The sequence below is a fragment of the Natator depressus genome, chromosome 6, assembly GCF_965152275.1.
Source record: "Natator depressus isolate rNatDep1 chromosome 6, rNatDep2.hap1, whole genome shotgun sequence".
Classification (NCBI taxonomy): domain Eukaryota; kingdom Metazoa; phylum Chordata; order Testudines; family Cheloniidae; genus Natator; species Natator depressus.
In genome coordinates this window covers 16306347-16367294 of record NC_134239.1, presented here as the reverse complement: position 1 = coordinate 16367294, position 60948 = coordinate 16306347, and the positions used below count along the sequence as shown (strand labels likewise).

The following is a 60948-nucleotide window of genomic DNA, read 5'->3' as shown; positions in this document are numbered from 1 at the left end:
TCAGGTGAAGCGGTCCCTCCCCTCGTTTTACTGCAGCAGCCCCCGTTTACACAGGTGTAAGTCAGGCCACATGCTGCCAGACTGGGTGTGTGTGTGAGCACCCTGGCCCGTGCCTGCCTGGGGCCCGATCAGTGCCCGCTCCGTCCGCAGCCCACACCTAGCTGGCTCAGCCCCGACGGGCGCCTGGCCTGGAGCCGAGTATCTCGTGCAGGCAGGGCTGGGCAAGCGGCCCAGGGGGAGGGGAGGGGAAGCCGGAGCCAGCCTTGCCAGATGTGGGAAAGGGGACGAGGGGGTGCTGCGCCTCCCCCCGCCACGCCTGCCAGCGACAGGGCGGCTGTGCTTGGACCCTCCCACTCCTGCTGCTCCCCCGGTGCGGTGCCTCTGCCCGCCGTGGGGAGGGGGAAGCTCGCTCCGGCGCTCGCTCTCACACGCCCGCTGCTGGGGGGACCGGAGAGCTGCGCCCTGCGGGTGGCGCATCGGTGCGCGGGGGTCCCCCTCTTCCCCAGCTCGTGGAGCGTCCCCAGCCCGCCGGGGAGGAGGAGAGGGCCCGGGGCGGCCAGCATGCGGTAGCCCCGGGCGGGAGGAAGGAAGGGGCTCCGGACGGGAGACGCCTGTCATGTTGGCCGGGCTGCTCCTGGGGGCTGCCTGTGTGTCCCTGGTCCTCCCGGGCAGCCCGGGCAGAGCCTATCCCGGCAGGAAGAAGGCGCCCAGCTTTGCGGCGGACAGGTACCGACCCCAGCCCCCATGCCCGGGGCAGCCAAGTCCCAGGCACCCGGCAAAGGGGCGGGAGCCGCCCGGTGCCGCGGAGGTCAAGCCAGGCAGGGAGCGTGGCCCCAGCGCCTGGGTCTGGCTGTGCCACCACCCCGCGGGAGGGGGGATCTCGGGGTCCGTCTGTTCCGCACGCCGCTGTGTGAGCCTCGTGTCCGGCTGCCCCCTGGGCGTGTGTCCGTGCGCGGGGCGTGTCAGCGTGGGAGCGCTGCGTCTGGCTCTATCTCGCTGCCCTGTGCCTGTCCTGTGTGTGCAAGGCTCGGGCCCTTTTTCTCTCTGTGTGTGTCTGGCCAGGGGCGGGCTCTGCCCTTCCCGTCAGTCTGTCTGTCCGGGGCACACTCCTGGCCTTTGCGCCGGGTGTGTGTGTGTAGAAAACTCAATCTTCCTGCGTGTCTGTCCACGTGTGATCGCCATGCCTCACTGCGTCCTGTGTGTGTCTGTCTGTCCCTCTCAGTGTCTTGTCTCCCTGTGGGTCTGTCTAGGTCACACACCAGGCCTTCGCTCTGTGTGTGTGTTACCCACCATCTGTCTGCCTGCGTGTGTTTGGGTCTGGGTCACACTCCAGGTTTTTGCTCTGTGATGTGTGTCGCTGCACTGTTGCTCCCTGCCAGGGCAGGGAGAAGGAGGAGGGAATCCTGGGCTGCCCTTCCCCCAGCAGTTCCTGTTGGGAGCAGAGGGGATGTCAGTCCCAGGACCCTGTTCCCCAGCACAGAGCTCACACTCTTGGTCTCCTAGAGGCAGCTCCCAGTGGGGCCCTGGTGGAGTCACAGCCTCAGGAAAGCAAGGGCTCCAGGGAACATGGAAAGCCAAGCAGCCCCAGGCCTGCATCCTGCTGATTGGTGCTAACCCCCATGGGGCCTTAGTTGGGTCTCTGCCCAGAGGGGCCATCCCTGCATCTGCAGCAGGAGGAGAGGTGGGGGCAGCTGGTCCTTCCCACGCTGCCGTATATACTCCCTGAACCTTTGTTCTGGGGCCACTCTCACCATCCTGAAGCCCTGACCCAGAGAATCTCATGTTTCTCTCCTTCCCAGGCACCGTGTGGGGCCGCATGTTTGCCTCTCGGGCTTCGGGAGTGGATGCTGCCCCGGGTGGATGCCATCCCCAGCCAGCGGGCAGTGCACTCTGCGTGAGTATCCTGTGCCCTCCATGACCCACCACCCCCACCTGGTACCTGCAGCACAGACTGCGCTTCCCCTATCAGCCCCCAGGTGCCCAGTACTCTGCCTCTCCATGGCAGAATGGCACCCTGGAGAAGGGCGGGGGGTGGTAATAGCAACCACTGACCAGGCCACCCATGGGAGAAATGCCCATCATGGCTCCTATCCCTCCTCCCATCACCAAGAGGGGGCCGTATTCACCCGCTTCCACAAGAGATCCATTCCCCGTCCCCCGACTGCTTCCTTCATGTGTCCCCACCATCCCCTGTCGCCAGCGGCCAATGCTCTCTTATGGGATCTGCAGTCTGTCTGTCCAGCAGGGGATTGAGGGGCTGTTTCCAGGCAGTGCCTGCTCTCCCCATTGGCCCATGCCAGGCTGGGTGTGTAAGCTGCTGCCCAGGGTGGAGATGTCACAGTGGGGTCCCTCTGTCCTGACCGGCATCTCTCCTGGACCCTCTCCCACAGCACTCTGCTCCTTCGGCTGTGGCAGTGGCTGGTGCATCGCCCCCAACGTCTGCTCCTGCCGGGACGGAGAGCAGGGCATCACCTGCCCAGGTAACCAGATCCCCTCGCTGAATGCTTGTGGCCCTTTATCTGCAGCCAGAGCCATTCATAGGAGAAGGGCACTGTCTAGGGCTAAAACCGGGGGGCTGGGAGGCCTTGTGAGGCTGAGCCATCCATGCAGTTAAGTGGTAACATGGTGCCTGTGTGAGGGGCTGCAGCAATGATGGCATAGACTGGCCTGTCCCAAGGGCAGAGAGCCACAAGCGGCGGCCCTGCTGCCAGGCTGCAGTTCCCAGCTCCCCTTTGGAATCAGAGCCCAGGGCTGCCCATCTCCAGTGAGGGAGTGAGGGCTGGGTCCCAATGGCTGGAGAGAGTCTGACTCCACAAAGCACTATGTGCTGGGAGTAGCGGGGGGCCTCAGAGTGGCGCTGGGAAGCTGTGACCCGGCAAGGGGCTGCAGGCAGCGGTGTGGCTGTCAGTGGGTTTCTGCGCCAGTGTTATCAGTATGTAGTGCAGGCAGTGGGCTCCCAGGGCAGTTGCCAAACCCTGCTCCAATCGCGGTGCCTGTCTCAACAAGCCAAGACAAACAGAGGCGCGGGCAGGTACAGTGAGGGGCCATCTGCCAGGGGAGGACCCAGCTGACTGGGAGTCTAAGGAAGAACGTGGGTGGGGTGGTGGGGAGTGGCTGGGGAGCCGGAGCTGGCTCCTAGCTTGGGGACAGAGGGCTGGGTGTGCAGAGGACACCCGCTCACCCAGAGAAGATCCTAGAAGAGAGTCACCTGTGAAGCCCAGGCCCGGTCTCCGGTGGTGCCACCATGCAGCATGCTCATGGAGAGCCAGTGGGGACCAGAGGACTGTCCAGATCCGGCAGCTTCCACTTTCTATTAACTGCAGCCGAGGCCAGGGTGGGCCTGAGCCCATCTTCTCCATGGGCAGGGTGACACTGGAGCTCCCTGTGCCCAGTGACCCTCATGCTGCAGCGTTGATCTCGCCTCCCTGGGTCTCTGCTGCCCCCCGCGATCCTGACTGGACCCTCAGCCTGCTGCCGTGTGTTTTCAGATCCGCCCAGTGCCTGCGGGGAGTACGGCTGTGACCTTGCCTGTAACCATGGTGGCTGCCAGGAGGTGGCCCGTGTCTGCCCGCTGGGTTTCTCCATGGCGGAGACGGCCAACGGCGTGCGCTGTACAGGTGAGCACTCGCCAGGCCTGCCCACCGTCGGGCTGACCCCTGATCAGAGCCCAGAAGGACTGTGAGTGGAGGGGTCTGAGTGCCAGCTGGCATGGGCAGCAATGCAGCCACGCACGGGATGCCAGGGCGGCAGAGGGCGACCTGCACCCACCTGGGGTGTAGTGACCGGGCCACAGACAGAGATGGATGAGCCTGCTTTAGTCTCGGCTAGCAGAGCTGGGTATTTTCCCTCTGGCATTAGAGGCTTGTCCCATCCATTGGTCCCAGGTTCAATCCCCGCTGACGATGACCCAGCCAGGGCATGAGCTCCTCTCCCAGAGAGCTCCCCCATCCCTGCCTGATTCTCCCCAGGAAAGGCTGGATCTGCTGGCTGGGACAGGAGTGCCACTTTCTCCTTACAGCTGATCTATGGGCTCCCTTAGCATCCCCACTGGAGTGCCATGTTCCCTCAGCCGTACACAGGACTGGCTGTGCATGTGTGTCCATGGGAGTGGCCAGGTGCCCTCTCCTCCCTAGACCCCTCTGCCAGGTGGCCCTGTCTCTCTCCTAGACATCGACGAGTGCCTGAGCGCCTCCTGTGAGGGGCTGTGCGTCAACACCGAGGGAGGCTTTGTGTGTGAGTGTGGCCCAGGCATGCGGCTCTCCGCCGACCGGCACAGCTGCCAGGGTGAGTCCCTGGGCTTCAGGGCGCAGAATGAGGGATCAGAGAGAAAGGTGGGGGTGGGGACTGGGCCGAGTGGCTGGTACTGGTGTGTGTAGGGAGGGTGGTGGGAGTTGTGGGGAGTGGCTGTCTCATCCTTTCCTCTTCCAGATACAGACGAGTGTCTGGCCACCCCGTGCCAGCACCGGTGCAAGAACAGCATCGGCAGCTATCGGTGCTTCTGTCGCCCCGGCTACCACCTGCACAGCAACCAGCACTCCTGCCTGGGTGAGTGCCTCCTCCTCCTCCTGCTGATCTGGCCCTCTCCATCCCTCCTGAGAAGCCCCTCCTCCCTCCCCACCCAGCCCTGCCCCTTCTCAGACCCCCACCTCCAGTAAGGCTTTGGTTCCAGAGTGCTGCCCAGTCAGTGATACTCCCCCAGGTTGGGGAAGAGCTGCATGCTGGTATCCCCACGCTACCACCAATGGGGCAGCAGAGACACTGAGGGGTGAAGGGGTTTCCTCATGGCCATGGCAAAGTACCTAGGAGTGGGAGGGCTCAGTGGCCAGAGCAAAGATCAGGCCCTCGGTGCATTGGAGCCACTAGGTAGCAGCTGAGCAGATGTTCAGCCCAGCCCCATGAGGTGGGAGCGTTCAGGAGGAACGGGGAAAACGGCCCCTTCGGCTGAGATTGTTCTGGCTTCTCCCTGATACAGAAGGGGGAACCCTGGCCGTTAAGGTTCCGCTGTCTCCCTCTTTAGTGAACCGAGCAGGCGTCCTCCGTGGCCTATTGTCGTCCCGTTCCCCGCCATACTGCCCTGTGTCACTGCAGTGACTTGAGCGTTGTCCCACCCAGCTCACCCTGCTGCGGGAGGAGAGGGAATGAGGCCTTGGGGTCATCTATTATTGCCGATTTGTGTTGTGGCAGCAGCCAGCAGTCTAACTCCTAGACCAGGCTTCCGTGGGGCTGGGGGCAGGACAGACCCAGAGCAAGGAGATGGGCTCTGCCCCATGGAGCTCACAGTCTGAATCCCTTCATGGTGTCTTTTCAGAGCCAGGGTAGCTCCGAAATGGATCAGAAAAGGCCTTGCCTTCCCCCGAGGTCCAGTGTGAGGTGCCCTCCACTGTCAGTCTCTGGGGTCACCCCAGGCTGACTCTGCCCCTTGGCCTGGCTGAGGGCCATCTCCAGACGGGTCTGAGATATCAGCGCGTGGCGTTGGGGTGCCCGGCTTTGGGGGCTCCTGGTGAGTGGGCGGACAGGCTGGGCTGGTGGTGAATGCCCAGGCCTGGCCATCTCCCCAGTCCCAGCCTGCGTGGGGAAGGGCTCCACCTGGCTCCTGCCCAGACCCAGTGAGCAAGGACAGCCCCCGGGTCCCCTGCTCTCCCTCACAGCTGGTGCTGCTGCCAGGCACTGATGCCTGGCTCTGCCACCCCCAGATGTCAATGAGTGCCGACGGCCCAGTGAGAGGCGCCCCTGCCAGCACGCCTGCCACAACACGCCAGGCAGCTTCCTGTGCACCTGCCACCCTGGCTACCGGCTCAGCGGGGACAGGGTGTCCTGTGAAGGTAAGGATGGGCCCCGCTCCCACGCCTGTCGGGGGGGAGGGGCGCAAGCTTGCCCACGGTCTCCTGTTGTGGGGAGGGGGCTCTTCCCATTGGCAGAGTGGAGAGGGAGCGGGGGTCGGGCCCTGTGTTCCAGCTGTGGTCACGATTCGTGGCACGGGAGGTTGTCCATGACAGGGGCTGTGGGTCCGGAGAGCTGGGCTCTGTGCCCTGCAGCACAGGCAGAGCTGGCATCCCTGGGCCTAGTAGCGTCTTCTGGGCATGTCCCGCACCAGTCCCTGGGCCCCGCCCAGCTGCCCCGGCTCTCCCCAAAGAGCTCCGTGTTGTGTTTCCTTCCAGGTTTCCTGAAAACCATCCCGGCCCCGTCTCCCATCCTGCAGTCCCTGCAGCACCCCCCAACTCTGCTGCTGCTCCCTCCCGACTCGGGGGGACCCCTGCTGGCCCCCAGGGCCTCCCCTCCTTCCCAAGCCCCTGCCCCCAGCCCCCGGCCCCCTTCCTTGCTGACTGCCCCACCACACATATCCCCCTTGCTCCCGGCTGCCACTGCTGCCCCTGGTGCGTTCTCGCCACTGCCACCATCGCTGTTCCAAGGGGCAGTCCTGGTGCCCTCGCCTCGTCCTTCTGCTTCTCTGCTGCTCGCCCTCACCACCTCGCCTCCCCCTTGCTGGCACCAGGGGGCACTGCGGGAGCACAGCAGCCATTGGATGGAACCCGGGTGCCTGCAGTGTGCCTGCGAGGTACGTATCCTCCCACCGGCTCCCCGGCTCCCCCGGCTGCGCTCTGGACAGTCCCCTGCTAACCGGCCTGTCCCATTGCAGGGGGGCCAAGTGGTGTGTGAGGCGGAGAGCTGCCGGATTGCCTGTTCTCACCCGCTGCCCCCGAAGGACAGGGGTTGCTGCCCCAGCTGCACAGGTGAGACCCGCGCCCCCTAGTCTCTCTGGCTCAGGCCCACGGGGTCTGTTGGGGACACCGGAGCCTGGATGGTTCAGTCCCTGCTGGTTCCTGTCCCAGGTGTGGGTGGTGCCCAGCTGGCTGGGCTGTACGGCCGCTTCTTGGCAGTCTGTGTGGGTGCCCAGCTCAGCTGTGGCCCTGAGGGCATGGTGGGCAGGCTCATGATATCTCCTGCAAGTGGAGCGGCGAGCCCAGGCCCATGCCCCGTAGCCTCACGCTGCCCTTGCTTTCCCGTCTCTCGCAGGCTGTTGGCACGAGGGGGTCGCCCGGGCCGAGGGGGATGTGTTCTCTGTGGCTGACGGGAATTGCACAGTCTGCATGTGCCTGGTGAGCGTGGCACTGGCTAGGGGATCCAGGCACCTCTGGGGTCTCTGGGGAATAATATGAGCTTGTTACCCAGACTCGGCTGGAGGGGATTCCTCAAGGAGCTTGTTCCCCAAGGAGCTTGTGACATTGGTGCCCAGGGCAGCGGGGAGCCAGAGGCTTAGTGAGGTCACTGTCCAGTTGACTGATTAGAGGTAGTGGCCAAGGTGACGTGGCCTCTCAGCTGGGTTTAGGGACAGAGACATGGCCCCTCAGCTGGTGGTCAGGGGTGGAGAAGTGGCCCCTTGGCGGGGGGATCAGACATGATGACATGGCCCCCTCCGTGCGGGGTTGGACATGAGTTTAAATGAACACCCAGAGGAGGGGAGAGCTGCCCAGTACCACGTCGGCACGGGGCCCTGGATCCGTCCCTGGCATTCCCTTTGGTTTCTCTCTCTTCCAGGCCGGCAATGTGTCCTGCATCTCCCCTGAGTGCCCTCCGGGCCCCTGCCCCAGCCCTGCCCAGGCCGACTGCTGCTCCTGCCAGCCAGGTGGGTCCCTCAGCAGCTGCATTGGTCCCTCTGACCCCCCAGTTCTGGAGGCTATGCAGAGTTCCTGGTGTGAGAGGGGTGCCCCATCGGCTGGGCCAATGGGTCTTGTATATCAGGGAGGAGGAGGATTTGGGGAGGTGGAGCCCAGCGACTGCTTCAGTGATGGGGCAGCAATGACTACACAGAGAGTGTGTGGTCAGTGATAAGGCAGCATGGCCTACTGGTCAGAGCATGGGATGATAAGTCTGGCCTCCTGAGGTCTCTACCCAGCTGGGGGAACTTGGGCAAGTTGCTTAAGCTCACCGTGCCTCAGTTTCTCTGCCTAGAAATGGGGAGTGTGACCCCTGGGGTGGGCGGGTTGGGGGTTGGTTTGAGGCACTTGGAGACTTGCACCCAGGGGGCCTGTTTGAGAAGCCAGGGTCCCATTGTGTGACGGCTCCGGCTGGCCGCGTTTCCTGCCATCCCGGTACCAACCATCCCTTTCCCCCTGCAGCCACGTGCGATTTCCACGGGCGCACATACATGCACGGTGCCGAATTCGGCTTGGATGGAGACAACTGTACCACCTGCATCTGCCGGGTAGGCTCAGCCCCCCCCACCCCGCAGGGCTCCCTAGCACAGTGCAGGGGGGTCCTCACCACCTGGGGTCAGTGCCTGTTCACTCATCGCAGGGGGAAAGGGCCCTCCACCCTAGACCTAGGTGCCAGGGAAAGGCACGGCCTGTGGGGATGCCCACGCCAGGGTAGGAGTGTGTGGGGCTGGCAGGAAGAGGGCCTTTTCTCCTAGGAGCCGGTGGGGGGGATGTGGAAAGGGAGTTTGGGCTGAAGCCAGGCTGCTTTGGTTGGAGCCAGTGGTGAGCTGGAGCTGGTTCGCACCGGTTCGCTAGAACTGGTTGTTAAATTTAGAAGCCCTTTAGAGGGGGGGGATGGGGCAGGGGTCCTGGGGGGGACATCAAGGAACGCAGGGGGGTTGGATGGGGCAGGAGTCCCGGGGGGCGGGGGTGGGCAACAACCCCCTCGTGGGGTGAGAAGGGAACCCGTTGTTAAGATTTTGGCAGCTCATCACTGGTTGGAGCCTTCTGCGTGAAAGCTCTGGCAGGGCCTGGGGTGCAGTGACAATGAGGAGGGGGAGGAAGGAGATGTGGGGCACCGCCCTGCCCCCTTTTTCCGCCAGCTCGTGTGCGACACGTCTCTTCCCCAGAGTGGCGAGGTGGAGTGCTCCTTCGCACCCTGTCCCGAGCTGGCATGTCCCCGCCAGGACTGGCTGCTGGCCCCGGGGCAGTGCTGCTTCTCCTGCCAGGAGCCTGCATCAGTATCAGGTGAAAGCTTGCGCAGGGGCGTGCGCACGTGTGAGCGAGGGGCAGGGGCCTGTGTGTGTGACGGGCAGGGTGTTTTTGTCATGGGCAGGGGGATGGGCAAGGTGTGTGTGTGATGGGTGGGTAGGTATAGGGCTCTGTGTGCGTGTGTCACAGGCAGAGTGTGTGTCTATTATCCACTGTGCCAGGCCTTCTCATCTGCTCAGGGCCCGCCACCTCTCGGGCTGTGCCCACTGGGCTCCCTGCCCCTCCTCTCTACTCCCCATCTCTCCCATCAGCCCCTGCCCAGCTCTGAAGCTCTCTCTCTCTCTCCCTGGCCAGGTTGCTTCGTGGATGACAATGGGGTAGAGTTTCCGATCGGACAGATCTGGTCTCCGGGTGATCCCTGTGAGTTATGCATCTGCCAGGTGAATGAGAACCTGCTCTACTTCACTCTCCTTACCTGTCCTCGCAGCGTGTAGCCCAACCCCTCTGCCCTCCGCCCTGCGCTAGACTTTCCTGGCTTGGGCTGGCGGCCGAGCGCTGTGCCTTATGGACATTGAACCCTTCAGAAGGACCCCACAGCTCTCTGCTGGTGTGTGCTCACCTGGCACTGAAGTGCAGCCCCCCATCGGGTGGACTGTGCCAGCACACAGCATCGATGGGCCAGGGCTGGCTGTGCAGGGCACTCAGCCAGGCCGTGTGTGCCGTGAGTTTCTGTCAAGTGCTTCTTTCTTGCAGGCAGACGGCTCGGTGAGCTGCAAGAGGACAGACTGTTTGGAGACGTGTCCTCACCCCATTCAAATCCCTGGCCAGTGCTGCCCGGACTGCTCAGCAGGTAACCGGGCCTGGGGTCCCCTGCCAGGGAGCCACCATCTGCAGTGAGAAGCATAACCCACCAAGAGCACCTCGCAGCAGGGTACCCCCAGGGAACGAGGAGCCACTCATCACTGAAAATCCAGGGACAGGGTAGCTCCCCCCTCCACGGTCCAGCCAGCCCTCATCCTCTCTGCTCAGACAGACATCAGCCAGGCCACTGAGTGCTCCTGGGGACATGGAGACCCAACCACCTCCTACAGGACAGGCAGCCCTCAGATGGGAACAGCTTTTGGTCATCACCAGTGTGGGGCTGACTTTGAACCAGCGACCCAGCTGTGAATGGCTCTCTCTCCATCCCTTGAGCCATTCTGGTGGAGAGTGCTCTGGGTGTGTCCCACACAGGTTCTGTCCCTGCTCTTGGTGTCTCCACTCTGCCAGGTGTGCCCTGGCCCCCCGGGAGGCGGTTGACTTTCTGGTGAGAGGTGTCATGATCATGCCTTTCCTTCTCTCTCCTCCCTGAAGGCTGCACCTACATGGGAAGGATCTTCTACAACAACGAAATCTTCCCTTCTGCCCTAGACCCCTGCCTCAGCTGCATCTGCCTGGTAAGAGCTTCACCTTCTCTCCAAGCATGTCTTTAGGAAAGGTCTCTCAGGTCCATTAGATCAAAGGGTCTAAGCCAAGGGGCTTTGTCCAGCCTAAGGCTGCACATTCAGCTTCAGGCCTGGGGCTGCTCCAGATGTGCAGAGCATGGAGGCAGGCACCAAGGTCCCTGGATCAGGGAAGAAGAGTCCAGTGGGGTGAGGCTGTGAGTGAAAGATGCCATGGGGAACAGAAAAGGGTCCATGGGGGTTGTCTTCTGTGGAGAAAATGAGGTGAACACAGGTTTGAGGTCAGGCACTGTCTTGGAACTCAAACATTCTACTTTTGCTGTTGGTGTCCACGGAGAGTCCTGCTGATCGTCCTCCCTAGATGGCTCAGGATGGGGAGAGGCTGGCTGTCTGGATGCTGTGGGTCTGGAGCAGAGGGAGTCTGGCTTGCCCTCCCTAGGTTGTCAAATGGGGGATTTTCCTCAGCAGAAAATTTCAACAAAAATGGAAAAAAATTGTTTTCTTCTAAGTTTTATGCAGAAAATTTCAATTTTTCAATGGAAACTGGAAAGCAGAAATGTTTCAATTAAAAATGAAGTCGCTGTGCATCATGGGAGTTGTAGTTTGGTTGATTCATACTCCCAGTCTCCTCTGTGGGCTGGGCTCCCTGGTTGGACTACATCTCCCATGCATGAGGGGAGGCAGTTGCATCATGAGAGATGTAGTCTAGGCAGGGAGTCCAGCCCAAAGAGAAGAATGGGGACATGAGGCAATTGAACTAACACTCCTATGGTCAATGCAAGAGCAGTTTCTAATCAGAATATTACGGTTTTTGGATATTCATTTTTTTGGACGAAAAATGGACATTTCCCATGGAAAGCAGACGCTTCTTGCAAAAAGTTTCATTTTGTTGAAAACTCAATTTCCCGTTTAAAAGCTGTTTCAAAGGAGAATTTCCCACCAGCCATAGGCGGAACCTACTGTGTCTCCTGCCAGTCGTAGTCTCCCAGTCATCTGCCTACCTTGTGTTGCTGCTAAGGCAGAGTCCTAGTGTTGCTCTTCTGTGTCCTACAGCTGGGCTCTGTGGCTTGCTCCCCTGTGGACTGTATCATCTTCTGTATGTATCCATTCCACCCGGAGGGAGAATGCTGCCCTGTCTGTTATGGTAAGTGCCACAGCCTTGGCGAGCCCCGGAGTTCTACCCTGGCTGCTTCCATACCACCGTGGGCTTCGACCACCTCTGATCTCACCACCAGGGGAAGGGGGTCTGGTGTGGTCAGTACTGGGATGGGAGACCTCACATGCTGGTGGGTCATCGCCAGCCCTGCATTGGGGGGCTCAGTCCAGAGAGCTCCTCTGTGAGTCATTGCTGACCCCAATGCCCCTGTGCAGTACTAGGGGTGCTGTGCTGCTGAGGGAAGCATGGGGGCTCAGTAGAGGGTGCTTTCTTCTCACAGTCAGGACTGACCCCAGGTCACCAGGAGCTGTGCTGCAGGGAGCAACGTGGGGTGTTGTGCTGCAGGGAGTGGGGTAGGTTACTCAGTAGAAGGCTTTCCCAGTGCATCAGGGAGGCTTGATAGGGGGTGTTCTCCTCTTACAGTCAGCGCTGACCCCATTGTCCCAGTGCAGAGCCAGGGGGATTGTGCAGTCTGATGTGCTTTCTTGTGGGTGAGTTGTAAAATGAAGGCCCTAACCACTTGTGGTCATGAAAACTCCCTTTGCACTTTAGTGAGGTTCAGGGTGTTGGCTTTGGGTAATTCCCCAAGCAGTGTGAATTGGGTACAACATTCAGCTTCACTTCCTGTCCTATACTCTCTTGTGCAGTGTTGCCGTGGGCTGCTAAACACCTGCCGCATCCTCGCCTCAGAGGTGGCTGCAGGTCAGTGTTGGGTGAAGTGATTCTTCTGTTGTTGTTTGGGTTACAGCAGTGCCTGGAGACCCTAGCTGAGATCAGAGCCCCATTGTGCTAGGCACTGTACATACACACAACAACCTCTTCAGGGCAGGGATTGTCCCTAAATAGGCAAGGCAAATAAAGGGCAGGAAGAGAAACTGAGGCACGGAGTGGGGAAGTGACTTGCCCAAGGTCACCCAGAAGAGACAAGAATAGAACTCAGGTGTCCTGACTCCGAGCCCTGTGCGCTATCTACTTGGCCACACCACCTCTCCCCTTCTTCCACTCTGTCTCTGTGTGTGTGTGTTACTCTCACATCCAATCTCTATATAGTTACTGTAATGTTAAAGCTTGTCTCTCCCCCTGGCCGGGTGTCTGTCCCCTGCAGATTGTAACTACGAAGGCAGGAAGGTGGTGAATGGACAGACGTTCATACCAGAGGGTGAGCCCTGCATTCACTGCACTTGCCAGGTGAGCTGTGCCCCTCGCAGGGGAGGGACCTGATGGGGATTGTTCTGTGGGGACTGGATGAAGGATGGGAATGGGCATTACTCAGCATCATCCAAGAGTCCCATGGACTGTGTTTGCCATGAGTGTCTATCCTGTGAAGCCTCCAGGGGCTGGTGTGAGGGGACACTGGGCCCTGCTGGGAACTGCACTCTCGGGGGGCTGGTGTGATATGGGCCGAGGGGACGCTGGGAGCTGCACTCTCGGGGGCTGGTGTGATATGGGCCAAGGGGATGCTGGAAGCTGCCCTTTGGAGGGCTGGTGTGATATGGGCTGAGGGGACGCTGGGAGCTGCACTACAGGGGGAGTGGGAGGGGGGCTGGGGCTGGTGTGATATGGGCTGAGGGCATGCTGGGAGTTCCCCTTTGGCTCCTGTAGTGCGGCAGGCCTTTGCTTTGGACAAGGGTCCAGTGGGCCTGGGCATGACTGAAGGAAAAGCCAGAGGGTTGCTGGGTGTGTGGAGGCGCTGGCAGGCTCCCCGCTGTCCTCACAGATTGGGGTAGTTTGTCCCGGCCCAGCCAGCAATGCGGGTGCTCACGGTCTGTCGTGTCTCACCCCTTCCTTTTCCCCCTCTCTCAGCTGGGGGAGGTGAGCTGCGAGAGGAGGCCCTGTGCCCAGTCCTGCACTGAACCCTCGGCGCTTCCTGCCACCTGCTGCCCTGCCTGCCAAGGTAATAGCCCCGCACGCCTGGCCTCCCCACCCCTGTGCCCTTGAGGTTGGCACAGGCCCTTCCCCCCCGCCCCGCCTACAGAGGGAGCTTTGCCCTTGTGGTGATGACCCTGAACAGGTTGCTGTCATGGACCGAAGCCAGGAGGGCTGGAGCGGAAATGTGATCCTCCGCTGCGTGAGCTATGGAGCAGGCCCCTTCGTGCAGCATCAACAAGAGCTGACTCAGAACCTCTGTGTGTGGCAAGGCCACTAGAGGGGCATGGAGAGCAGGCCTGATGTGTGGGGTCCCTTGGCACCTCCAGCCCGTAGGGGCCCTGGGGTCAGTCACCGCAGCGCCTCCAGGTGAGGCTGTAACTGGGTGCCACTGTCTGGGGTGGGAGAGCCCCCGGGGTTAAGGTAGCCCTGTAGGACAAGCTCCCCAACCCTGCCTGAGGGGCATGTGTAGGGGAGCACAGTGCCAGGCTGTGGAGCGGGCATCCCGGCTTTGTGCCTGGGTTCCTGGGGCTCCCTAACCTCAGGCCCTTGCCGTACAGCACTCTGGCCCGCCCATGGCCCCAAACAGGTGGACCACAGCGCTCGGGGAAGGCGCTAATGATGTCCCTGTCTCCATTAACCTCAGACGCCCCAGTCCCTCGGGAGAGCAGCCTTGGCCCTGTCCACATGGACGACGCAGAGGTTGGGAAATCCGCATCCCGCAATCCCAGAGAGAACTCCATGGCCCAGCGCAGGGCCAGTGACTGCCGCCTCTGCCCCAGTACCCCGGCTCCTGCTTCTTCCAGCCCAGAGCGCCAGCTCCTTGCAGGAAGGAACACGCTCCACTGGGATGCTGGGCCTGTGAACACGGCTGGGCCCCCTCCAGCTGGGCCAAGGTCCTTTGGATACCGTACGGCTCCCTCGGGTTCTTCTCTGCACCCCATCGTTCTGATGGAAACCTCTGGGCTGGGGACTGCAGTTCCAAGCCCCGATCAGCCCCCTTCACTCACCCCTGCAGGGCCCAGAACTGCCCTCCTGACCCTCACCCCCTTGGTCCCTGCTCCTCAGAAGCATTCTACGGTCCCATCAGAGGGAGCGGAGCCACCCCCGCATGAGAAAAGCACTCCTACCCAGCCAGCTGCGTAGTGCCCGTTGCCGAGGGGATGGGGAGTGCCCAGCCCGTCACAGCAGCGTGAGGAGGAGGAGGAAGCCGGCAGGAGTGATGAGCTTGATCGAACAGGGTAGGGGAGGGAAAGGAGGCGTCACGTTGTTCTGAGCAACATGTATGGGAAGAACCACTGCCTCTTCCCCTGCCAGTGCCCTGCCCGCTCCCTCCCTGGATCCCGCTGGACAGCAGACGCCTCAGAAGGAGCAACGTGTGGGTGGCTCCACACCATGCTGGTGGAGAGGAGGCGGCTTGGCCCTGGCCCAGCTGCCTGAGCAATCTCAGGAGATGAGGGGTGCCATGATGCTCTGGGAGGACATGGTGCCTAGCTGAGGTACCATGACTCAAGATTTTCCAGGCATGTGTGAGCTGCCAGCCTCCTTACAGCCAAAGTGCGGGAGGAGATGGGGAAGGGCTGAGAGCATGCTGCAGCTCCCTGCATCGGGTGGAACGTGCCCACCTGGTCCCAAGGGACGATCCCTGTGCAGGGCTCCTGAGACAGGTGAATCTCCCCACCCTCTGGGGTGGTCCCTGCCTCAGCCAAGCCCAGGGCCCCTGGCTCCAGCCCCAAGATCTCCTGCCACTTCTTGCAGACTCGTGTTTAAATCTGCAGGCTGAAATTTCAAAACTTCCTAAGGAATTTGAACACCCAGTTCTCAACTGGGCATCCGGATCCCCTGGGCTGCTTTGCAATTCCCACCCTAGATTCCTTAGGGCTGCTGGGAGGTTTTCCCAAGCTAACCCTGATGGACAGGTATCTGATTAGCCATCAGGGCCAGCCTCCCATTTCTATGGTGAATAGTAATAAAGTTTTCCCTTCTAATCCAAGCGTTCCCTGCTGCCACCTACAGCTGGCTCTGGCCATGGGGACGAGTGCTAACTGGGTGGGCTCAGCAACCCCAGGGCTGATACCCTTAATGGTGGGGTGATGGCCTGGAGGTGGCAGCTTCGTCCTCTCCTACCACCATCTCCTCAGCCAGTCCTGGATTTGGCTCTTCGTGCAGTGGCTGATCTCACTAGGGGAGGGGCTGCAGGTGTCTGATGTGAAGGGGATGTAGAGCGGGGAGCCTACTGCTGGCTTGGTCTCCCCAAGCAACTTCACTCAGCTCCTGGCTAGGAGGGGAGAGAGGATGGATCCTTGCGGGACCCCATGGCTGGGAGCAGGTGTCTTCTATGTGGTCTGGGAGAACGATCCCAGCCCTAGACAGGGTTTTTCCCCAGTGCATGGGAAGCTCACATAGACTGCTCATTCCTCTGCGATGGGTGAAGGATTCCAGATCCCAGGCCTGTCAAGTCAGCGCCCCAGCCTAAAGTCGTTTCACTGAGTGTGTAATGCCAGCTGTCGCCACTGCGTGTCAACACAGTCTGAAATATTTCCTCGGGAACGACCATCAAACAGAATCCAACCTGATCATTGGCCCCTGACTTCCCGTAGCAGCTGCTGATGTTCTGAGTGGAACAGGCAAGTCCCCTCTTCTTCGCCTATGTAGATGGGCAACTGGGGCTGCGGCTGCCACCCTCAGGCACCTGTGTCTTCCCTCTGCCTGCACAAATGTAGGATTTGGGCTCACACATCTGAACTTTGGGCCCAAAGGACTAATCAGCTGCACACGGAGATCCGAACCCTCGCTGGACTTGCCACACCTCAATCTCCCCTTCTAGGCCCTATCTCCAGCCTAGTTCCAACTCCAATCCCAGCAGGGCCCCAGGTCACAGGATGGAGTAATTTATTATTTGTTTATTTGTATTGTGTGGTATCTAGGAGCCCCAGTCACAGGCCAAGCCCCCATTTGGCTAGGAGCTGTACAAACACAGAACAGAAAGGCAGACCCTGTCCCCCATGAGTGGATAAGCTATAAACAAAGAGATTGACAGACTGACCGACTGGGAAACACAAGGAGACAATACAGCTCAGCATGATAGGCTGTGCTGTCAGCATTGCAGCAGCCTGGCCATGGCCAAATTCTTTGTAGGGTTATGAAGCAGAGTTGGGATTGGGGTTAGGATTAGAGTCCATTGGGGCTATTCTATGGTTAACATTGGAATCCGTTGGGGCCAGAGCTAGGGTTAGGGTTCGCTATAAGGTTATAGTTGGGCTAGGATTTAGATTTACTACTGTAACCAACCTTGACTTCTTACCCTGCACTGTACTAGCCTCATTCCAGTGCACAGCATTGCCAGCATCCCTTTCCCAGCCACTCCCCTCAATATTTACCCTTGGTGAATATCAGCCCCCAGCTGGTGGTGTGTGAAAAAATTCCAATAACATCCCAAACGCAAGGCCTTAACGCAAACATTGTGAATGTTTAATTACACCCCAAGTGAGTGAAAAATCTCAGCTAGTGTGAACATTTGCTTTGGTTCAAAAATAAGACTCTTAGAGAGCAAAATTGGGCACATTTTCACTTTTTTTTGACAAAGTATTTTTGAAGCAAAAATGCAACATTTTGAAAATGAAAACCATTTAAGGTCAGAATTTCAGTGTTTCTTTCAGGCAGAAATCAACTTTGGACAAGAAGCGGGAAGTTTTAGAATGAGTGTCCCTGATGTGAAAGTAGCCAGGCGTTGGACCCACACACGGAGATATTTGTGTGTCCGTGAAATGTGGGGGTTTTTTGCGCCATGCACAAGGAGCCTGTGGAACTCAGTGGCACAGTAAATCTTTGAGTCCAAGTGTTTAGCAGGATCCCCAAAAGGGTCCATCAGACATTTACCTGGATACTGAGAGAGATGTTAGTAGGGGTTTAAAAAAGTGTTGAAGGGCTAAACGCTCTCGTGATTTCAAGGTGTAAAGGCAACCTTGAATAGAGGCCAGGAAGAGACTTGTGCCATGGGCAGGCGTGGGATTTCTGCTGGTACTGGCTATTGTATGAGACAGGACACTGGGCAAGATGGACAATGGGCTGTACGCTGATCTCTGAAAGAGATCCTATTTCTTCAGTGACCCGCTTCCAATTGCCTCTGGTGAACAGAACATGGGCTTCTGCAGTGCCCCTCTCCCAAACTTCCTGGTGGGGGAGGAAAACTGAATACAGGTCCCAAGACCACATCTTCCTTCCCCGACCAAAACTTACTAATGGTGCTACCCTCTTTTGACCTGAGTGGCAAGTCAACATCTGGGTTGTTTCCATTAGGAGGAGCCATTGGTGATGGAGTCAGATATCTTTGATGCAAGCCTGCCTATTTACACAGAATGTACAGGAGAAATCAAACAACAGGAGACAGTTTCTGTGCTCCCAGCTCCGAGGCCCTTTCAGCCAGCACTCTGCCCAAAACCTCTCTCTCTAGGCTTTGCAAAGGGTCATGCTCAGTGCTTGTTCAGCCTGTGTCTGAAGCTCTCTTGCTGCCTTCTTCTTGCTTCTCTGGTGTGTTTGTTGCTTCTCTCTCACACAGTGTCCTCCACCAACCAATACCCAGCAAAACTCCTCTGCCCACTTGCAGACTCTCCTGTGCCTTTGTTTTGGCTGGAGACCACTGCTATTTTTATAAAGGAGCTTAACGGTTTCTATTATCTTAAATGAAGGGTGGTGGTTATACCTACCAGTTTCAAGGAAGTTAAACCTGACATATAACAGGTGCCAGAACTGAAACCACCCCTGACTACTGGGCAACCAGGCAGCTCCCATTCAGCTCCAGTGCGCTAGACAGCAGGACAGGCATGTGTGATAGAATCATAAAATATCAGGGTTGGAAGGGACCTCAGGAAGTCATCTCGTCCAACCCCTTGCTCAAAGCAGGACCAACCCCAACTAAATCATCCCAGCCAGGGCTTTGTCAAGCCTGACCTTAAAAACCTCTAAGGAAGGAGATTTCACCACCTCCCTAGGTAACGCATTCCAATGCTTCACCACCCACCTAATGAAATAGTGTTTCCTAATATCCAAGCTAGACCTCCCCCACTGGAAATTGAGACCATTGCTCCTTATTCTGTCATCTGCCATCACTGAGAACAGTCTAGATTCATCCTCTTTGGAACCCCCTTCCAGGTAGTTGAAAGCAGCTATCAAATCCCCCCTCATTCTTCTCTTCTGCAGACTAAATAATCCCAATTCCCTCAGCCTGTCCTCATAAATCAGGTGCTCCAGCCCCCTAATCATTTTTGTTGCCCTCTGCTGGACGTTTTCCAATTTTTCCACATCCTTCTTGTAGTGTGGGGCCCAAAACTGGACACAGTACACCAGATGAGGCCTCACCAATGCCGAATAGAGGAGAATGATCAAGTCCTTCGATCTACTGGCAATGCTCCTACTTATACAGCCCAAAATGCCATTAGCCTTCTTGGCAACAAGGGCACACTGTTGACTCATACCCAGCTTCTCAGCCACTGTAATCCCTAGGTCCTTTTCTGCCGAACTGCTGCCTAGCCACTTGGTCCCTAGTCTGTAGCGGTGCATGGGATTCTTCCGTCCTAAGTGCAGGACTCTGCACTTGTCCTTTTTGAACCTCATCAGATTTCTTTTGGCCCAATCCTCTAATTTGTCTAGGTCCCTCTGTATCCTATCCCTACCCTCCAGGTAGGGTAGGGAGTGTGAATCAGTAAAGCTCATGAGCATCTTCAGGCTGGGGAGCTACAGCACAGGAAGCTCATTAGGAAATAGCAGGGGAGCACAGAGCTAAAGTCATTAGGCTACTGGGCCAGACCTGGCTGCACTCCCGGCTCAGTGTGCTATAGACGGGGCCTGCTGGGCTAAGCAATTAACACCAGGGGAAGGATGAGTTTTTTGACGTGGCTGGGAATGAAGCTGTCTACGCTGAGCAACAGCCCGAACAAAAGGACTTGGTACTGGCCAGATCTGACCGTGCTACATTGGATATGGAAAAGTCTCTTTTCCTTAGAGTTTGGTTGAGCAGAGCTGGCCTGGAATGAAAGAGTGCTCCTAGAAACCACCCTATTCAGGTCTCTCTTGGTGCCACACATCACTGGCACCAGGAATTTGGTGCTAGTCTCGTTAATGGGCAGAATTTATTTTCCATGCCCCCCTCGAAAGCTTTCAACAAAGAAGCAAAATGGATCACAGGTTTCAAGAAGGAAGGTTGGGTAGAGATGTCTGATGCCTATGTAAGCAGGGTCTGAATGAATGCTTCCCTGACAGCTAGCTGGGAGGAGGAGAAACTTTGGGTGTGTTTATGTAAATACAGTTTGCTCCTGATCTGCTTAAATATTTAACAGACACAGCGGTATCAAGGTGATCAACTTTGGTTGGTGTTGGGTACAAATCACCTTAGTACTGAATGCAGGGGTAGTGAAATATGGTTGCCAATGTTGTAATTATTGTAGCAATACAGGAAATCAGGACTGTGTTCAACCTGTCCCAAATGAGGGGGCCACCCTCAACTGAAAGAACCTTGTTAAGCCACGGGCTCAAATATCAATTTAACAAAGAAATTGATATGTATCAGGCTTGTTATCCTAAGGGGAGCCTCTGACACACTGCAGACCAAACACACTGCTTCAGGTAGAATAAACAAACAAATTTATTAATTATAAAGATCCATTTTAAGTGATTGTAAGTCAAAGCATAACAGGTCAGCTTTGGTCAAATGAAATAAAAGCAAAACACATTCTAAGCTGATCTTAACACTTTCAATGTCCTTACAAACTTAGATGCTTCTCATCACAGGCTGTCTGGTTACTTTTCAGTCAGGCTCTCCCCTTTGATCAACATTTCAGTCGCTTGGTGGTGGTGGTGTCTGTAGATGTAGGTGGAAGAAGAGGGATCACGGCAAAATGTCTCTCCCTTTTATAGAATCATAGAATATTAGGGTTGGAAGAGACCTCAGCAGGTCATCTAGTCCAACCCCCTGCTCAAAGCATGTCCCCTGCTTTCATCCTGTTCTTTCTTCCCTCTTGTCTTTGCCCCCACCCCTTCAGAGTCAGGTGAGCATTACCTCATTGCAGTCCCAAACTGCCCAAAGGAAGGGGGGTGACTCCCTGGAGGATCTAACAGATTCTTTTCTTGCTGCCTAAGCCAGTGTCCATTGTTCCTGTGAGGTTGGGCTGGGTTTGTGCCATCCATGCCCTGACGAGGTGTGAACTGCCTCTCTGCTCCTGGAGAGTTTTTGCATGGGCTTGCTTTAAGCCATGAGGATACATTTTCAGCCTCATAACTATATACATGAAATTATGACCTATGACATTACTATAACGTTACTGTAACAATTACCATAACATCACTATAACAACCATGCTCAGTGCATCATGAGCCTTCCGAAGACACCCGACATGACATGACAAACTTTGCATTGGATACCACACAATCATTTTATAAAGATGAACATGGGGGTGTAGGGTGTTCCCCCGAGGTACAGAGTGCCACACCTCTCCTCTTAGTTTACTGCAAGAGGGTTAGTCACTGACTATCTCAAAGGCAGTGCACCTGGGGTCCTCTTTCCTGGACAGGGCGTCTGCTACCAGGTTTTCCCTTCCCTTTATGTGTATAATTTCCATGTCAGATTCCTGCAGGCTCAGGCTCCAGCACAGAAGTTTGGAATTTGTGAACTTTGGTTCTGTTTAGCCATACCAAGGGTGACTGGTCTGTCAGTATCCTAAGCTTTCTATTAAAGAGATAGGGCCTCAACTGTTTAACTGCCCACACCATAGGATAACATTCCTTTTCAACGACAGAGAAATTTTGTTCCATTGGTGACAGCTTTTTATTCAAGAAGGCAATTGGGTGTTTTTTGTTACCTTCCCCTGCCTGCATCAGTACAGCACCCACACCAATGTCAGAGGCATCTGTACATAGCTCAAAGTTTTTTCAAAGTCAGGACTGGGTAGTACAGGTTTTCCAGAGAAGATTGTCTTTATCTTATCAAAAACCTTCTGGCATGCCTCTGACCAAACCACCTTTTTGGGTTGGTGCTTTTTACACAAGTTTGTGATTGGGGATACAATGTCGCTGAACTCACACGCAAACCTTCTGTAGTAGTTTACCAGACCGATGAATGATTGGACCTGCCTTTTAGTTTGGGGCACAGGCCAATTTACAATGGCTTCCACTTTAAGGGGATCAGGGGTTATCTGTCCTCCCCCCTAACCCAATGTCCCAAATAAGGGACTCTGGCTGCTCCTCTTTTGCACTTAGAGGGCTTTACGGTTAGACCAGCCTCCTTGAGTTTGGACAGCACAATTCCCAGGTGTTGTTTATGATTGTCCCATGAGTCACTGAACACCGCTATGTCATCTATGTATGCCCTTGCAAAATTTTGTAAACCATTTAGCACTTTGTTGACCAGCCTCTAGAAGGTTGCACCAGCATTGACCAAACCAAAAGGTAACATTGTGAATTCATAGAGGCCGATGTCAGTGATAAAAGCAGATTTTTTCTGGGCATCCTCACCAGAGAGATTTGTCAGAAACCCCATATTAGATCAAAGGTGCTGAGCTATTTGGCTTTGCTCAGTATATCCAGCATGTCGTCAATCCTAGGCAAAGGGTATGCATCTGGTACTGTAACAGCATTAAGCTTTCTATAGTCAGCACAAAATCTTACAGAGTTGTCCTTTTTAGGGACCAAGACTACAGGGGATGCCCAAGAGCTGTCAGACTCTTTAATCACTCCCAGGTCCAACATATTGTGTATCTCTGTACGAATTTTGTTCTTGTACCTTGCCAGTGGCCCTCTAAGGCCTGGAAGGGGGTGGTTGTGACCCTACTGTAAGGATTTTGTGGATTAGCATGTGTGTTTTTCCTGGCTTGTTGGAAAACACCTCATTGTATCCTTGCAGCACTGATAACACCTCCCCCCTTTCAGCTGGTGTCAACTCATTGCAGATCTCAACCCTTCCCATAGTTGAACCCACTTGGCATTCAGCCATCAAATCAATGAATGGATGTGCCTCAGTTTCCCCTTCCATACAACAGATCACATTTACTATGGCCTCTCTGTTGTGATAGACTTTCAGCCTGTTCACATGCACAAGCTGTGGGACAGCATCATCAAGGGGCTTTTTAACTTGATACGTGTCCTCATTTGCCACTTCTATTACCTCGAAGGGCCCCTCCTAAGAGTTTTGTACTTTATACTTTTTCGCAGGGCTTAATACCATTTCCAAATCCCCTATTACAAAAGTACGCTTACAAGTATTTTTTATCATACCATGCCTTTTGCCTGGATTGACTCTCTTGAAGATTGGTTTGAACTATTTCCATCATGTCTTTTAACTCTTTTCTAAACCTCTGAACATATTCAGTCACTGGTTCTTCTTTTACCTCAGTGTTTCCCTCCCAGGAATCTTTAATGAGATTGAGGGGTCCCCTCATTTTTCTTCCATACAAAAGATAAAATGGGGCAAACCCTGTGGATTCCTGGGGTACCTCCCTGTATGCACACAACAGAAATGGTAATAACTCATCCCAGTTTTGGCCCCTCTTCTTAGTGTACATCCCTAGCATGGATTTTAGAGTCCCATTGAAACTTTCCACTGAACCATTCGCGTGTGGGTGATATGAGGCAGTTTTAAGTTGTTTTGTTCCACACAACTTCCATAGTTCGTTGAAAATTTGTGACATGAAATTTGACCCTCGATCAGATAAAATCTCTTTAGGGAAACCCACTCTGCTGAATATAGTGAGAAGGGTCCTTGCCACAGTCTCAGCTTCAATATTAGTCAGAGCAACTGCCTCAGGATACCTGGTGGCAAAATCCACTACTACTAAGATATACCTGTTCCCTCTCTGGGTGGGCTGTTGCATAGGACCCATGATGTCCATCGCTACCCTTAGAATGCCTCCTGTATCACAGGCAAGGGACGTAGAAGAACTTTCTAGAGTCCTACAGGCCTTTTCTTTGCCTGACACAATACACAAGTTCTGCAATCTTTTATGTCATTTCATATTCCTGGCCAGTAGAAATACTTCTTCAGCCTGTCATAGATTCTTTGTATCCTTAAGTGACCAGCCAAGGGACCATCATGCGCTAGCTGCAGTAAGTCCGCACGGCATTGGCTGGGTACAACCGCCTGTTTAAAGGGCTGCCCAGGGCTTTTGTTTTTCCCCACAGGAGCGTCTCTAGATAACTTCCCGCCCTCTTCAAAAAAGTCTCCCCGTTCTCCCTCTCTGGGATTCCCTCGAGAACATACTTCCTGATGCTTTCTAGAGTGGGGTCAATCTTTTGCTCAGCTGCAAAATCCTGGCAGCTAGCAACTGGGACAGCGTCCTCAGTCACAGAGAACATTTCCCCCACCCTTGGCCCTGAGGGAGGCATGCTGTCCTCCTTGGGCATGGGAGAGCACGTCCCAGCCCTCCCCTATCTGAGAGCTGAATGCTGCTTTCTGCCGCAGGGGAATCAAGGAGACTTTCCCCTCAGCAGTTTCTGGGGCTTCAACCCCTCCGTCCAGGGACTCAATACAATATTCCTTCCTGCTACGGGTCACCACACGAATGGTCATAGCCTTGTGGAAGAAATCATTACCCACTAACATGTCAGCTGGGATGCCTTCCATCACCCCCACAACCAGATAGCTTTCCAAACCTTCCCACGTCACATGGATTTTCGCTACTTGTACGGGGAACCTGGTTTCACGCACCCCCATAATTTCTGCCATTTGGCCAGGTAATATACTAGCCTTTGGGAGCACACTCTGCTTAATCAGAGAGATCTGGGCCCCTGTATCCTTCCACCCCAAGTATTCCCTGCCATTAATTTTGACAGCTTTAATGTGCTCCATATCTGGTTCACTGAGGCCAGTCCCCGCAAAACTTGCTCGGTAAGTTGTGAGAGTTCCTGCCTGGTTTCCCTCTGGGGCCTCTGTACTGAGGACAACTGCACTAACATGGGCTGGTGGGGGCTTGGTTTCTCTCAGCTTGGGGCACCTGTACCTCAGGTGCTCCATGGAATTACAGTTGTAGCATCTTCTGGGATCCTCTGTTTTGCTGGGAGATTTGGGGTAGGAGTTACCAGGAGAGGAATGTTTTTGGGTAAGAGAATGTTTCGGCTCCCAACCCCCTTCTCTCTTCTCGGGGCAAAGTGGGATCCTCCCTTCCCGATAGTTTTAAACCCCTCTTTCTGTGGCCTGCCCTCAATAGACGCCTGATTTTGTTTGAAGGCATCAGCTAAAAAAGCCATCTCATCCGCAGACTTTACATCTGTGTCCCATAGACTCTGCTTCAGCTCAGCCTTACCTATGCCTAGGAAATGCTCTTGAGCAACAAGATCCAACATTCCCTCAAAACTTGCCACCTCCTTACCCCTCACCCATTTTCCCAACAAATCTTTCATTTTGTTTACATATTCCCCATTACTCATACCAATATCCCTCTTAAGATTTCTAAATTTAACTCTAATCCTTTCAGGGGTAATCCGAAAACTTTCCAAAACAGTATTTTTAAATTTACAATAGTCTAAAGCATCTTCAATAGGCATTCCATTGAATACATTTCAAGCTTTACCTGTTAATTTTGCAATCAGGATAGGAACTCTCTTATCAGGGATTTCATGTATTACAAACAGCCTTTCAAAGGCAGCCAGATATTCAGCAACATCATTGTCCTCACTGTATGCTGGACATAAGTGCTCCCATTTGTGAATTTTTGGAGTGATGGAACTCGTTGGGGTCAGGGGGGTTCTGGTTCTGCTTCTCTAGCAGGTCCAGCTGGTGTTTTCGCTCTCTCTCTCTCTCTCTTTCTTTTCTTTTTCTTCCACGGCCCTTCTGTGCGCAGCCTCCTCTCTGGCTGCCTCTGCCTCCATGGCCCTGCCTCTTTTTCTTTTAGCTCCAGATCTTTCAGTCACAGTCATCGCTGGTGCTCTCTCTCCTTTTCTGCAGACTGAAGCCTAAAAAGCTCCAACTTCGCAATCGCTTCACTGCTTTCATTCATTTTCCTACTTCCCTTTCCTGAAATAAGCAAACAGAAAATGAAAAAAATGAGACCTCCTCCTGGCTGTTCTTAGCTACTGCACTTAAGACTCACCTAGAATCACAAATATCAGTGCTTAAAGTGTGATCTTCACTTGGAGTAACAAGCCGTACACACACCCTTGTTTGCTGCGCCACTGTGATGTTCCCCTCTGGTGTTATCCAGACCAGTGATCTTCTAGGCCACTCCAATCCTTGACTCTGGGAGCCAGCCTTACCCTGCTCTGCTGTGAGAACCCCCACTCCTGGGCTGTTCACGCACAGCCTCTGGCATGTCAACTGCTCCCAGCTACTTGCAAGCGAATGACACTAGCCAATATCTCCAGTCCCAGACACAACCCTTGGAACCTCTGTCTTGCAGTGTCCAGTTATACCTGCTCGACACTGCAAGCTCATATAAGTTTGTCAGTTTAACAAACAAATTGATATGTATCAGGCTTGTTATCCCAAGGGGAGCCTTTGACACACTGCAAACCAAACACACTGCTTCAGGTAGAATAAACAAACAAACATGCTCAGTGCATCATGAGTCTTCTGAAGATACCCACCATGACAAACTTTGCATTGGATACCACACAAACATTTTATAAAGATGGACATGGGGTGGAGGGTGTCCCCCTGAGGTACAGAGTGTCACATCTGGACCACGAGAAGCACATCGTCGGCATATGCCAACAGGGCCAGCTGCAATTCCGTCTCCTGAAGCACCAACCCCGTCAACCTCTGGTGGAGGAGTCAGAGGAAGGGCTCGATCTCCAGAGTGTACAGCTGGCCTGACTTTGAGCATCTCTGACGCACCCCCCACCCAAAGCTGACCAGCTTGGTCAGGGTCTAGTTGAGCCTGACCAGACACTCAACGTCAGCGTACAGCACTGGGAGAAACCCCACAAACTGGGGCCTGAAGCCGAATGCCCACAGAGTGCCCAGCAGATACCCAAGTTCCATTCTGTCAAACGCCTTCTCCTGGTCCAGGGACAGGAGGGTGAATGACATCCCTACATCCCAGCTCCAGGAGGTCCCAGACCAAGTACAGATTATCAAAATTGGTATGGTCTGGCTGGGATGGACCACGTCCGCCAACACAGACCCCAGCTGGAGCGAGATGGCCTTCACTATGACTTTGTAGTCTGTGCTGAGGAGCAAGGTTCCAAAGGTCACGGAGGTCCCTCTTCTTGGGTAGCAAGGTGAACATGGTTCCCCTGCACGACAGAGGGAGGACTCTGCTCTCCAAGGACTCAGCCCAGAGGGTGACAAGGTCTGAGCCAAGGATGTGCAGAACACATGGTAGAACTCCACTGTCATTGGAGTGGTAGAACTCCATTGATGGGCATGAGACGGAGGGCTTCTGAGAACTCTACCAGAGTGAAAGGCAGCTCTAGCCAGTCCCGGTCACCCATGCTGACTGTCAGGAGTCCATTCCAGGACACTCTGCAAGCATCGGCGTCAGTCAGATCTCGGGAGGGCATCCCCAACCATAGAGGGCTGTGCCTTTTTATTCCTCTGGCCCTTCTTACCAGCCGAGGGGGCTCCCCTCAAATGGTGGGGGGAGTTGCCATCCAGTGGCAGATCCTGGACTGGTGGTTGAGAGATTAGCCACTGGGAGACACGGGGGAGGTGGCAGGGGGACCAAAGAGTCAATGGGAGGGGCTCCACACACAGTTTTTCCCGCCATGTTAGCAAGGGGCAGGGGGCTTCACTGGTGGAAGGAGAAGAAGGGAAAGAGAAGGTAAAAGCCTATCACTCCTGCCCACTAGGCTGCAGGCAGGGGAGGAGGGTGCCAATGGGATGGGAGCACAGGGGAGCTGATCAAGGAAAGGAAGAGGGTGCGCAAGTACTGAGGCAGGGCAGGGATACCGGCTCCTCCGGCTGGACTAGGAAGCGGAGGACTATGGTATCATGAAGGGGTGCAGTGAACAGGGGCAACAGAAAAGTGGGCAGCGGCAAAAGCGCCAAGGAAGTGGGCATGGGCACACAGGGCAGATGGGCTGAGCTGGGGGGGAGCAAAGGAAGGTAGAGGAAAAAGGGGCGCATTCCTCCGGGTGTCCACCCAGTTTCACTGTTGTTCCATGAGGGAAATGCTCTGTGCATTACACGGACTGGCCACCCGGTGTCATTGTTGCTCCATCAGGGAAATGTTTTGTGCATTAGCCCGACTGGCCACCTGGTGTCATTGTTGCTCCATCAGGGAAATGGTTTGTGCATTACCCCAAGTGGCCATTGGGTGTCACTGCTGCTCCATGGGGGAAAAGCTCTGTGCATTCCCCCAACTGGCCACCTGGTGTCACTGTTGCTCTACGAGAGTAATGCTTTGTGCATTACCCCAAGTGGCCAACTGGTGTCATTGTTGCTCCACAGGAGAAGTGCTCCGTGCATTACCCTGACTGGCCACATGGTGTCACTATTGCTCCATGAGAGAAATGCGTTGTGCATTCCCCTGAGGTTCCACTGCTGCACTGTGTGGTAACTGATTTGTGCATTACGCTGAGTGGCCACCTGGTGTCACTTGAGCATAAGCTTTCGTGAGCTCATGCTCAAATAAATTGGTTAGTCTCTAAGGTGCCACAAGTCCTCCTTTTCTTTTTGCGAACACAGACTAACACGGCTGCTACTCTGAAACCTGGTGTCACTGTTGCTCAAGGAGGAAAATGCTTTGTGCACTACCCAGAGTGGCCATTCAGTGGCACTGTTGCTCCATGAGGGAAAGCTCTGTGCACTACCCAGAGTGGCCACCTGGTAGCACTGTTGCTCCATGGGAGAAATGCATTGTGCATTCCCCTGACATTCCACTGGGTGTCACTGCTGCACTGTGGGGGAAATGATTTGTGACTTACCTCAACTGGCCACCTGGTGTCACTGTTGATCCATCAGGGAAACGCTTTGTGCTTTAGCCTGAGTGGCCAGGCTGCAGCCTTTGCGGATGATGGGGCAAAAGCACTGGAAAAGGGTGTGCTGTCCCATGGTACAGAAAGCTCCTATTGTAAGTTAAGGTTATTTGCTGGGGGTCCCATCCCAATACCTGGGGAAGAGGCGTTTGAACCCTGGTTGGAACCTGCCACTGAAAAGCTGCAGGAGTGGGCTGTACCAGATGCAGAAAAGCGAAGAGGTCTAGTAGAGAGCCTCAGGGGCCCAGCATTAGACGTGATTTGCACCCTGAAGCTCACTGACCCTGGGGTCGGTGTGAGGGACTGCCTAGAGGCCCTCGCTCACACCTTTGGGAGCACAGAGGGCTCTGAGGACAGTTACTGGAAGTTCCTTAATTCCCGACAGCAAAGGGGCGAGAAGGTTTCAGCCTATATACAGAGGCTGGAGAGACGGCTTCCGAGAGCTGTCCAGAGGGGAGCAGTAACTGCTGAGCAGATGGATCAGACCAGACTGGCTCAAACAGTAAGAGGATCTCAATGTCAGCACCTGATTCCACTTCATCTCTGGCTCATAGAAGGGCAGGAACCTCCCCCGAGTTACTCCCAGCTGATAAAAGAGGTCAGAGAGGAGGAGGAAAGGCAGGCTGCCAGTGAGTTTTGGGAAGCCCAACTGTCTGAGCCAGCCAGCACAGCACCCCTACGAACAGCCACTCTACTGATGTGAGCACCAGAGAGGAACTTGCCCAACAAATGCAGGTCCTGACAGAACAGACAGCTGAGCTGCAAAGCACCACTGAGCGAATTAAGACTTCCAGGCATAAGGAGACGCCGGCTGTAGCGATGGAGAAGTCAGCATTTAGAGCCACCATCCCCCCTGGGCAAAGGGGGAAAGGACAATTCTTCTGCGACTGATGTGGTCAGGATGGGCACAGTGCTGCCAAGTGCTGTAATGAAGAAAATCCCTCCTTAGTGTATGGAAAGCTGAGGATCAGTGGGGAGGGGTCAAGGAACTGCCGAACAGTCCGGGGAAGGGGGCCACTCAGATCCAAAGGACTTGAAGGCTCCCCTAGAAGAGACTGTCCAGCTGGGATCCCCGCAGGACTGATAGGGCTGTGAGCAGAGCTCACGGTGAGGACTGAAGGGTTGGAGTGTAAAGCAGTGCTCCACATTGGATCTCAAGTGACGATTATATTTCACTCATTCTACCAACAGATGCTTAGGCACCTGCCTATACAGCCACTGACAGGACTTTGTCTGTGTGGCCTCAGCATGGATGAATACCCCTGCCCAGGGTACATCATCGTGCACCTGGAATTCCCAGAGGAGGTTGCTGGGGTAAGACAAGAGGTAGACTCCACTGCATTAATGTGCCCTGACCCTAAGGGAATCTCTGATGTGTCTGTGCTGACAGGGACCAACTCCAGTCTCTTCAAGGTATAGAATCATAGAATAACAGAGTTGGAAGGGACCTCTGGAGGCCATCTAGTCCAACCCCCTGCCCAGAGCAGGACCAATCCCAACTAAATCATCCCAGCCAGGGCTTTGTCAAGCCTGACCTTAAAAACTTCTAAGGAAGGGGATTCCACCACCTCCCTAGGTAATGCATTCCAGTGTTTCACCACCCTCCTAGTGAAAAAGTTTTTCCTAATATCCAACCTAAACCTCCCCCACTGCAACTTGAGACCATTACTCCTTGTCCTGTCATCTGCTATCACTGAGAATAGTCTAGATCCATCCTCTTTGGATCCACCTTTCAGGTAGTTAAAAGCAGCTATCAAATCCCCCCTCATTCTTCTCTTCCGTAGACTAAACAATCCCAGTTCCCTCAGCTTCTCCTCATAACTCATGTGTTCCAGTCCCCTAATCATTTTTGTTGCCCTTCGCTGGACTCTCTCCAATTTATCCACATCCTTCTTGTAGTGTGGGGCCAAAACTGGACACAGTAGTCTAGATGAGGCCTCACCAATGTCGAATAGAGGGGAACAATCACGTCCCTCGATCTGCTGGCAATGCCCCTACTTATGCACCCCAAAATGCCATTGGCCTTCTTGGCAACAAGGGCACACTGTTGACTCATATCCAGCTTCTCGTCCACTGTCACCCCTAGGTCCTTCTCTGCAGAACTGCTGCCTAGCCATTCGGTCCCTAGTCTGTAGCGGTGCATTGGATTCTTCCGTCCTAAGTGCAGGACTCTGCATTTGTCCTTGTTGAACCTCATCAGATTTCTTTTGGCCCAATCCTCCAATTTGTCTAGGTCCCTCTGTATCCTATCCCTACCCTCCAGCGTATCTACCACTGCTCCCAGTTTAGTGTCATCCGCAAACTTGCTGAGGGTGCAATCCACACCATCCTCCAGATCATTAATGAAGATATTGAACAAAACCGGCCCCAGGACCGACCCTTGGGGTACTCTGCTAGATACCGGCTGCAAATAGACATGGAGCCATTGATCACTACCCGTTGAGCCCGATTACTCGCGGATTACTGCAGACAATGGGCTAGGGACCAATATCTAAACACTCTGATGATCCAGACGCTTTGTGCTGAAGCCTATAGAAAAATTTAGGGCACTAAAAAGGAGATGTCTGAGTTACCAATAGGAGCATTGAGATACGTGGGCACGACCCCCTTAGTAGTGCCTGCAAGGAGCGAGAAGTGCTTGTCATGAGAACCGGGCTGAAAGGCAGTAGAGGGGCATTGGCAATGGTAGGGCAGCCGGCTGAGGGAGGGCTCCCGGAAGGAGTGCTGGTCCCCAGTGGAGTCATAACCCTACCTGCCAGAGCCCAGGAAAAGGTGATTATGCTGATTGCTAATGAAACAAGTCATGATGTTGTTGTGACACAAGAGCAGAAACTAGCAGATCTCTTTGACCCCGAATCCATTGTAAGACCCCAGTGTGAAACTGAAGTTTCAGTGATAGATCCTGCAAAGTTTGACTCTGGAGATTCCCCATGATCTGAGGAGTGGAAGGATCGCCTGAGGAAGAAGCTTTGTGAAAGATCCAAGGCGTTCTCCCTGCATGAGTGGGACATGGGCTGTGCAAAAGGAGTAGAGCACAACATCAGACCAAATGACTCCTGACCCTTCAGGGAGAGCTCTAGGAGGTTGCTCTTTCTGAGATGGAAGACGTGCTTGGAGGTTGCATCAGGAGTTGATTGCAAATGGCATCATTACAGAGTCCCACAGCCCATACCGCCTCACCCATTGTGGTGGTTCATAAAAAGAATGGGAAAAGCTGGATGTGTATCGACTACTGCACCCTAAACAGCCGTACTGTGGTTGACCAGTACACCATGTCTCGAGTACAAGATGCCTTAGACTGTTTGCTGGGAAGTCAGTGGTTCTCAGTACTGGATCATAGAATCATAGAATATCAGGGTTGGAAGGGACCTCAGGAGGTCATCTAGTCCAACCCCCTGCTCAAAGCAGGACCAATCCCCAATCAAATCATCCCAGCCAGGGCTTTGTCAAGCCTGACCTTAAAAACTTCTAAGGAAGGAGATTCTACCACCTCCCTAGGTAACGCATTCCAGTGTTTCACCACCCTCCTAGTGAAAAAGTTTTTCCTAATATCCAACCTAAACTTCCCCCACTGCAACTTGAGACCATTACTCCTTGTCCTGTCCTCTTCTACCACTGAGAATAGTCTAGAACCATCCTCTCTGGAACCACCTCTCAGGTAGTTGAAAGCAGCTATCAAATCCCCCCTCATTCTTCTCTTCTGCAGACTAAACAATCCCAGTTCCCTCAGCCTCTCCTCATAAGTCATGTGTTCCAGACCCCTAATCATTTTTGTTGCCCTTCGCTGGACTCTCTCCAATTTATCCACATCCTTCTTGTAATGTGGGGCCCAAAACTGGACACAGTACTCCAGATGAGGCCTCACCAATGTCGAATAGAGAGGAACGATCACGTCCCTCGATCTGCTCGCTATGCCCCTACTTATACATCCCAAAATGCCATTGGCCTTCTTGGCAACAAGGGCACACTGCTGACTCATATCCAGCTTCTCATCCACTGTCACCCCTAGGTCCTTTTCCACAGAACTGCTGCCTAGCCATTCGGTCCCTAGTCTGTAGCTGTGCATTGGGTTCTTCCATCCTAAGTGCAGGACCCTGCACTTATCCTTATTGAACCTCATCAGATTTCTTTTGGCCCAATCCTCCAATTTGTCTAGGTCCCTCTGTATCCTATCCCTACCCTCCAGCGTATCTACCACTCCTCCCAGTTTAGTATCATCCGCAAATTTGCTGAGGGTGCAATCCACACCATCCTCCAGATCATTTATGAAGATATTGAACAAAACCGGCCCCAGGACCGACCCCTGGGGCACTCCACTTGACACCGGCTGCCAACTAGACATGGAGCCATTGATCACTACCCGTTGAGCCCGACAATCTAGCCAGCTTTCTACCCACCTTATAGTGCATTCATCCAGCCCATACTTCTTTAACTTGCTGACAAGAATACTGTGGGAGACCGTGTCAAAAGCTTTGCTAAAGTCAAGAAACAATACATCCACTGCTTTCCCTTCATCCACAGAACCAGTAATCTCATCATAGAAGGCGATTAGATTAGTCAGGCATGACCTACCCTTGGTGAATCCATGCTGACTGTTCCTGATCACTTTTCTCTCGTGTAGGTGCTTCAGGATTGATTCCTTGAGGACCTGCTCCATGATTTTTCCGGGGACTGAGGTGAGGCTGACCGGCCTGTAGTTCCCAGGATCCTCCTTCTTCCCTTTTTTAAAGATTGGCACTACATTAGCCTTTTTCCAGTCATCTGGGACTTCCCCCGTTCGCCACGAGTTTTCAAAGATAATGGCCAATGGCTCTGCAATCACATCCGCCAATTCCTTTAGCACTCTCGGATGCAACTCGTCCGGCCCCATGGACTTGTGCACGTCCAGCTTTTCTAAATAGTCCCTAACCACCTCTTTCTCCACAGAGGGCTGGCCATCTACTCCCCATTCTGTGATGCCCAGCGCAGCAGTCTGGGAGCTGTCATTGTTAGTGAAAACAGAGGCAAAAAAAGCATTGAGTACATTAGCTTTTTCCACATCCTCTGTCACTAGGTTGCCTCCCTCATTCAGTAAGGGGCCCACACTTTCCTTGGCTTTCTTCTTGTTGCCAACATACCTGAAGAAACCCTTCTTGTTACTCTTGACATCTCTTGCTAGCTGCAGCTCCAGGTGCGATTTGGCCCTCCTTATATCTTTCCTACATGCCCGAGCAATATTTTTATACTCTTCCCTGGTCATATGTCCAACCTTCCACTTCTTGTAAGCTTCTTTTTTATGTTTAAGATCCGCTAGGATTTCACCATTAAGCCAAGCTGGTCGCTTGCCATGTTTACTATTCTTTCGACTCATCGGGATGGTTTGTCCCTGTAACCTCAACAGGGATTCCTTGAAATACAGCCAGCTCTCCTGGACTCCCTTCCCCTTCATGTTAGTCCCCCAGGGGATCCTGGCCATCTGTTCCCTGAGGGAGTCGAAGTCTGCTTTTCTGAAGTCCAGGGTCCGTATCCTGCTGCTTACCTTTCTTCCCTGCGTCAGGATCCTGAACTCAACCAACTCATGGTCACTGCCTCCCAGATTCCCATCCACTTTTGCTTACCCCACTAATTCTACCCGGTTTGTGAGCAGCAGGTCAAGAAAAGCGCCCCCCCTAGTTGGCTCCCCTAGCACTTGCGCCAGGAAATTGTCCCCTACGCTTTCCAAAAACTTCCTGGATTGTCTATGCACCGCTGTATTGCTCTCCCAGCAGATATCAGGAAAATTAAAGTCACCCATGAGAATCAGGGCATGCGATCTAGTAGCTTCCGTGAGTTGCCGGAAGAAAGCCTCATCCACCTCATCCCCCTGGTCCGGTGGTCTATAGCAGACTCCCACCACTACATCACTCTTGTTCCACACACTTCTAAACTTAATCCAGAGACACTCAGGTTTTACCACAGTTTCGTACCGGAGCTCTGAGCAGTCATACTGCTCCCTTACATACAGTGCTACTCCCCCACCTTTTCTGCCCTGCCTGTCCTTCCTGAACAGTTTATAACCATCCATGACTGTACTCCAGTCATGTGAGTTATCCCACCAAGTCTCTGTTATTCCAATCACGTCATAGTTCCTTGACATCACCAGGACATCCAGTTCTCCCTGCTTGTTTCCAAGGCTTTGTGCATTTGTATATAAGCACTTGAGATAACCTGTTGATCGCCCCTCATTCCCAGTATGAGGCAGGAGCCCTCCCCTCACAGACATTCCTGCCTGTGCTTCCTCCCGGTATCCTGCTTTCCCACTTACCTCAGGGCTTTGGTCTCCTTCCCCCGGTGGCTGACCTCCTCCTTTCCCAGCCAGGACTCAATCACAACACCACTTAAACAGCACTCACAGAATTCTCCATTCCATATACTTATAACCAACCACTAGTAACGCTCAATTGATTTCCGAGGTGCCCTTCTTTCTAGCTAGGACCTGCCGATCTCCCTGGATGTGTCAGTGCTACTGCTGTCAGGAGGCAGTCAGTCTGTTTGCTCCATGGTGGTATGTCCTGGGGCTCGCTTGTCTCCTCCTGCTGTATTTGTTTGCTAACTGAGACTGTCTCAGGCCAAGCGGCCAACCCAGCACCCCTCCTCTCTCCTTTCTGGATGTTGGAGAAGGTGTCACCTCTTCCTCCTCAGTATGTGTCCATCTTGGGTGACCACCTCATACAACCTCAGGGCAGCCTCATGTGACCTCACCGCTGTTGGTGGCCATTGATTTCTATTACAGATGCGTCCTGCATCATGTCCATGATTTGGTGGAAGCTCCTGGGATCCCAAATCATCTGGCTTCTTTTTAGTTGTCTCTGTCTCTCTTTATTCTTCTGCAAATCCCCAGTTCCTGGGACAGCAGATTCTGTCGTTGCAGGCGTTCTACTTGTCAGCATTCTGTTAAACCACATGTCTGCAGGTAGCAACCCATGTTCATTGGTGCCTTCCTGTAACTGAACTGTGCTAAGCATGGCTCAGAGTCTGACTTCTCAGCCCTTTGTTATTTTAACACTATTTTTCACCTCACCGTCCTATTGGATGTGGGATAATGGGGACTAGCGTGGTTTTTACAGGGTGTGCCATGCCTCCAAACTTTATACTGACTCTCTGGGAGTGCCCCTTAAAGTACTAGGCCCTAGGTCCCCAATTTTTCAACGGCAAGCCCCATGGCTCCAATACTCCAAGACCAGGCCCTCTGGATTCAGCCCCTGTGATTCTCATCAGGGTTCTCCGGTGAGTCCAAATGAGTGAGATTTTACCCCTTTGGGAGCAATGTGACCATTAGAGATTTGCTGTGCTGCCTTTTCAAAACAATCCAGCATTCATTAGTCACCTGGAATCCAGGGCTGAGGAGTCAGTAGATTAGCCTAGGACAGCACAATTTAACTCTAAATCTGTGTTGGTGGAATCACCTGCCCCCTCTTCCATAGCCTTGTGGATGTAATCTCTGCGAACTCGGAGCAGCCTGCTTAGCAGTCTGCCCCGCCTCCCTTTCCAGTTCCACTGTGGTCACATGTTCCGCTTCTCTTGGCTGCCAGTCAGTGCCCAGTTGTTGGTCTTCCATGATCTCCGCAGGGCACTCCATTGCTATGCGGTCAGTCCCTGAGAGTTCATTCATGCCAACCTGGGCAGGCTTCTGTGACCAGCAGCCATCTCTTATTCCCCCTCTTTCCAAGAAGAAATTAACTCCTCCAGACCCACTGCCTAGCAATACAAAGTAAGTAGGGGAAACTGAGTCATGCATATGTTTCCTATAAATATTACAGACATTTCCATATTCTCCACATGTCTAAACCCAAACTTCACCGCAAACTGCTGAAACTCATGCCTGCTCAACTGAAGCCCGCTGTCAGACATCACGATGGCAGGTGTGGCTCAGAGTTATGACTCGCGAAAACAGAGATGCACAATCAACTGTTTAGCTGTAGTACCTTTTAGTGTGGCTGCCTCAGGGAAGTGAGACTAGTAGTTTAGGACAAATCCATAGTCTTTTTTTTCCAGCCAATGTAGACAAATTTCTACTCCAGGGGGAAAATTTTTCCTCTGCCACTAACATAGGATTTTGCTTGACTACGCCTGTATTTTTGGCATATACGACAAGCCTTGACAGTTCCTCAATGTTGCTGTTCGTTTGAGGCCAGTGTAAAATGTCTCTGACCCTTCGCTTAGATTTTTCAATCATGAAATGACCTTCATGTCTCCTTTTTAACATATGTTTCTGCAGTAGCTCAGAGATCACCGTCCTGGTGCCTTTGAACAAAATCCCATCTAGGACTGAGAGCTTCCCCCTGAACTGGTGAGAGGGGCTGGGAAGGTGTGGTCACGGTCACTTGGTGCTAATAGCCTTAACCACTTTCTGCAGCATCTCGTCCTAAGCAGTAACTCTGGCAATCGCAATGCACGTTTTGTCTGAGGCTGGACTGGCTTTTTAATCAAACTGACATGTAGAACAGCTCTGGACTTTGCTCCACGGCTGTCTTGTCAAACGCTCTAGGGAGCATGTTTGAGACTGCCAAATCTCCCCCAGGTTCGTATTGGATTTGCAAATCCTATCTTTGCATCTGAAAAAGTAATCTTTGTATTCATGGGGGTGGTGGGATGGTTCCCAGGCCCCTTTTGGCAATGGCAATAAGTGGTTTCTGGTCCGTTTCAGCGAACACTGGCCTCCATAAATAAAGACATGAAACTCTTTACACCAGTGGACAAAAATCCAAAGTCTCCTCCTGCACTTAGGACGGAAGAATCCAATGCACCGCTACAGACTAGGGCGCGAATGGCTAGGCAGCAGTTCTGTGGAAAAGGACCTAGGGGTGACAGTGGACGAGGAGCTGGATATGAGTCAACAGTGTGCCCTTGTTGCCAAGAAGGCCAATGGCATTTTGGGATGTATAAGTAGGGGCATAGCCAGCAGATCGAGGGATGTGATCGTTCCCCTGTATTCGACATTGGTGAGGCTTCATCTGGAGTACTGTGTCCAGTTTTGGGCCCCACACTACAAGAAGGATGTGGAAAAATTGGAGAGAGTCCAGCGAAGGGCAACAAAAATGATTAGGGGTCTGGAACACATGACTTATGCGGAGAGGCTGAGGGAACTGGGATTGTTTAGTCTGCAGAAGAGAAGAATGAGGGGGGATTTGATAGCTGCTTTCAACTACCTGAGAGGTGGTTCCAAAGAGGATGGTTCTAGATTATTCTCAGTGGTAGAAGATGACTGGACAAGGAGTAATGGTCTCAAGTTGCAGTGGGGGAGGTTTAGGTTGGATATTAGGAAAAACTTTTTCACTAGGAGGGTGGTGAAACACTGGAATGCGTTACCTAGGGAGGTGGTAGAATCTCCTTCCTTAGAAGTTTTTAAGGTCAGGCATGACAAAGCCCTGGCTGGGATGATTTAGTTGGGGATTGGTCCTGCTTTGAGCAGGGGGTTGGACTAGATGACCTCCTGAGTTCCCTTCCAACCCTGATATTCTATGATCCTGCTGAAGGACGACTATGCCAATATCTTCTTCAGAGATGTCCATGGACAACTGAGTTTTGAGCTTACTGTCAGAGTTTCACAGGACTGGGGCCTTTTTAACCCCTTCATTGTCTCAAACTCTCTATGAAGATTTGCACCCCAGGTGCATTGCATGTCTTTGCACAGTAATGCTCTCAGCTGGCTTGTTTGAGCTGTTAGCTTGGGCACAAATTTCCGTACACAGTTCACTGTTCCAAAGAATCATTGTACCCTTCCTTGTATGTTGGGGCAGGCATGTTGGTGATGGTCTCACCCTCAGCGTGATCCACCTGTGTCCCTTGCTAGACTAACTTCTTGCCCAGTGACATTGTTTCCATTACACAGAATTTTGATGCTTGTTTATTTTAGCTTTAGCTCAGCAGCTCTGGCTCTTTCCCAGCTAATTGGAGCCTCTGGTCATGATGTTCTGCTGGTTTTCTCCAGATCAGAACATCGCCTGTGTAAACCACGGCACCCTCTGTACCATCAACAGCGTGTTGTATTTTCCAGTGAAGCACCGCGGGTGCTGAACACAAGCCAGGTGTCCATCTGTGGAAATGGTTTCTCCCATAGGGGATGCTGAAGGAGAACAAACATGTACTCTGTCCTTCTCAGGGCACCAACCAGAATCCTGCTGTGACACATCCCGTGTAGAGAAACACTTGGCATCCACCATCTCCCCCAAAATATCTTTCCCTGTGGTAGTGAAAAACGTCCACTTTTTAAATAGATTTAATTCTTTTGAGGTTATGCATAAGCGAAGGGTTCTGTCTGTGTTTTCTAAAACGACCAATGATTATACCCACTCTGTTAGTTCCTCTACCTGCTCTGTGATTCCCAGATCAATGAGTCTATCCAGCTCCTCTCTCAGACTCTGCCTTAGTGTGAGGGGAGCTTTACTCGGGGTGTGAATTGTGGGGTGGTTGGGCTCTTTCAGCTCTATTCTGTACTCTGCTGAAAGCGTCTCCATCCCCTGGAAGATGTCCTCAAACCCTTTGCACCCTCTTGATGAGACCAGGGGCTTGACACACTTAACCCAGTAATGGGTGTGCTTTTCCCTGGTACTATTCCACATTGTAGCTTTCCCAGTTTACCCATATGTCTCGTTCACAGACTCCTTGTTGGGGATAAGCTCACTGCTATAATCCCTGAGTTTACCTGTGGCTTTTCTTTTAGTGTCGATAACACTATTTGTGGCAACTCATCAGCTTGTGCACCAGTGTCAAACATAACATTAATAAACCTCCCATTTGCTTTCCATCTGTGACAGCCAGGTCATCTTTTGCTGCAATGATAGCCATTGCTCCTATGAAACATATAGCTGAGCTCGTGGTACTGTCGTCGTCCTCTTTGTCCAGGCTGCGAGCACTCTGCCGGTGCTGGAAAATTCTTGCAAAGCGATGGAATTAATGGCAGTTCTTGTATCTCTTCTGATATGCCAGACATTGCCTGAACTTCTGCTGGTGCTGTTCTTCCCTAATTCTGCCTGAGCTCGTGTGCCTTTCTGCCTTAGTATCCGGGGGTAGCCGTGTTAGTCTGTATCCACAAAAATTGAAGAAGTAGTTTTTTACCCATGAAAGCTTATGTCCAAATAAATCTGTTAGTCTTTAAGGTGCCACTGGACTCCTTGTTGTTTCTGCCTTAGGTTTCCTATTAGAGAGACAGGGTGGGGGAGATAATATCTTTTATTGGACCAGCTTCTGCTGGGGAAAGAGAGAAACTTTTGAGCTACACAGAGCTCTTCTTTGGGTTTCCTACAGCATTTTGGATTCTCAATCAGGCCTGCAGCGTCAGAGCTCTGTCCATCCTCCATGAGTGCGTGGACTTGGAGCGCTTTGTGAAGGGTTGATTCTGGGTCTCCTCGCTTTGTTCCGCATTCCATTCACAGTGTGCTCTCTTCTCAGGGACTTGGTTAGTCCCCGCTCTGCCCCCTAAAAAAACCTGCAAAATTGGCTCGCCAGCCCTGGATCAGGAACAAATTCTACTCTAGTTTCACTTTCCTTTTGGAACCTCAGGTTAAACTCTCATAAGTTTCAGTTTTATGCAGAGTGCAGTACTCCTTACATTTTTGTAAAACAGTTTCATAGTTAGTCTGACTTAACTGAAATTTTAGAGACACGTGCACCAGAACCTGCTCTGGTCAGAAATAAGGCTACCTCTGATTGCCTCCCTTTTCACTGGCACCCATTGCTTGCAGACACAATGCAAGGCCCTGTTTAAATCTCTTCCACTTGTCTTCCGTATTTCCAGCCAGCTTCAGCTCTGGTGGAATTTTGAGCTGCTCCATTTCTCCACTCAAGGTATTTTCTTGAATTGCTATTTAATCCTGGTACCATAGGGCATTCAGGAATCACTCTGGGCTCCAGGTGCTTAAGAGAGATCCTCTTTGTTGAGCGACCCCATTCCAACTGTCTCTGCCTAACAGAGCATGGGGGAATCAGCAGTGCTCCTCCGTCCGCCGTTCTGTCTAGGAAACTAAACCACTTGGAGATATAGTTCCCAGCTCCACACCAACCACTTCTCCTCCTTCGAAATCCCTTGGTAAGATAGAAGGTGCTCTCCCCACTGGCCTAGGCAAATTCTAACGGGAGCAATTATATTCTGCTCCCCTATCCCCCCTGTGATTATGATTGGACTGGGGCTTCTTCTCTGCCTTTCCTCGCCTTTTGAAACAACTCACCAGTTCCACACCAGAGAGGGGAAAAGTTCTGTCCGGGGGGGAAGATGACTCATTCTTGAATCCCACTTGCCCAAGCCCTGGAGCGCAAGGCAGTGAACTCTCTTGAGCTAGCCTCCTAGTTGGGGTAGCTGCTCATTTAACCCCTCTCCTATCCCAGTAAGCCCCCTGGCATGGTGATTTCCTGGGGCAGCCAGCTCTACAGGCTGCCTGTGCAGTCCCTTTGGGAGAGAGCTCTTTGCCCCTCCCCCCATGCTAAGGACAGACTCTGTGCTGCATTTCAGTGATGGTCCTGCAGCCTCAGGCACAAGCCCTTGCTGAGAGGCCCCGACACAGATACTTACCTGGCGGATGTAGGCGGTGGCGGGCAGAGGGAACCTGATGCCATTGATAGTGAAGATGATGTCGGGCAGGGTGTGCTTGGTGCTGCAGCTGATCTGTAGGGAGAAAGGCAACATCCTGGAGCCAGGTTAGTCACGGCTTCAGCACTCAACTCTCCAACAAGGGAAAGCTGCATGTGATTAGCAGTGGGATCTAAATGAGCTGGGTCACTGCCTGACTGGGTCCTCTGCAGGGATTGAACCTCTGGCTCTGAAAGCCTGAGGCTCTGCAGATTGAACCAAAGGACCAATGTTGTCAGCTCAGACGGTCCCGGATTCTATATTTGGCCTGGCCACATGCTGGGGACAGTGACCTCCCCTGTGTTCCTGTGGGTTACCAGTGGGTGGAAGCACCAGGGAATCTGCAGAGTGACCCAGCTGATCCGTATGCTGGCTGGGTGCAGCCTGTGGGCAGTGGCACTGGAATTAGGGGTTCGGCCACACGCGTGTGTAGCAGATGCCCCTAGAAACACCCATCCCTCCTCCCTGACCTGACCAGGTTGCTGGAGTCCCCGCGGGTACCAACGTAGTGCAGGATTTTGGAGATGGCCGTGGGGGCCCCCGCCAGCACAGAGGTGCCAGTGTTGATAATAGCCTGCCAGCCATTAGCGCAAGAGATAAGGTGGCCATTCATGGTGATGCTGGAAGAGAGAGAAAGTCAGGGGAATGTCCCCAGGAACACTCCCGATCTCATCCCCACTTGGCCCACAAGCAGCCAGGGACAAACCTGCGAGGTGGAGCTGCCCCACTGCCCCTTTGCTATGACTACCAAGAACTTTGCTCTGATGTCTCATCCTAGACTTTTTCTTCCGTGGCTACTGCCCGTCGCTCCTTATGCTACAGCCTTCTGGACTGACGGTCCCAGCTACCCTGCCCTTCCCATACTGCGAAACAGAGCTGGACAGATGGGAGGGGGTGCTGGTATGAACAAAGTTGAGAATCACTGACCTGACCTAACCTAGCAGGGGAATCCCATTCCTATGGCTCCATGGAAGGTGTTTTTTTGGTTCCCTTGTCTCTCATTTTGTCTAGACTCTGAAAGCTGAGCTTCCCCTGGCTCCGATGTACAATTCATTAACATTTGACCTGTCTTCAACTAGCCCCCAGGTGGAATGGCCAAGGGGTGGGCGATACCTGTTCATGGTGATTTCCCAGTAGGAGAGAGGGATCCAGTTCAGGCTCCCAGAGTAGTAAGATGAGTCGATGCCACTGAACATCACGAGAAGGGAGAGAGGAGAGTCAGGGAAGATGCATGAATTATTGGCTAACGAGAGAATGAGAAACACTTCAATGGAGGAGATAGTCAGACTGGTGCATTTCACATCATGCAACACCCTTCCTCCACCATGAGGTAGGACAGTGGTGCACCATGGGCAGTGTAGTCTGACCAGGGACTCCAGCCTATACAGGAGACTGGGAGCATGAGATACCCCCATTCAAACTCCCACCAAGCACCAGGGCAATATTTCCAAACTGAATTATTTCAGTTTTTGATTTTTTGCTGGAAAATAGAAATTTTCTTGGGTGGGGGGGGACCCATTTTCCAGTCATAGCAAGTAACTAGATTCTTCCTAATGTTAATTTCCCCTGCAGTTGTTATTAGAGATATCATCACCACTTCTGCTCCCCAAAACATATGGCACTAGCACAGAATGGCTGCCACGTTCCACCCCAGAGGTGGCTGTGTTTGGGAATTCCAATGCAAACATCACAGGGATCGCTCTGTGAAAGGTGGTATAGGAATGTGAATCTTGCTGTAGAGAGATAGGCTGTTTCCAGCCCTGACTTATGAGCTCAGGTAGAGAGAGAAGAGGTCCTGGGGCACCAAACCCTCGTTCATCATGTTGTCAAAGACAGGTGTGGCTCCAGAGGAGGAGATGCTGGAGAAGGCCAGACCCAGGATCCCATCGTAGGAGGCAAAGTAGCTTAAGTAGCTGGGTTCGGTCTTGCTCAGACCAAAGATCTGGTTGGTGTCCACAATGCCTCTGACCTAGGGGGAGGGATGGGGAGAATCAGATGCATCTTATGTAATAATATTGGGGTTCATTAAACAACAAACCAGTGAATGAGAAAGGATAAAACCTTTAATAAAACAAACTAGGGAGCTTCTGTGGTGAACTGCTGTACACAGGGACACAGTGTCCTCCACCCCAGTTTCCAGGGCACATCTCTAAATTCCTGTGTTCATAATACTGTCCCTTATGGGGGAGCATCTCTTAATGACAATCTTCCACAAACATATCGCTACATCTTCCCCCTTAAAAAACAACAACAAAAACCCAGTAGTTCTTATATACGAATATATAGCTAACAACTATCTAATAACACACACATTAAATTCTCAACCCATCTAACGTGTTTCCATAAACCCAGTGTGTCAACAATCTAGAGAGGAGAGGTTACCAGCACATCACTCTGGAGTGAATCTTTACCATTCACTTTCCTCAGTAGCCTTTCTCCAGGCAGGTTAGCAAGTCTCAGGTCTTTCAGGGGGCAGAGGGGGGGCCGAGCACCCATGGGAAAGAGGGGAAGTTGGCGCCTATGCTCTGGTTTCGTAGTGGGAGTCACCATTCTGGAAAGTGCATCTGCAGTGAACATGAATTTTTCCCAGGTGTGTAGGTCACAACCACATCATGCTTTTACAGCTTTATCATCATTCTTTGAATCCTTAAGGTACAGTCATTTAGTGGTTTGTTAAATAACGCTATCAGGGGCTTGTGGTCCATTTCAACTTCCACTGTCTGGCCACAAATATACTGATTGAGCCTGTCACAGGCCAACAATATTCCTAAAAGCTCCTCCTCAATCTGTGCATATCTGGTTTCTGCCTCAGACAGTGATTTGGATGAATATGCCACTGGTGGCCAACAATCCTTATGCTTCCGTAAAATCACTGCACCTACCCCAGACTGTGAAGCTTCTGCTGAGATTTAAATAGGCCTTCCTGGTGCATAGAACGTCAACACTGTCTCTTTTATCAGTTGTTGTTCTAAACCTTCCCATGATGCCTCCTGTTCTGCACCCCAACACCATTCAATTTTGTTCTCTAGGAGTGTTCTCTAAGCTGCTGCTTTGGTAGATAGATTACGGATGAATTTTCCAAAATACTTAACCATTCCCAGGAACCGTTGGACATCTTTCTTTGACTGCAGATGTGGCATCATTTCAGTGGCTGAAATCTTCATCTAATCAGGTTGTACACCTTTGTTGGAAATAATGTCCCCAACAAAAGTCAGTTCTGTAACCCTTAAAACACATTCCTCCCTCTCAGCGGCATATTATCACCTAGGCCGACAAGGCCTAGGCCTAGGGCGGCAAATTTGCAGGGGCGGCAAATTATTAATAGCAGCATTTTTATAATCGTGGCATCAGCGCCGTGCGCCGCAATTCTACCAATCACAGCGCGCATTGAAACCACCCATGATGGAGCGACGCCCTTTAGTAAAGAACATGCTCACGACAATCCTAAGCATTAACAATATGACCGGAAGGAAGAAATTAAGAGGTTCTCAGTTCAAAAAAAGTTCTATACAAAAGAAAGAAAGGGAAAATGAAATGATAGCAAAAATGCGCAAAATGGATTCCTTTGTTGTATCAGTTAGTGCTGACAGTGAGACAGAAAAAATACTTGAAAGTAGTAGTGAAGTAAAAAGTGAAAATATTGGTGTGATTAAAGTACATATTGAAACTAAGGAAGAAATTCCGGCTGCGGTTAGTGTTGAAGAAAATGCTCCAAATACTAGCATATCAGAGACTACCGGGAATCATGTTGATCTGGATATCTTTGACAATACTGCAGAGATTTGTGAATCATGTCAATCAGAAATTCAATCTGACATTGAAATATCTACCATAAGTGACGACCCGGCCCAATGGATATTAAATGATGCTACAACTGAGTATTTATCAACGCATGGTATTAAACACAATATTGATAGTGATTTTACTAACTCAAAAAGACAATATACTGATAAAATGCGTGTTCTAACAAAAAATGTGTTTGAACGACATCTTTTAAATGGTGAAGTAAAGCCACGGCAATATCTTGTATAATCGGAGAGCAAAGAAGCCGTGTTTTGGGCCCCATGTCGATTATTCAGAGGGATCTCTAGTCTGGCGACGAGTGGATTCCATGACTGGAACAACCTATCAGCTCGACTATGTGAACATGAAAATTCGACTGAACATAAAAAAGGTGCACACTGACAGTGATGAAGAGAGGCGAGATATCCGGAAGAATTGATACGAATTTCAAATTTCAAATGGAAGAAGACATTATTTATTGGAGAAATGTGTTGAAGAGGATTGTAGCAGTGGTAAAGAAACTTTCAAGCAGAGGACTTGCATTTGGAGGTAAGGTTGAAAAATTTGGATCACCACGGCACTTACATGATAGCCCTTGAGGTGGTCGTAGAATTTGATCCATTTCTAGCAAATCACATTGCACGTTATGGAAATGAAGGTCAAGGTAACGTATCTTATCTTTCATCCTACATATGTAATGAATTTATAAAATTGATGTTTGCCTAACCTGCTCTTAAAAATCTCCAATGATGGAGATTCCACAACCTCCCTCAGCAATTTATTCTAGTGCTTAACCACCCTGACAGTTAGGAAGTTTTCCCTCATGTCCAACCTAAGCCTCCCTTGCTGCAATTTAAGCCCATTGCTTCTTGTCCAATCCTCAGAGGTTAAGAAGAACAATTCTTCTCCCTCCTCCTTCTAAGAGCCATTTCCATAGTTGAAAACTGTTATCATGTCCCCTCTCGGTTTTCTCTTTTTCAGACTAAACAAACCCATTTTTTCAATCTTCCCTCATAGGTCATGTTTTCTAGAACTTTAATCATTTCTGTTGCTCTTCTCTGGACTTTCTCCAATTTGTCCACATCTTTCCTGAAATGTGGTGCCCAGAACTGGACACAATACTCCAGTTGAGGCTGAATCAGCACGGAGTAGAGCAGAAGAATTACTTCTCATACTTATACATCCCAGAATGGCGTTCACTTTTTTTTGCAACAGTGTTACACTGTTGACTCATGTTTAGCTTGTGGTCCACGATGACCCCCAGATCCCTTTCTGCAGTACTTCTTCCTAGGCAGTCATTTCCCATTTTGTATGTGTGCAACTGATTCTTCCTTCCTAAATGGAGTACTTTGCATTTGTCCTTATTGAAGTTCATCCTATTTCCTTCAGACCATTTCTCCAGTTTGTCCAGATCATTTTGAATTTTAATCCTATCCTCCAAAGCACCTGCAACCCCTCCCAGCTTGGTATCATCTGCAAACTTTGTAAGTGTACTCTCTATGCTGCCATTATCTAACTCATCAATGAAGATATTGAACAGAACCGGACCCAGAACTGATCCCTGCGGGTCCCCACTTGTTATGCCCTTCCAGCGTGACTGTGAACCATGGATAACTACTCTCTGGGAATGGTTTTCCAACCAGTTTTGACCCACTTTATAGTAGCTCCATCTAGGTTGTATTTCTCTAGTTTGTTTATGAAATGGATGGATAACTGGAGGGACCTGCTTGTTTATCCAGATTATATGTTCACCCTGCAAGCAACTCAACCTTTGAAACAGATCATGATATTCCCAAAACAGTGCCTCATAGCCAGGTTCAGTATGATCATTTAATGAGAACACCCGGTTTACCAGATTGAGTTTTTCACTCGCAGCCAGGCCTAAAATTGGTGTCACCTTCTTTGGCACTTCAGTGAACAGGAGCCTGCACACAGTGTTTTTATGGTTGATGCTAGCAACGCACCTCCCCTTCACTGGTATATTTGTTCCAGAATAACCAGTTACTTTTATTTGTGTCGGTCCCAGTTTGGTCTTAATTTCAGTCTCTCATAATCTTGTTCTGACAGAATATTAACCTGAGCTCCTGTGTCCAGTTTCAGCGGAATAATTGTTCCATTCACTGTCACAAGTACTATCCAGTCCCTCTCATTAGGCTTTCTAGATTCCAGTACATCTATGAAAGCTCCCCAACCAGGTTGTCTTCAACTGAATGTGCTTGAGTTTTCTAGTATCAGAGGGGTAGCCGTGTTAGTCTGTTTGCACTAACTGTGTTAGTCTTGCATCTGAAGAAGTGTTTTTTTACCCACAAAAGCTTATGCCCAAATAAATCTGTTAGTCTTTAAGGTGCCACTGTACTCCTCATTGTTCTTGACTTTTCTGCATTTGAGATCTGCAGCATTTTGCAAAATCATTATTTCCCCCACATTTATGACAGTTTCCCAAAGACAACACAGTGTTTGGGGCCATGCTGTGATCCACACCTTCCCCATGACCGTCTGTACTCAGCCTTCCCCCTTGCACTGGTTTTCATAGTGAGTGGTTCCACTCTTTGATTTGACTTATTCTGGCTATATGCTTTTGTACTTAGTACACAGATAGTTCCCTCTGGTGGATTCAGCTCTCTGGCTTGTGTTTTCACAGTTTCTGCTGCCCTGCATATGTGGAGAGCTTGTTCTAAAGTTAAGTCTCCTTCACAGAGCAGTCTCTCTCTTAACATCTTGTCTTTAATGCCACAAATGATTCTATCTCTGACCAGTCAACTCACCAAAGTTGCAGGTTTTACTGAGTTTCCTTAATTATGTGACATATCGCTCTATGGTATAATTGATTTTTTGCAGGCATGTAAAAAATTGTGTCGCTCAAAGGTCTCGTTCCTTTTTGGCATGCAGTGTTCCTCAAATTTAGTCAGTACAGTAGCTCCTCACTTAACGTGGCAGTTATGTTCCTGAAAAATGCGACTTTAAGAGAAACGATGTTAAGCGAATCCAATTTCCCCATAAGAATTAACGTAAATGAGGGGGTTAGGTTCCAGGGAAATTTTTTTCACCAGACAAAAGACTATATTATCTATGTATATACACACACAGTATAAGTTTTAAACAAACAATTTAATACTGGTACACAGCAATGATGATTGTGAAGCTTGGTTGAGGTGGAGGAGTCAGAGAGTGGGATATTTCCCAGGGAATGCCTTACTGCTAAATGATGAACTAGCAATTGGCTGAGCCCTCAAGGGTTAACTCTCACACACAAAAAGGCAGGAGGAATGGAGGGAGGGGAGACAGCCTCGCAGACAGAGACAGAGACACACACCCTGTGTGTGAGAGAGAGATGTGAATTGCCCCTTTAAGTAGCTGACCCTACTCTTAAGTACACTGCCTTGTTAATTAGATCAGCTTGCTGAGACTGCAGCTGCTGCCAGCAAGCTCCCTCCCTCCTGAGCCATGTCATGTGTTCCCCTCCTCTATGGAAGATGGGGTAAGTGGGGTGCAGGAGCAGGGGGGAGGGGGACACCCTGACATTAGCTCCCTTCTTCCTCCCCTTCTTCCCTCCCCCCCCCGGCACAGCAAGCAGGAGTCTCGGGGAGCAGGTCCAAGGCAGAGGGCAGGAGCAGCACATGACAGTGGGGGGAGGGACAGCTGAACTGCAGGCAATTGGTAGCCTGCTGGGCAGCTGGTGCACAGGGAACTTAGGGGAACGGGGAGCTGATAGGGGGCTGCCGGTCCACCCTGGTTCCAAGCCCCCACCAGCTCGCTGCAACAGGCTGCTCTTCCTGCAAGCAGTGGACAAAGCAGGCAGCTGCCAAACGATGTTAGAAGGGAGCATTGCACAACTTTAAACGAGCATGTTCCCTAATTGATCAGCAACCTAACAATGAAACAAGGGATGACTTTAAGTGAGGAGTTACTGTATTTTACTTAACTTCATGCTTTCACCTTCTTCAAACTTAAAGTTGTTATAAATATCCAATGCTTCCTCCACAACAACATGCAAAAAGATTGATAAATTCACTTTATCATTTTCTCCTCTGCCCCATCGCTACTAAATACAATTCAAATCTCTATCTGAATTTTTTTCTCAGTTCTCTGCAACATTGCCTGACAATTGTAGACTGGATGGAGGTTGCAACACATCCATTTTTGGCTTTCCTCCCTCCTCTTTAAGCTAGTCAAGCTACTATGGTGCTCACCAAATACATACAAAAGCCTTTGTTCTCTGTTTGCTCCTCCACATGCTCCCCTTGCCTCTGCTTTCAGTTTCAAACACAGGAATTGACTTTGAAATGACTGCTATCTCCTTCTCACTCAGTACTTCTGACACCGTGTAACGATCTTGGGGTTCATTAAACAACAAAGCAGTGAATGAGAAAGGAATAAAACTGAATAAAACAAACTAGGGAGCTTCTGTCGTGAACTGCTGTACATAGCGACACAGTGTTCTCCACCCCATCTTCCAGGGTACATCTTTAAATTTCTGTATTCATAATACTGTCCCTTATGAGGGAGCGTCTCTAAATGATATTCTTCCACAAACATATCTGTACATGCTGCACCTGGGAAAAGCTGACCAGCCCTACCCCAGGGACCTTACGAGTCTGCGTTATGCCAGAGGCTGCCATTCCGGGCACTTTGCCTTCCCCCAAATGGGTATTTACAGTGCATGGTTTAGGTTAAGATGACATTTCTGTTTCTAGGCTGACTATTCCAAGAGTTCTAACATCCGCATACTTACTCAGATTGTCTTGAAATTTACTGTGACTTGGAGTAAGCCAAATCTGGGGTCATTCGAGAAAGAGTTTCCTGAGCGATAGCCTTCCCCTCTTTCCCAAACTAGTGTTTCATAAAGTCAATAGATTCCACCAATTTAAAAAAAAAACAACAAAAAACCAGACCTGGTGCTTGAACCACAGCTCTCAGCCTCCCCAAAGTGATCTCAGTCCCTCAATATTTATCTCACCGACTGCCTGGCACCCACTGCCCCTTTGGGAAAGCAATTATGAAAGTGTTATGAAAGACAGAGCTTTGCTGGCTGGGGTATTGTGGAGTAAACACTCGTGCACTGCACAGAGCTTTCCAGCCAGCCTGGTTTCAGGTGACCTTGGTGGCTCAAGGGGACATGCTGTGTGGCCACAGAGGTGGAGCCACAGCCAGGGATTGTACCTTTGCCCTTCGCAGAGATCTGAGACTGACTTGCAGGCATGGTGTGGCTATCCTCCTCTTCTGCTGAGGTGGGGCCGGGGCCTGCCTCTTCTCCGCCTCCTCACCTGAGCATGCTGCGTCCCTGCTCCTCCCCCCTCCCTCCTGGAAAGTCCTAAGTGCTGCCAAACAGTTTGGCTGCTGGTGGAGTCAGTGCCTATGGCGGGCCCCAGGAAATAACTCTGCAGGCCGCGTGTTTGAGACCATTGGTCGGACCTAGTACGGCAGCTCTTACGTTCTTATGCCCCACTCCAGATCTTTCAACAAAGTGGCAAAATGGAAATCCAATTTTAAGAAGGGAGGTTTGGTCTGAGATCTCTGATGCCACAGAGACAATTGAGGTGTAGCTGGTTTTGGGAAGAGAATATGCTCATATAAGGTCTGGTGCGACTTTCCCATGTTTCTGTACCCCGGCTTAATGTTCAGAGTTTAGTCTTCTCAAGACTTGGATTGAGCTTTATTTTGCATAGAATAAATCTCTGCTGGGACAGTGGGACAGTCTCTAAAAGCAAATGCTTACTAAGCACTGGTCTGCACTAGAAAATTAGATCGACCCAGCTAAATCCACACCCCTGAGCAATGTAGTTAAGCTGACCTAAGTTCTATTTAGACAGTGCTAGGTGGGCAGAAGAATTCTCCTGTCGACCTAGCTACTGCCTGTCGGGGAGGTGGATTTATGACGGTGACAGGAGAACCCCTCCCGTCGGCCATAGGTAGTGTCTCCACCAAAGCGCTACAGGTGGTGTAGCTGCAGCACTGTAGCTGTGCCACTGCACTGTTTTAAGTGTAGACGTGGCCTAAATCTCTCTCTCTTTCTCTGTGAATGCGTATGTTTACTGAAGAGTCTTGAACAACAATAGGAATTGTTAAAGCCAACCCTTTTGGGGGTTTCCCCCCAAGTTTTACTCTTTGTTACTACCACAGCACACTACTGCAATATAATTATGGGCACACACATATGTACGCTCCCGAATGGCTCTTCTGGGGGAGGGTTTACCCTGGTCAGTCTCTGTGGAATGGTGTCCGGACCCTTTGTAGGGCGGGCCGTGGACAGCAATGTAGTCCTGGAGCTGGAAGGTACTGGAATGGCAGAGATCCCCACTGGCCTGGCTCTCTACCCCTGCCCCCATGCTGCTCTCTGCCCCTGCCCTCACATGCAGGGGGCTGAATGGAGCCCTAACCTAGGGGCTGAGGGGTGAGGAGGGTCAAAGGGGTGTGCTGTGGAGGGTGGAGAGTACGGAAATGGTGTTCCAGCACATTCCGGCTCCACTACACCACTGGCTGTCTCCTTAGAGCCTGGGAAACAAGCGCTAGTGTCCCACAGTCTCTTCAAGCTCCCTATGAGCCTCTGCCATGTGCACAGCCTGCAGCCCTTCTCCTCTGCCTCTTCTCCGCTTGGGGGAGTGGGATGGGTTTAATTCCTGCAACACCATCCTGACAGTGTACCCTTCTAGTGCTTGTGCCGCTCCACCACTGAGTCCTCCAGTCTGGCTCCCATTCTTCCTGTGGCTGAACTCCTCCCCTTGCGTTTCCATTGGTTCCACTCTCAGAGAGGGATTCTGGGTGGCCAGGCTGCATGCCCACAATGGAAATCTCCCAAGTACCTTCAAAGAGCTAATGCACACGCCTAGTGGCCACCACGCCCAATTTCAGGGTGATTCCGGCCTATCCAGCGTAGTCACTCTGCCTGCCTCCAGCAAGTCTGCTGGCATGAAGAGTCCCACCCACAAGGCAATGCAAGCACACAGGATACACAGGGACTCCTGCCCCACAGAACCCCCTGCTATTCCTGTCCTGGGTCTCCAAGCAGCTCTGCTGATGCCCCTTCAGCTTGACTCACAGGCCCCCCTGCTATTCCAGCCCTCGGGCCTGACACACACACATTTGCTCCTCATTCCTGACCTGCAGCTCCCCCTCCTGTTCCATACCGTAACCTCTTCTGACCAAAGGTGGCTGATCATAACCAACAGTGTTGCACTCTACAATGAATTCTACAAGTGGTATAAGTGGAGGATGGCAGCTCTGTGATGACCCCACCCCAGCTCAGTGTGGTTTGTGGCATAGCATGGGATTTGAATGCAGGGCCCCAGCAGTGAGAGAGTGACATGATAACCTCCTGCTTTTGCTGCCATGGCCTTGTACGCCACATTCCTTGGCCCACCAACCAGGGCTTTTTATTGGGATTAACATAGGCTTCCAGCTCTTGTCTCCTGGGTACAGTCTGGGCCCTAGTGAAGGGATGGATGTTTGGTGACTCCATGTCAGATGAGTGGGGAGGGGAGAGGTCTCACGCCCAGACCCTGGTGGGACAGGGGCCCACATTGCCAGACAAATTAATCATAAGGGGCACTAATTGCACCCCTTTATCTCATTAGACAAACCAGAGCTCTAATCGTCTCTTTTCTCCCACCTTTTGAGGTAATCCTTCCAGGTCAGGGCTGGAACAGATTATTGGACCTGGGGATAGAGGTCTTCTCTGTCCTAGGACCTTCAGTTCAGAATAAGGAATCTATCCCTGATGCCCCTTCCCTTCAGCTCCCTGTCTGGGTGAAGCTGTGTGTACCATATCGCCTCCCACAGGTGGCCCTGTTCAGGCTGAAGGTCTAGAAATCATGGAGATTCTTTTCCAGTGACTCAGTGCCCTGATCTAAATATTTGATGAATATGCATGAGCTCATCTACAGAAACGGCAGCAAATATTATGATTATCAGGCCTGCAACCTGACAAGGCTACAGCATGGAACAAACTTTAGGAAGTGCCATGCTCCTGGCTGGCTCTTGTTAGGTGTCCTGGTAGCTCTGGCACCTGATTTACCCCTTCTGTTGGTGTGGGTGGCGGGCTGTGGCTGGTATGCTGGCCTCCTTGGTCTGGGAGGGAGATTTGGCTGCTTCCTGCCCTCTAGTGGGGAATGCTCTGCATGGACTGGAGTAGTGCCAGAGGCCATAGTCAAGATCCCATTTTGCTAGGTGCTAGACAGCCCCTGCACTGGAGAGCTTCCAAGCTGAACAGACAAAGAGAGGATCATTATCCCCATTGTACAGGTGGGGAACTGAGGCACAAAGAGGGAAAGTGACTTGCCCAAGGTCTGTAGCACAGACTGGGATTGAATCTAGGTCTCAATCCAATGCCTTCGCCATAGGCCAGAATCGGAGAAGCCAGAGGATTGTCTTTCTTACGCTGCAGTTTGTATTTACTCCTCTAAGCATAGAAGGCCTCATAAACCAAAACAGGCCGTCGGCGTTTGAACCTAATGTTACTATTCCCTGTGAGCCCTGCCCTGTTAGAACAGCGGAACCAGACCCTTCCCCTTCCTCTGTGTCACTGTCATAAGGACTCAGCCTTAACCCCCACTTTCTCCCTCCAGCCTCATTTGTTGTATCTGTGTACTGGCCAATTTCCTTGAGTTTACATGTCTGGGGACAACACAGAGACTATGACTCTTTCCAAAGGGCCTAAACAGACTTGGCCGGAAAGATGCACAATGGTCTTTTCCCAAGGTCTCTTCCTGTTAGTGAGTGGAACCAGTTCTGGTCTAAACCATGTTGCACCTTCCCAAACTGGCTTCTCTGCCCAGCCATGTGCTTAGAAAACTCCTCTATGCAGAGCTGGGTGAAGGTCCTTGGACCAGGCGAGTTACATTGATCGTTGTGGTTTGTGAGATCCCTGGGCTGCGGCCCTTCCCTGGGTGCCTTGCTTTAGCCGCTCCTTGCCCCTTGCTTGGTGGCTGGGAAATGGGACTCTGGCTGCCCCTGGTTTAGGCCATGGGTAGTTATTCCCTAATTCTTCATTCTGGGGTTTCCTTCCAAGCAGCTGGTGCCAGAAGACAGGACACTGGGCAAATGGACCTCACCTCTGATCCAGTCTGGCTATTCCTGAGTTTCTCCAGTGAAGTGAAATCTGTCCCTGCTCTCTCCTAGGTCTGGCCCCATCTCTAACAACACCTCGGAATGTGACCCCTCCCCCTCATAGACCCAGCCCTCATGCTGGCCCTGGCTTTCCTCTGTGCTGGCCTAAGGACTGGGTCATCTCCTGGCCCCACAGCAAATCCTAGCTGTTGGTTCATGTAGCAGCGGGTCAGAGAGCCCGCATGTAACTGCAGCTGGGTGTGTCCCTGCCTGTGTGAATGCTGGTGGAAGTGTAGGACTGGGAGCGGGTCTTTAGCTTGTCACAGCACCGTGTGAGAGGGAACCCAGGCTGGTGAGTCAAAGGATTCAGTGGTCCCCAGTTCCAGTGGTACCTGTCACAGCCTTTACCCCCAAATGGCTGTGTTATGTAATTTATGGACAGCCCCCAAGCCCATCTCATGAGATACTGTTGGAAGTAACAAAACAAACAGGCCAGGAGTGAGGGGCATTAGCATAGTGGGGGATGGGGTGGGACAAGAATGGAATTGCAGTGTGGGAGCTGCAGGTCAGGGTAAGGGGGCATCAGCAGAGCTGTGTGTGGGGAGCCAGAGCTGGAAAAGCAAGAGGCTGTGGGTCAGGTTGAAGGGGCATTGGGAGAGCTGCATGTGGAGGGAGCTCAGGGCTGGCATATCAGGAGGCTGCAGATTGAGATTGGGGGCCACAGCAGAAGATATGAGAATGTTCCCTTCCTGCCTCCTCATCGGTGGAATGTGGGTCACCCCACCCACCAGAGAGAACCAATTCACTACAATGCTCTTATAGTCCTTTATTCTACTGTTGGTAAGATTAGAGACGAGAGGGTGAGTTTGGGGTGGGGAATAGTGTGTGTCCATTAAGGTCCCAGCAGCAATTAGAGTCACTAGACTGACTCGCATTGTTGGGGCTCTGGAGAAACAGATACTCTCCGGGGTCAGGGTTCCATGGCAGTGTCCCGGGGATGGTGCTGTGTTCATGCCACGGGGGCCATGCCCACCTAGTTGTTGGCCCTGTCAAAGACAACGTAGTACTTGTGGATGAAGACATCTCCGAGGATCCAGAGGTCTCCAGAGGTGGTGGGGAGGTTGATGCCTTCAAAACTGGGAGATCAAGAGCCTGAGTTCTGCACTAGGGTAAAATGGGACATGGGTTATTGGGCTGGAACTTCAATGACCCCTTGAGTTATTATCCTGCAGGGAGTGCACATGCCTGCACCTGCACCATCGTGGGATGGGATCTCACCACTGCTCCCAAGCTAAGGAGCGTTAGCCTGGGTCAGGCCTTGGCTTGGAGACTTTAAGGGACAGCTTGGGGATGCAAGCAGTGGGGTTGGTGAGTGAGGCCTGGATGCTCACAGGTATTTAGGGGCATAACTCCCATTGAGGTACCTGTTAGGGGGCTTATTCCTTCACCCACTTACTTCCCTGGTTCTTCTCGCATGAACAGAGAGCAACAATACCCGAAGTCCAAAGGTGCAAACAATTCGATGTTTATTGGAGTGAACTTCCAGCAAGCATGATTCCAGTTTCCTTCCTTAGTATCCTCCTTCCCAGCTCTGACACCACAGAGCCTTATACCTGTGTCCCTGTTCCCATTTCTCCCTTTAACCAAACAGGATTCCAGTTTCCTTACTCCCATTCCCTGTTCCCATTTCCCCCTTTAGCAAAACATGGTTCCAATTTCCTTACCCTCATTCCCTGTTCCCATTTCCCCCTTTACACACACCCACCCCCTCCCACCAAGGCCCCCTCACTTCCTCATTGACTACAGATTATATAGTAAAACGTCAGTTCTGCTTAGCTATACCTTAACCAATCATTTTCCTGAAATTTAACTAACCAATCCTAACATATTGTAACATGATTATGTAACCAATTATATCCCACCACCTTAATTAGTTTACACCCAGCAAAATTAATTCATCACTTTGCCCAGCATGGCTCCTAGGACCTGCTGGCATCTGATGCACAGAGTTGTTTATCCCCAGTTTCCATCAATCTCAGTGTATTGGAAGCGGGGAGCCAGCAGACCTGGGAGTTCTATTCCCAGTGCTCTTCTTAATCCCATCCAATCGCAGCTGGGGGCTGGATGGCCCAGCATGGGGGCTGGGGAAGGTTCTTGGCAGCAGCAAGGGAAGTGCTTGGTTGGAAGCACATGGGTGGGGGAGTGGGTTGGGGCACTTTTGGGAAGAGAGAGAGATCAGCTGTTGGCAGAGGAATGGGAAGCTTTGATGAGGAGAGGGAGGCTTCAAAACCTGCTCTCCTGCCATATTCATGTCCATGTAGTTTGTTAGGGGCTCGCTGGCATCCTCGTTGGCCAGGCTGGGGAAATACTTGGAGGCCAGTTTGCAAGGGTGTTTCTTCAGGAAATCCTCCAGCAAGCCATGTTCCTTAAGGTTCTGCCTCAGGGATTTCCCCTTCTTCAGGGAGACCCTAATCAACAAGGGTGGGGAGAGAGACTGATCAATAACAAATAAACAATAGACAAGCCTTGTGTTCAGGGAATACCGTGCAGTCCGACTCTTACACTGCACGGGACCCCTTTTTATAGCTGGGATTAGCACAGGGTATAGGTGAGTTGGGTGACCAGTGCACTAAAAGTCAGTGTGAGTTGGGCATATAATTCCCGTAGGACGCTTGGAAACTCCTGGCCCATGTGTAACTAGCACTGAGAGGGCCTAGTATGCTGGGAGCTGTACTAATACATTGTATAAGACAGTCCCCTGTCCTATAGATCTTACTGATGAAATAGACAAGGTGGACAAAGGACATATGTTCATTTTTATCCAGAGAACTGAGGCCCAGAGAGACTCAGTCACTAGGTCACACAGGGAGTCTGTGGTAGAGCTGGAAATGAACCTAGATTTTTTCAAATCCTGTTCCAGTATTGTAACCATAAGCCCATCCTTCCTCATACCTCTGCTATGCCATACAGCCAAGGGGTAGTTCCCACCTGCTGCCTATTAAAGAATGAAGTATTGAGGAGAGAGATGTAGGAGCTGCTGCTGCTGCTAAGGGAACATTGCTCTGTAGAAAGCTGAGCTCAGAGTCCCAATGTTTCTTGTTCCCCCCTGCACTCACTTTGTCACCCGGCACTGAGAAAGCACCACCAGACGGAGGAGCAGAAGCCACTTCATGATGTCCCTGTGCACCCAAACTGGTGGGGAAAGGACAGTGTGAGTGCTAAATGCAGCGCAACGCCGGGATGCTGCTCCTTATATGCACATAGTGCGGAGCCTTTCCTATCCCATCAGTGACCCTGATAAGAAATGCAAACCTTCCTGGTAAGATTGTCCAAGATGTCCTCGAAAGAAAGGTCTGGAGAACACTCCAAGTTCACAGATCTCCACCTTCACTTGGCAGTGACCTGAAAATGGGGGCATCTTCTAGAGGGAAGGGGTGAGAGTTAGGGGAGGTTTCCCGGCTGAGCTTTGAAAAGAAATGATGCTGGGTTGTTTTAAAGAGCAAACAGGAGGCACAGAGGAATTGGAATGGGATATAGAGGTATTCATCTCTAGGTCACTGGTTCCAGTTTGGCCCCCAGTTGTAAAACAGCCATGTAGTGGGAACTGGTGTCTCTGTGGGAACTGAGATATGAAGCTTTACACCTCTAGCTCATTGGTATGAATCTGAGCCCAGGTCAGCGCAAGGAGCTGAAGTTAGTGGACAGGGAAATAGGATGCATGGCATGGTACGGTCTGAGTAACTGGTTGACTCAGAGGATATGGAGCCGTTCACCTCTATGGCACTGGTCCAGCTCACTCAGTTCAGTAGAAAAAATCTTTGTCACCTGACAGTTTGTGGATGAAATATGCTGATGGTCTTTGTGAATTTCCTAGTGACACATGTCAGGGAAGGAAAGGATCAGGTGTGAAGACTCGGTTTGGGTGCGGGTAGATGAATGGCTGAATCTAGTTGGCAGCTGGTATCAAGTGGAGTGCCCCTGGGGTCAGTTTTGTTCAACATCTTCATTAATTATTTGGATGATGGGATGGATTGCACTCTGAGCAAGTTTGAAGATTACACGAAACTGTGGGGAGAGGTAGATACGCTGGAGCTTAGGAATAGGGTCCAGAGTGACCTAGACAAATTGGAGGATTGGGCCAAAAGAAATCTGATGAGGTTCAACAAGGACAAGTGCAGAGTCCTGCACTTAGGACGGAAGAATCCCATGCACTGCTACAGGCTGGGGACTGACTGGCTAACCGGCAGTTCTGCAGAAAAGGACCTGGGGATTACAGTGGATGAGAAGCTGGATATAAATCAGCAGTGTGCCCTTATTGCCAAGAATGCTAATGGCATATTGGGCTGCATTAGTAGGAGCGTTGCCAGTATATCGAGGGAAGTGCGATTCCCCTCTATTCAGTGCGGATGAGGCCACATCTGGAGTATTGCGTTAGGGAGGTGGTGGAATCTCCATCCATAGAGGTTTTTAAGGCCCGGCTTGACAAAGCCCTGACTGGTATGATTTAGTTGGGGTTGGTCCTACTTTGAGTAGTGGGTTGGACTAGATGACCTCCTGCGATCTCTTCCATCCCTAATCTTCGATGATTCTATGATTCTATGAATGTGATGTGACTGCCTTCAACAAGTCTGAGGGCAAATGGTAAGTTGTGGTTGGGAATGACAGGACTAAGGCATTGGAGGGCTATGGAGTCAACCAGCGGAGGAGAAGAGGGAAGAGATGTCCAGCCCTGGTTGGGTAGAGGGTAAGTTCACCATGACGTAGAGTTTAGGGGGAGAGAAAAGGAGATCCTGGTTGGCCCCCAAACTGGAGCGTGATTACCTGCACCGGGAGCAGATCATGGGCTCAAGTCCCCATGGCTGGGACGTGTGGGGAGGCCTCGCTTCTTAGCCCTGAAACTGCAGCCATCCTATTCCTAGCAGGAAGCCATCCACGGACTTGGGCACCAGGCCATGTGCCCACATGCTAGGAGCAGCTGCTCTGCCTGAAATCACAATGAGAATCCCATGAGATTAGACAACAGCATTTAACTTTCCATTTAGCACTATCCACTCCTAACCCTGTGGGGACAAGCAAACACCAGGGGAAGGATGAGGTTTTCATGTGACTAGGAGTAAAGTCGCCTTAGGCCAGTGACAACCCTAACAAAGGGGCCTAGAACTGGGCAGGTCTGACCTTGCTACTCTCTGTATAAAAACTTATCAGTTCAAACAAGTTTATCTGAGCAGAACTGGTCCTGAAAATCAGCTTATCCGATGTCCCCTGTTGCCCCACAGTGAGGTCCTGGCCTCTGGCGTTAGTCTCGCAAATGGGCAAATATTTTCCATTCCCTGCTCCAGATTTTTCAACAAAGAGGTGAAATAGATCTCAGATTTAGAGAAGAGAGGTTTTCTTTGAGATGTCTCACACCAGAGAGACAATACAGGCACCTCGTTGCACCCTGAAGCAGTAAGGATTAATCCTGCCCTATAGCACCCCCTTCTTTTCCAGTCTTGGGTCTCCACACAGCTCTGCGAATGCCTCTCAAATTAGACCTGGTTATAATAGCCCTGGGGTATGAAACACACACACAGCACTGCTAAAGCGCCTCCTGAGAGACAGGCTGCCCTGCTATTCCAGCCTTTAGTCTGACACATCCACAGCTCTTCTGATGCCCCTCAGCCCTGACCTGCAGCTCCCTGTGCTAGTTTATAATATAGTCTCTTCTATAGAAAGTTGGCTGATCACAACCAATTGTGCTATTCCCTTTGCAGAATTCCTTGCAGCCTGCAAGAATTTGTGACTGATTTGAGGATGAAGAGCTGAACTTGTAAGTTTGGGGAGGCTAAAACTGAGTCTCTGATAAGAGACCAGATTGGGACTGGGATCGGGAACATATATCTCAGAGACTACTGGAAGAGCCATAATTAACCCGTGACAAATCTGTCAGAATTTGTCAAGCAATTGAAGTCACCCAGTCCAGAAGGAAGATTTTGGAGGGTGGGCAGTGCTCTGATACTGTGGACATGGTAGAGAATAAAGGGGCCCAAATGGTGCCCTTATGATTAATTTATCTGGCAATGTGGGCACCTGTCGCACCAGGGTCTGAGACTGAGACCCATCCCCTCCCCACTCATCTGACACAGGGCCACCAAACATCCATCCCTTGATTTGGGCTCAGACTGTACCTAGGGGCCTAGAAGTGGAAGGCTCTGTATGCTAATCCTAATGCTCCTGAGCCAGTTGTTCCCCAGTTTGTGGCCAGATTGGACTGAGGCACAATGAGAAGCAAATGGCTCCATCTTCCATTCTTGAACTTGTCAGATGGTCAGTCCCCTTGGTTGTGATGCTTCTTAAAAGGATCTTTATTTCAAGCCAGAAACTCCACCATACATGTTTATGATTATTAAGCCCTAGTTAGTGGGTGGGGGAATGTGGCTCATGAGGTGTTTGCTTGTCAGGAATCTGGTAGTGCTAAATGGAAAGTAAAAGTTGTCAAAATCTGTTGGGATTCTCATTCTTTTTCAGGCAGAATGGATGCTCCTGGTGCATGGCCTGGTACCCAAGTTCAGTGGATAGTCTCCTGAGAGGAACAGGATGGCTGAAGTACCAGGGCTAAGAAGTGAGACCTCCCCCACATCCCAGCCATTGGAACTTGAACCCATAATTTGCTCCTGGGTCAGGGAATCAGTCTCCAGGTTTGGGGCCATCCAGGGTTTTCTCCTTTTCTCTCCCCACAAGGTCTAAGTCATGGTGACCTTACCTTGTTCCCAAGGAGGACTGGACATCTGCTTCTTGCCCATCAACAGGGGCCTCTATGGGCAATAAACAAAAATTCACAGAAGCCCATGACCTGTCCCTGGCTTTTACTAAAAATACCCGTGAGAGAATCTTAACCTTAGGCTATGTCTACACTGCGCAGCTTTTAGTGACATGGCTGTGCCGCTACAGCCGTGCCACTAAAAGGTGCGCAGTGTAGCCTCTATTTGTCAGCAGGAGAGAGGTCTCCTGCCAACAAAAAACTTCCACCCCCACAAGCGGCGTTAGCGTTGTTGACAGGAGAGCGCTCCTGCAGACAAAGCGCTCCTGCAGACAAAGCACTGTTCACACCGGCACTTGTCGTCAGCAAATCTTTTGTCTTTTGGGGGTGTGTGTTTTTTTAACACCTCTGAATATTGTTAGCTTCTAAGCCTGTTAGCTCGAGATAGAATTTTGGATTTGATGTTCAGTACTCTTACATCCTTATTAATATGTGTGAAGAACAAAGGACAAAGATGCTGTGTGTTGCAT

The 60948-nt window shown here is 51.7% G+C and overlaps 2 protein-coding genes across 2 annotated transcripts; one reads left to right on the top strand and one right to left on the bottom strand.

Moving 5' to 3' along the window:
- Positions 1-549: 549 nt before the first annotated feature.
- On the top strand, positions 550-20080 carry VWCE (von Willebrand factor C and EGF domains). The gene is made up of 20 exons (XM_074954630.1): positions 550-726; positions 1800-1894; positions 2391-2480; positions 3489-3617; positions 4168-4284; positions 4429-4545; positions 5694-5822; positions 6159-6556; positions 6638-6731; positions 7015-7097; positions 7537-7624; positions 8118-8203; positions 8825-8942; positions 9261-9346; positions 9660-9756; positions 10260-10342; positions 11402-11492; positions 12610-12692; positions 13308-13398; positions 14017-20080. Exons 1-20 carry the CDS (start codon positions 617-619, stop codon positions 14514-14516), a joined length of 2685 nt encoding a protein of 894 aa, XP_074810731.1. The 5' UTR covers positions 550-616; the 3' UTR covers positions 14517-20080.
- Positions 20081-26022: 5942 nt separating this feature from the next.
- LOC141989729 (pepsin A-like) lies at positions 26023-56851 on the bottom strand. Its single transcript, XM_074956654.1, has 7 exons — positions 56796-56851; positions 55970-56147; positions 42625-42823; positions 41968-42076; positions 41330-41474; positions 40798-40890; positions 26023-26112 (listed from the first exon to the last, which is right to left on the bottom strand). Exons 1-7 carry the CDS (start codon positions 56849-56851, stop codon positions 26023-26025), a joined length of 870 nt encoding a protein of 289 aa, XP_074812755.1.
- Between the last annotated feature and the right edge of the window lie 4097 nt (positions 56852-60948).

Bases quoted from the DNA above. Each gene is read 5' to 3' on its own strand.
- VWCE (XM_074954630.1), top strand. From the start codon at position 617: ATGTTGGCCGGGCTGCTCCTGGGGGCTGCCTGTGTGTCCCTGGTCCTC. The intron at 727-1,799 runs GTACCGACCCCA...TCTCCTTCCCAG, and splicing joins CCCAGCTTTGCGGCGGACAG to GCACCGTGTGGGGCCGCATG. The intron at 4,285-4,428 runs GTGAGTCCCTGG...TTCCTCTTCCAG, and splicing joins CGACCGGCACAGCTGCCAGG to ATACAGACGAGTGTCTGGCC.
- LOC141989729 (XM_074956654.1), bottom strand. From the start codon at position 56,851: ATGAAGTGGCTTCTGCTCCTCCGTCTGGTGGTGCTTTCTCAGTGCCGG. The intron at 41,475-41,967 runs GTATCGCCCACC...TCTCTCTTCCAG, and splicing joins TGGGAAATCACCATGAACAG to CATCACCATGAATGGCCACC. The intron at 40,891-41,329 runs GTCAGGTCAGGG...TTCTCCCTACAG, and splicing joins GCGGGGACTCCAGCAACCTG to ATCAGCTGCAGCACCAAGCA.